Genomic DNA, 71,232 nt, shown 5'->3' on the forward strand with positions numbered 1-71,232 from the left:
CCATAGCTTTCCTTTCTCAGTGTTTTTCTTGTTGTTCTTGCATGTTTGTTTTTCCATGGGAACTTTAATCTCAAGTAGACTAGCTCTACTAAAAAGCTTGTTGCTATTTTTATTGGGCGTATATTAAATCTGTAAGTTATCTTGTGAAGAGCTGACATCTTGATGATATTGGATCATCTTATCCAGGAAGGAGGGATAGCTTTCCATTTGTTCAAGTCTCTTTTGTGTCTTTCAAGAGGACTTTAAATTTTCCACTATCCAGGTTTTGCAAATTTCGTGTCATGTTTATTCCAAAGTATTCTTATCATGGTTGCTCTTCAAAATGGCATTTTCTCTACTGGTGTATTCTCTAACTACTTGTATATTTTGATTAGGATATTGAAGGATATTGATTTATGTATTATGTAATGTGAAATTTATATCCGACCCCCTTACTCAGTACTTTCTTGTATGTGTGTGTGAGGAAGATTGGCCCTGAGCTAACATCTGTTGCCAATCTCTCTCTTTTTGTTTGAGGAAGATTGTCACTGACCTAACACCTCTGCCACTCTTCCTCTATTTTATATGTGGGACACCGCGTCAGCATGGCTTGATGAGTGGTGCGTAGGTCTGCACCCAGAATCTGAACCTGCGAACCCCGGGCTACTGAAGCGGAGGCTGGGAACTTAATCACTACACCACCGGGTTGGCCCCTCAATACTTTTATTTTAGGAGTTAGTTTCATTATTGATTCTCTAAGATTTTCTAGGCATCTTTGTGTAATCAAGATAATAGTGGTTGCCCAAATCTGCATTGCCCCATATAGCCTCTCAAAACAATTCAGAAGGGGCCGGCCCAGTGGCCGAGTGGTTAAGTTCGGTCGCTCCACTGTGGCGGCCCAGGGTTTCACCAGTTCGGATCCTGAATGCAGACACGGCACTGCTCATCAGGCCACGCTGAGGTGGCATCCCACATGCCACAACTAGAAGGACCCACAACTAAGAATATACATATAGGTCCCAGGGGGCTTTGGGGAGAAAAAGGAAAAAAATAAAGTCTTTAAAAAAAATTCAGAAAAATATATAAACAAGTCAAATACCATGTCCTTAATGTAAGGGATCTTATTGGGGTGATGAAAATCTTCTAAAACTGATTTTATGGTGATGGTTGCACGAATTAAAGTTACTAAAAATCATTGAATTGTCCACTTGAAATGGATGAATTTTGTGATATGTAAACTATACCTCAATAAAATTGTTTTTAAAAAGCTAATCTACTTATCTGATCCAAATGCATATATATCTATGCCACGCATGTTAGCTTACTGTAAGTGAGTAAGCTACCGGTATTGATAATACCTGAACAACATTTCAATATTTGTATGTTTCCAATATAACTTCTTGGTATTGGCGATAGATGGAAAAGGGATAAAAAAGTCATGCTCTGGGGCCGGCCCGGTGGTGCAGCGGTTAGGTGCACACGTTCTGCTGTGGCGGCCCCGGGTTCACCAGTTCAGATCCCGGGTGTGGACATGGCACCACTTGGTAAAAGCCATGCTATGGTAGGCGTCCCACATATAAAGTAGAGGAAGATGGGCACGGATGTTAGCTCAGGGCCAGTCTTCCTCAGCAAAAAGAGGAGGATTGACAGTAGTTAGCTCAGGGCTAATCTTCAAAAAAAAAAAAAAAAAAAAAGTCATGCTCTCAGGTCAACTAGAAGGCAAAGAATGCCCAAACTTCAAATTTCATGTAAGAAAAAAATCCACACCAAAATCCCAAGACATTCGTTCTGAGTCTTTGCAGTGAGCAAGTGCATTTCAGAAAAAACTGCGTGGAAGGGATGACAGAAAAAGAAAGTGCAACCTAATTGTGAAAATGCAGAAGTGTCCTAGCAGGTGAGAGCACTGAGTAGAGGAAGGGACTTACACGTGACAGCCATCTAAGGGGTGTCTTCAGGACTCTGGAGGTGGCATCTGTGAAGAAGTAAGAGAAAAGCAAGGAAGATGAACCCTTTGGAGATTAATCCTGGGGGGTGTGGGAAGCAAAGAAAAGAATTAGGGCCTTACAAAACAAATAGAATGAATTGAAATCGGAGGATACAGAAACTCTCCTCCCACATCAAAATCTACTGAAGAAACAGTACTTTGCTAGACTGACAGGAAGGGGCGGCATTGAGCTGGCAATCTTGAAAACTACCCAGGTCAACAAAATGAGAAGAAAACTGAGTCTTTATAAAATGCATACTCATTTACTGATAAAAATTTGACTTTAGGGGCCAACTCCGTGGCCTAGTGGCTAAATTTGGCAAACTCCGCTTTGGTGCCCCGGGTTTGTGAGTTTGGTTCCTGGGCGCGGACCTACACCACTGGTTGGTGGCCATGCTATGGCAGCCACCCACATACAAAATAAAGGAAGACTGGTGCAGATGTGAGCTCAGCGACAATTTTCCTCACAAAAAAAAAAAAAACAAAAATGTTGGACTTTATACCATTGTAATGATAAACATTAAAACATACTCTTATGAATGGAACCACGCTTATGAGAGAGTGGCACAGAATCAAAGAGATTCATTTTAATAGATTAACCAGAAAAAATAATAATCAAATCACACCTCAGTAGATGCAGAAAAAGCAGTTGTTAATAGTTAGTACCCAGTCATAGTTTAAAATGTTAGTAACATCCTGGAAAGCAAGGAATAAAATTATTAAAATCTGATTTAAAAACCTCTGCTAGAAAGAGACAGCAGGCTGGCCCCGTGGCTGAGTGGTTAAGTTCGTGCGCTCCGCTGCAGGCGGCCCAGTGTTTCGTTGGTTCGAATCCTGGGCGCAGACATGGCACTGCTCATCAGACCACGCTGAGGCAGTGTCCCACATGCCACAACTAGAAGGACCCACAACAAAGAATATACAATTATGTAGCCGGGGGGCTTTGGGGAGAAAAAGGAAAAATAAAATCTTTAAAAAAAAAAAAAGAAAAGAAAGATACAGCAAACAATCCACAAACTAGGTAAAGTACAGAGCATTCCTGGAATGACAGGCAAGATGCAGATTTCCACCATTCTTGCACATATTCAGCTTTATATCTAAGGTCATAACCAGCCCAGTGGGTCAAGAAAAAGCGGGATAAAGGAAACTTGGTGAAAAAGATACAAATTATAATTATTTGCCCAGGATATCTGCCTACATTAAAAAACCAGGAAAATCTGCAAACAATCAGAAATGTTACAGATTTCACCAAGGCTGCTGCTGGACAAGAGATCACCTCCCACAACTCAAAAGAGACCTATTCACCAGCAACAACTTCTTACAGAAAAAAAATGATTTCTTTTCAAAAGAGCCCTCTCAGAATAAAAACAAAGACTGGGTAATTGAAGGACAAATCTACAAATAATCGTCAAGGTCATTCTGCATAAAATGGTAAACTTTTATTGGGGGGCATTAAATATCTGAACATATGGGGAGATATAACTTGCCTACGAATGGGAAAGTTTAACAAGAAGCTGATTCGTCCAAATTCACTTGTCAACCCTAAACAATGCTGATCTGAATGCTACCTGCCCTTTGTGTCTGTGTGTGGACTTGATAAAGTTTTGCCCCCAAATCATATAAGCAAATAATATAAATGCAATGTAATACGTCAATTATATCCCAAAAGAATAATATGGAATAAATTCTCAACTATTCTAAAATTTATGTGGAAGAACAGGATATTTTGAAAAACATGAAGGAAAGGCTTTCTCTGTATGCCCTTCAGAAAGGTGAAATGATAAAAAGCTGGTAAATGGTGTGGGTTGACAGGGGTCAGGGCTAAAGGTCAGAGTGTAGACTGGGGTATCCATGATGGAGATTAAATGTTTTATACGTTTAAAACATGACCAAGTAGCCAGGATCCTGGGAATGAATCGAGGAAGAAACTCTCATCCTGGTCAACGAGATGACAGTTGAGGGGGTTGTCACAGAATCCTTCACAGTCATGGGAGTGGGAGGCAGCCTAAGGGCATTACTGAAGGAAGATGCCAGCAACGTGTGGAGATGCACACCAAGGAATACGATGCAGCAATGAGAAGCAATGGGATAAATACACTCAGTGTCACACAGTTTTATAAATAGTGGTGTGCAAAAAATAAACAGAATGAAATTTAAAATACAATCTTATTTATGTACATTAAAAACATATGCTCCCGTGAAAATGTCCTAGGAAAGGAGGACTCAAATAAACAAAGTTGCTCATATAAATAAGGGAAATAAAGGTTTTTGGACATTGGAAGAGTGGTCTGTGGTGGGCAAGAAAATGAGAGAGAGGCAGGAGATGAGAGAGAAAAAGAAAAAGTAATGTAGATGGAATAAGCTCCAGTGAGATGGCAGCTAAACAGGTGGGCATTTGTCTGGGGAGCAAACAATGAGGGGAGATGCCCTAAGTGGGTGGCGGAGACCCCACTTCAGCTCCTGGGCAGCTGGGTGTCTTACTGATGCCCTAACATGCACTGTGCAGAACTGCATTCTGGGATTCCATAGAGGGTCTGGTGGACAGGGTGACATACCTCCAACTGAATGCATTGCAGCGCTAAACCTAGGCACGCGCATCCTGTTACCAGCTCACAGTTATAGACAACATATGAAATATTCCACCACGTTCACCAAGTTCAGTCATGAGACCTTCTCTGCGAGAGAGGTCCTGCAGGCAAGGCTCTGTGAATAAGCACAAACTGTGGACAAACAGGTTCGAGACCTTCTTGCTTGCCCTGTTTGAAGACAGTGGAAGCAGTGACGTAGCATATACACTCACGGGGGCGCAGCAGACAAAAAGAGGGGAGTGACCAGAAGGGGGCAAACTTTTCTCTCTGGACTATTCATAGCTGGAGCTCTGATCCCACGGGTCCATGAGGTCTAGTGCACTTGATGGGTGATGGGATTCCTGGGCTTGTAGATGGCAGAGGTTTGCGCGCGCGCGCGTGTGTGCCTGCGTGTGCGCGTGCATCTGTGTGTGGAGGGGGGGGGGTGGGTGCATCAAGACAGCGGGTGAATAGGGATCCATTCAATTGCTGGCGTTTGGAGAGGGCCTGAGGGCAGAGAGCAAACCTTCCATCTGCGCTATCGAGGGGGAAAGATTACTGATCCATAGTGAGAAGCTGGAAGATCATTGCTGAGACGGAGAAGAACCAAATTCCCAGGTCGGAACAGACAAGGCAGAACTCAAATGGTGCCAAATTCCAATTAAACAAGTTTCCACCTCTGAACAAGATCTAGGTTCCTGAGGTCAAATAAAGATTTCCCTGGAATTGGTGTGTCTGCGCGAGGAGACCAGCCTTGTGGGCCAAGAGGGAGTTGGGACCAGTGAACAGATGGGAAGTGACCTCGGGGGGGGGGGGGGGGGCTGGGAGATAAGACTCATGAGTTGCACGCGTTTCAGGAGAGGAGACTTGCAAGGGCAGGAGCGCGGATGCCAGGGCACCGACACTGGCGAGGACACCCGCAGCTGGAGCGCAACGGGCGTGGAGACCAGTACGGAGTCCAGCGTCGCCACCGTTGCAGGAGAGGGCACTTGGCAGCTGAGAAGACTTGCACTGTGGGTGTCACGGGCGTTGTAGGCGACGAGACAGGTCTTGTGCACGTGGAGACGGGCGATGAGACTGGCGACAGGGGCTTACGCACGGAGACTGGAGAGGAAGTCTCTGTCCGGGGCATCACCAACATCCGGGGCGTGGAGACTGGCGTCACAGACGTCGGGGGCGTGGAGAGGGGCGAGGAGATTGGCAGTGGGGTTTGACCAGCGAGGTGAGGAGACAGGAGCGGAGAGCAGCCTTGGGGTGTTGGTGGCGTGGAGTCGAGGGAGGAGACTGGTATCGGAGGCATAGAGATGAGCGAAAAGATGCCAGACGAGGGTGTCGAGGGCATGGGGGGCGTGGAGACCGGTGGGGAGACCCGCGTCCCGGACGTTGCAGCGGTCTGGGGTGGGGAGATGGCCGAGGAGAGCTGCGTTCCAGGCGTGGAGACCGGAGATGCGGGCATCTGAAGCGTGGAGATCCAAAAGGAGACCGTGTCTCGGGTGTTGCAGGTGCGGAGACTGGCGTGCGGGGAGTGGAGATTGGCTTAGAGACATGCGTCCCAGGAGTCGTGGGCATTGAAGGTGAGGAGACCCGTGACACTTGCGTGGAGACCCGGGAGGGGACTTGCGTCGTGGGCGTTGTAGGGGAGATCGCCAGCGTTGCAGGCGTTGTGGGCATGGAGAGGGGCCGGAAGACTGACAGTGAGGGCTTGGCGGGTGAGGAGATGCGAGAGGAGACACGCATCTTAGGCGTGGAGTCCAGGGAAGAGACTGGTCGGCAAGGAGACCTGCATGACAGGTGTGGAGACGAGATGCGAGCATGGGGAGCGTGAGGATCCGAGGGGAGACCTGTGCCTCAGATCTTGGGGGTGTCGAGGGAGAGAAGACTGGCAGTGGGAGCTTAGCGGGAGAGGAGATGGGAGAGGGGACCCGCGTCTCAGGCGTGGAAACAAAGAGGAGACTGGCATTACAGACTTTCGAGATGTGGAGACGCAGAGACCCATAAAGGGCCCAGCTTTGCGGGCGAGGAGACCTGCATAGCAGACGAGGGGGCCTCGGAGGTGTTGGGAGAGACAACAGCAGAGACTGTGGTCAACATGTCCGCCTTCTCCACTCTGGCCCATTCCTCCTGACTTTGATGGGGTTGACGTATCCTGCTCTGGTTCTTCTGTTCTGGGACCAAATCTAGAGAGGAGAGAAAATGTGAATCGGGATGAGTGAGTGTGAAAAGGGCCCTGAGAAAACACAGCTCCCATTTTTCCCAGGACAGAAGCTGCCTTCCCAGAGAATAGCAGCGTTCCCATCAGATTCTCTGGATCCGGTTAGGAGACTGGTTCCTAACTCCTGCTGTTACTCAGGTTCCAGGAGGGAGGCATGGAAAAGGGATGGAGCAATTGGGAGGTATTCAGGCCACCAGGGGTCAGGGACGTCACAGCATCCTACACTTGGGAAAGCGTGGGAAGTCTAGAATGCCGGAGCTCTCTTTCCCGTAAGAGGCTCTTTGGCTAGGGAAATTGCTTGGTCTGGGCTCAAAGAGGCTGACTCAGAGATTAGTGGGATGTGATTGACCTTGGAACCCTTCAGGTTCATCTAGTGCTGTTTCTGGGACTGTGAACAGGAATAAAAATCTGATAATGAAACAGCCTCCGCAGACCTCAACTACATGATCATGTAGAATGGGTTTTAAAGACAGTTCTTTAAATATTATTCAGCCTTGAGAAGGTAGGAAATCCTGCCATTTGCAACAGCGGGAATGATCCTGGAGGGCATTATGCTAAGTGAGATAAACCAGTCACAGAAAGGCAAATACTGTCTGATCTCATTTACATGTGGAATCTCAAATAGTCAATCTCATAGAAGCAGAGAGTAGAATGGTGGTTGCCAGGGGCTGGGTGGGGGAAATGAGGAGACGTTGGCCAAAGGATAGAAACTTCCAGTTATAAGATGAATAAGTTCTGGGGATCTGAGGTACAGCGTGGTGACCATAGTTAACAATACTGTATTGTATACTTGAAATTTGCTCAGGGTAGATCATAAGTGTTCTTATAACATGCAAAATATAATTATATGAAGTGATGGATGGATACCACAGTTAGCTTGATTGTGGTAACCATTTTGCAATGTATGCATATATCAAACCATCGTCTTGCACATTTTGAGTATATACAATTTTAACTTGTCAATTAGCCTTCCATAAAGCTGGGAAAAATAGAGAAAGTTCCTTAAGTTGGGAATTTGTTAGGTATTGAGCCTTACTGAACATTAACTCCTTTAGCTGGTCTTAGGTAAAAAATGGTTTTTGGCTGGTGCTGCCCCCTTTGCTGTCCTAGGAAAGGATGAGGAAAAATGCGTGACGGTGCCAAATTCATGAGCTGCCTTTCCTTTCCCCTGGAACCTGAGACAGGAAGACCCTAGAAGCAGACACTAACAATGTGTGTTGCACAGCTAAATCTCAGCGCCTTTTCCTTCCTCTGGGAGCCCTGGAATAAGGCGGTATATAACCTTTCCCAATCAGCCCAGCCTCAGTCTGCCCTCAGTTCCAGTGGAAAAATGAGAGTACTAGCTAGCACTTTTGGGTCCCACCATATCTAGGCACCATCCTACACCCTTCCCAGACGTCATCTCATTTAAACTCTTGAAACCAATTTAATAGACTATACACTATTACTATTCCCAGTTTCAGATTAGAAATTGAAGCAGAGAAGTTACATAATCAGGATTGTCTTTCCCAATCTCATTTACACTTTCTTAGATGCCCTTCTGGAAGATAAGCTTCCTCATCTCTTTTGGGTGAGATAACCAACTCATCCTGATTTGTTCAGGACTTTCTTGGTTTTAGCACAGGGAGTACTGCATCTGCAAAACCTCTCAGGCAGGGACAAACTGGGATGGTGGGTCACCCAGGTTCTAGACCAAAGGTTGGCAAACTATAGCCTATAAACCAAAGTGTGTTCTTGGCTTGTTGTGGTATAGTCAGTGCTCTAAGAATGGTTTTTACAATTTGTAAAGAAAGAAAAAAGAAAGAAGGAGGGGCAGTGGGGAGATCAGGGCGGGGTGGGTAGGGAAAGATGAGGGTGGGGTGGGTGGAGAAAGAGCTGAGGGTGCGGTAGGATGGAGAAAGATGAGGGTGGGGTGGGTGGGGGTAGAGATGAGGGTGGGGGGGTGGGGAAAGATGAGGGTGGGGTGGGTGGGGGTAGAGATGAGGTTAGAGTGGGTGGAGGGTAGATAGAGGGTTGGAGGGAAGAAGAGGGAATGGTGGGTGGGTGTGGGGACAAGGAGGAAGATGAGGAGGAAGGGGACGAGAACATAAGCATAGATTGTGCATGGCAGAGAAAGCTTAAAATATTTACCATCTGAGTCTACATGACCGTTTTTGCCAACTCCTGCTCTAGATGCCCTCAAGGTGAAAGTTTGAGCCGCACCCATGAAGAGGCTTTGAAGCGGCAATGGTGGAAGCATCCACTCTTGCTGGGAGGCCTCAGAGGAAGCTCTGGATCAGGGCTCCTAACAGAGGACGGGGGGGACAGAGAGAAGGGCAGCTCATGCTCACTGGAGGGGTGCGGGGATTCGGTGTTGGGTTCCCTCTGGGATCCACGGAACCGAAGGTGCTGGGAGAGTCACCATGATGGACGTCCATGCACAGGGAAGGTGTCCTCAAGGACTGTGGATGGCTTGAAGGTGGCCTGTGGGACAGAAGGGCCAGTGGCTTTGTGGCGCCTTCATTAAGGGCAGCATGGAGAAAGCCTAAGGGATCCAGCACCTGGGGACCGAATTCCAGACCAGCTACCCACCAGCTCTGTCTGCTTGGATAATTGTCACTTTCCTGAGCCTCAGTTCCCCTCTTACTTAATGTAGGTATAATAACCACTTCTTGTCAATCTGCATTTTACTTCGCTGTTAGCCCAGAGTAAGCTGTTCTAAGTCAATCCCGTCTAAATGGGGATCATTATTCTCACTTATCAGGTGAGAAAAGTCAAGTAAAGAGGGCTTAAACCACGAGTGTGGGAGGCGGGATGTGAACACAGGCATTGCTCACCACGTAACCGCATGTTTGCGTGTGCGAACCTCAGATGCCCAGGACTGAGGCCCCCAGCCCGAGGGTCACAGTCCACGCCTACCCTGGTTGGTCCAGCCCAACCAGGACTTCTCTCCATCCTTCATCCTCCCCAGTCCTGCTCACCCTGAGGGCCTCCTCTGGGAATTCCTCCTTTCCACCTGCCCCATCCTTGCTACTCAGTGTTCCTCCAGGGCCCTGAGTCTTTCCTCAACTGTGTGCTTTACTTGGAGCTTCCACCGAAACAAGATGGACTCACTCTCGGAGCTCACGGGCTCACAGGCGGGTGTGAGAACAGACAAATGGCCCAGGAAACACCCTCTGAAAATAATTACTCGTGGCAAGTGCTATGAGAGAAATGAGGATTGGGTCTGGAAATGGGGAGACAGAATCTATAGGGAATGGTTAAGGAAAGTCCTCGTTTTTTTTTTTTTTTTTTTTTGAGGAAGATTAGCCCTGAGCTAACTGCTGCCAATCCTCCTCTTTTTGCTGAGGAAGACTGGCCCTGAGCTAACATCCATGCCCATCTTCCTCTCCTTTATATGTGGGGTGCCTACCACAGCATGGCTTTTGCCAAGCAGTGCCATGTCCTCACCCGGGATCCGAACCGGCGAACCCAGGGCCACCAAAGTGGGACGTGCTCACTTAACTGCTGTGCCACTGGGCCGGCCCCAGGAAAGTCCTCTTGTGGGAGCCACTATTTCCATTGAAATGGTAGAAAGGAGGGGGAGATTAGTGAGGAGAGAATTTGGGGCAACAGGAAGAGAATGGATAGAGGTGTTCACTTGGTATGGTTATAAAACTCAATGAAAATGTGTGCCTGTATTTTTCCAAATGCTTCTGTTAGTTCCTATCGCCTGTTTAACATGTGAGTCTGTATATGTATATGTTTATATTTACACGCATGTACATTTCTGTATATAGATAACACATGTACTCTGAGTCCCTCTGCAGGTGAGATGTCCTAGAATCTGGATTCAGAAGCTCTCTAGGTGATTCTCATCAGGCAATTTGGGGAAACACTAGATTAGAAGGAGGTGGGAGGGGACGAGGCAGGATTTGATGCAAGAAAGGGCTGCTAGTCTTTTTTTTTTGAGGAAGATCAGCCCTGAGCTAACATCTGCTGCCAATCCTCCTCTTTTTGCTGAGGAAGACTGGCTCTGAGCTAACATCCGTGCCCATCTTCCTCTACTTTATATGTGGGACGCCTGCCACAGCGTGGCTTGCCAAGTGATGCCGTGTCTGCACCCGGGATCCAAACCAGCGAACCCCGGGCTGGCCCCAGGGCTGCTATTCTGAAGACATGGGAAAAACATTCCTTCCTTTCTTTCTGTGGACAGTGATAACAAAATGGAGTAACACATGTCAAGGCTTCTAAAATGGGGCTGGGAGGCCATTAAAGAAATGGGGCTTATGCATGTACGCCACCTCTCTGCCCAGATGGAATGTAGCTTTTGAACAGTGCCTGGCTGACATTATTTTGACCTTCCTTTAAGAAAAATGCTTCCTCTAGTAGATGAGAACTTTTTGCCTTAGAGATACCCTTAGCAACCAATCATTGGGGGGGCCAAGAAGTAACCGTTGTTGTCAGCGCCAGTCACAAGTCTTGCAAAACAACCTGTGTGATTTATCCCTTTTCGTCTTTATAAACCTTGCCTTCTTTGTCTTCTCTGGAGTGTATTTTGGGTTTCTGCCTAAATCTGTGTCTCCCGAGTTGCGATTCTAATTGCCCAAATAAATATCTGCTGTTTCAATTACAGTGATTCTTTCCTAGGTCGACATTTCTTTCTAGAATATTTTTTTGAAAACCTCCTTTGTGACATTCTGGGAACTGAGGACAGATGGAGGAGATGAAATCCTTGCTCAGAGGAAATGTACCCTCCATCGTGAGCTCCCAGGTGGTCAATAGTCTATACTCTTTGAAAAATAGAAGTCCACGTACTTGAAATAATACTTAAAAAAAGATAAATGAACTCATCGGTCACCAGTGGAACAAACAAGGACACGAAAAGAAGAATTAAGCTTTTATCTTATATTTCCTGTATGAATTCTATTGCCTGATCAATTATTACTATTGTTAGTGATAATTGATGAGGAAAAGTTCTTCCAAGCAGAGGATGTGTAATAATTGTGGAAGGAACGATTGAATTCATTAACATGCATTTGTAAGCCTTAATATGCTGATATTACTTGAAAGCTGGTTGATTTAAACCAGAAGGTGTTTTGGGGGCGATCAGAGAAATTTGAATATTATCCGGTATTAAGTTACACCAAGGGCTCTTTTTAAAAAATTTTAAATTCCATGCTCGCTTTAACATGAGTGAGTTTCACCAGTGAAATGGTGAGTGAATGAGGTCACATAACTCAAGAGTTCCTGTGTTGTGATTCAATTTCTCTGAAGTTCAACAACAGGCAAGATGAACCAATGGTGCTGAGATGAAATAGCGGTTCTTCTGGGGAGACAAAGATGGCACCTGAGAGGACACATTTTATAGGAACACATAATAACAGAGGAAGAAAGTCCCCACAATGCGGACAATGTCCTCCACTCATCAGGTGAAGAAGTCAGGACCAAGGGGCTTCAGCACAGTTTGCCAGGGGAGGAGGCAGGATGCAAGCCCAGCTTTGGGGACTCAGGTGTTCCCATCCCTCTGTGCTGTGCATGGTGCCCAGCCCTGAGCCCCCCAGCCTGAGGTTCAGAGCCCCCACCCACCCCGCCTGCTCCAGCCCTTGGCCCCCTCCACATCCTTAACTCTGCCCTCCTGCTCACCGTGGGGACATCCTCTGGGAGTGTCTCCTTTTCATCTTCTCCAAGAAATGTATCTCTCTGCCTGTCTCAGGCTTTGGCTGTGCCTCCTGCACTTTGACCGTTGTTTAAATACGATCCTGGGTAAAATCTGGTAAAATTGTGCCTGCTTCCAGAGACCGCAAACTCCCTCCGCTCCTGGAATCTGGGATTTGAAAGCTCCCCCGGTGTTTCTCATCATCTTACCAGCAGGTTTGAGCAATACTGGGCTAGAAGGTGGTGAGGGAGGAGAGCCGGGTTTGTTGTGAGTCGGGGCTCTTATCCTGAGGATGCCATTCATTCACTGAATCAACCAATCCTTCTTTCTTTGCTTTTTTTCTTTCTTTTGAAAACATCTTCAAAGCCTGCTTTGTTGCTGGCGCTGTTCTGGGAACCGGGATTTTGTTTGCGATAATTGATGAGGAAACGTTCTCCCAAGCAGGAGCATCTATCTGATAATTGGGGAAGGAACGGCTGAATTAGGTAACGTCCGTTTGTAGCCGCTGATGTGTGGATGTTGCTGGGACGCTGACTCAAACAATGGATATTGAGAAAGTATTTTGAGAATGAGCAGAGAAATCTAAATATGGGCTAGGTAGAAGGTTTGTGGAAATCAGTGAAAATGAAATGAAATGAAAACAAGAAAATATTTATTCAGCGCTTGCTACAGTAAGGGAGTCAGCCACTATCAAGGGGTTTGGCAGAGACCAAAAGGCAAGCAAAGGAGTGTGAACGCTTTATAGTGGAAAAAAGAAATCTTCAGGTGTGCCCTGACTGGAGACTGGTCGGCATGGGGAAGCTGGAAGCGGGCTAATTAGAAGTGGGGTGTCCTACGTGATTGGCCAGAGGAACATGTGTGGCTTTGTCTGGTTGGTCCTAAGTTGAAAGTGAGGGTGGAAGGGCTGCACGCATTAGGGAAGCTGTCAATGATTGATCAAGTCCTGGCCACTTTGGGCCACTTGCTACAGAGGTTGTGGTTTGGTTTCCTGGACTTGTTGGTACAGAGGTGGTGGGTCGGAGTTCTCTTTTTAGATGGGGTCTGGACACTGTCCATTTGTATATTCAGTCTCTCAGGGTATTCCAGGGTTTCTCTGCCTGGCACCAGCAGCATTTTGGGCTGGATCATTCTTTGTCGTGGGGGCTGACTTGCGCATTGTGGGACGTTCAGTAGCATCCTTGACCTCCACCCACTACGTGCCAGCGGCACCCTCCTCACCCCCCAGCTATGCCAACCAAAAATATCTCCAGACATTGCCAAATGTCACCTGGTATGCAAATCACCCCTGCTGGAGAACCACTGGGTTCTACCAAGGATTTTTCATTGTTAACCGTGTACTCTCAACAATATGCATGAATTTCATCTAGAACATGGCGAGTGAAAGAAGGCACACAGAGGAGTCCATATGGAATGATTCAACTTATGTGAAATTTATGAATAGGCAAAAGTCAAAATAGCGGTTCCTTCTGGGGGGTTACAGATGGCTTAGGAGAGCATGTTTGTATAAGAACATACACCACAGAATGAGGCACATGAAACATGTTGGAATGGTTGTCTCCAGTGGGGAAGAGAAGGAGGGGGAAAGAAACTAACATTATCTTAGGTCAGCTCAGTAGCATGACAGCTACCTAAGAAGGGACTTAGTAGGGGGTAGATAGACATTGAGAAGAGGGTTGGACAGGGCGCAGGGGTTGGCTCTGGTCCTCCACAAGGCCCACCCTCTGTTCTGAAGCTCCTGGGTGGAGTAGAGATGCCCAAACCTCACACTGCAGCCACATCAGTCTAAGATGCCTTTGTGAGACCAGGGGGCAGGGGTATGGGCATCTACCTGCGCGAGGCCACACCCGGGTCTGACATGCTGTAATGCGTACATAATTCTACAGGCTCAAAATTGCATCCACATTACAAAGCACATGGCTAATTGATCACATGTCCCTTTATTCATCGATGCACACATGCAGGGAGAGGGGAGTCAGAAGGAGGAAATCAGGAGGCTTGAACTCCCTTGGAAGGGCTTGTGGTGTTTTCATTGTCTTAAGGAGAGACCAGCTCCGTGGCCAAGTGGTTGAGTTCGTGCCCTCTGCTTCGGTGGCCTGGGGTTTGCCGGTTCAGATCCTGGGTGCAGACGTGGCACCACTCATTGGGCCAGGCTGGGGTGGTGTCCCATATAGCACGACCAGAAGGACCTGCACCTGGAGTGTACAGCTGTGTCCTGGGGAGCGCTTTGGGGAGAAGAAGAAGAAAAGAAAAAAAGGAAAAGGAAGATTGGCAACAGATGTTAGCTCAGGTACCAATCTTAAAAAAAAAAAAAAAGATTAAAAAAAAAATTTGGGAGCTGGAAATATTTGAGTGGTCAAAGTTATAAAGAGATGGCTGGGAAGGTGACTGAAAAATAGAAAGTAGAAAAAAATAAGCCAAAGCTCCACTTACTGACAGTGACTAAACCTGAATGATACTGGAGAAAAAAAATAAAATCATAACAAAGAAGCAGGAAAAAGAAAAAAGATACTGCCCATACTGGTCTCTTAGATCTACCACATGGGCAGCCGCTAATCTTTTTTTTGGCGCTGTGGTATTTCCCGCTCCAGGAATGCATATAAATGGAATTATATAGTATTTTGTCTTTCGTGTCTTTTTTTCTTTCATTCAACACAATGTTGAAACGCATCCATGTTGTGTATATCTTGTGTTCCTTCCTTTCTATGGCTGAAAAGCATTCTCGTGTGTGGGAATCATTACAAATCATTCCACCACGTGACTTTTTGTGTCTGGGTCCTCTCACTGACAAGATCTTGGTGGTGATGAAGAGCAGAAGGAATTAGCGCTGATGCTCGTGGAAACAACTTGGGATTCCAGAGTGGGAGAGAGGCAGTATATGTTAGGGTCTCGGCAGCAGCCGAAATGAACTATTTTGTGGCCAACAAAGTGGTCTGTGTGAGCATTAAAATTGGGGCACAGGCGGAGCTGGAAGGCAGGCACTGGATGCTCTGTATAAACCAGGGATGGGGGGAGGGCCCCGCGAGGGGATCTGGGAGGTGTATCTGCTCCTGTCTTGGAAGAGCTGGCCTTGCCTCCTGCCTCAGCTAATTGCTGCTGTTGAGCCTCTTGTTGTTTTTGCTGAATAGGCTTGTATTTGGCTCTCTTGAGTTTTGCTCTGTGGTTCTTGAACCAAACCTGAGGAGAAGAGAGAGAGGAGCAATGGGTTGATGAATCGGGTGAGATTCTGGAAGAGTTTTCATTTTACCCAATAATGTGGGTTCTTCTAGGTGGGAACAGCTGGTCCACACCTCTGCCGCTTATATCCTATTTGTGGAACCCCTCCCAACCTACGCCCGGGGAGGGGCAGAAATGATAGGATGTTGGGGCAGAAAGTGAGGCGGGGATCAGAACACCCCAGCAAACGGGAGAGAGGAGAGCAGAGGGGTCACCCTCGGGGGTGCTCTAAGGCTGACGTCAGCACACTAGCGCTCCTGGGCCAAATCTGACCCACCACCTCTTTTTGTACGGCCCATGAGCTAAGAATAGGTTTTACATTTTAAAATGGTTGGGAAAAGACCCCCAACACACGTGACACGTGTGTTTGTGACACGTGAAAATTACATGAACTTCAAATGTGTGTCCATAAAGTTTGATGGGAATGCAGGCACAGCTGTTGGTCGACATTCTGTCTGCGGCTGCTTCCACACCATCACGGCAGACATGAATAGCTGCGGCAGAGACAGTGTGGATCCACAAAGCCTAGAATATTTACTGTTTAGTCCTTTGCAGAAAAATCTTGCGGATCCTTGGGCTAGGGTTGGGAGGGAGGGTTACAGGGTATGGAGAGGAGTCTGGGTCTTGGAGCCTTGGGGATCGGGGTGGGAGCAAGCTTCAGGAAGTTTCTGAGTTCAGGGCGTTCCACGGAGGTGGCTTGGCGAGACGGGGCATTACTGCTGACCTTCACGACTGTTGGATGTATCTCCATTTTTGAGGCCATTTCTCTCTGAAGGCTGGAGGTCGGGTATGGGTTCTCATTGAACAGGAGCCGCAAATCCGCCAGTTGTTTCTGAGTGAATATGGTTCTTTTCCTTTGTGGATACTTCTGGTGCTTTCCTGGGAAGAACGAGAGAAATCACACATGAGATGCTTAGACAATTCCATTCTCAAAACCCTGCACGTCCCCTCCCTCTCCACGGAGATCAGGCGTGGCCGTCAAGTGACTGAGATTCCCAGAGAGCTGTGTGTGACTTTTCTGCTAGCTTTCCTAAGCCTCCTTTTGCCATGGTCGCTATTCCATATCCCCACCATAGGAAAGGGTTGTTGATGTCCCCTTGGTTTTTTGGTCCTTTGTTATTTAAACATGGATTCCTTGTGTGTCAACAATTGGGTTCTATTTTCTTTGTGTGGAAAATAGGCAACTCCATTCAGTGTGAGATGGACATGATTTTATCCTCATCATTCATTCAACTTTTATTGAGCACTGGTATTCTTTGAAGGATACAGCAATGAAATAAACATTAAAATAGAGTCACCGCTCTCCCAAGCCCATACGAGGGTACAACACCAGAGTGAACCCTGATGTCAACTACGGGCTGTGGGTGGGAGTGATGTGTCGATGTCGGCTCATCAGTGGCAACAGATGTACCACACTGGTGGGGGATGTGGATAATGGGGGGGGCTGTGCATGTGTGGTGGGCAGGGGGATAAAAGGGAAATCTCTGTACCTTCTTCTCAATTTGCTATGAAACTCAAACTGCTCTAAAAATAGTCTAATAAAAACACTGCTCTCATGGATATCACATTTTAGTGGAGACACACATATACACAAAGTAAAAGTACTAAAATATATACTACCTTATAGTGCTAGGTCCTCTGTAGAGAAAAGAATTAGGGAAGGGGGGTAGGGAATTTGAGCAGAGGGTTTTCGTTTTAATGACCCATGAGTAAAGGTCTGTCCGGAGGGGCTGAGGGAGTGAGCCATGTACGTATTTGCAGGAAGGGAATTTCAGACAGAAGGAATGAGTACACAATCCCTGAAGAACAATAAAGAGGTGACTGTGGTTGGAGTAGAGACAGTGAGTGGGACAGGTATTAAGAAATTAGTCACTGTTGTGGGGGGTGGGCAGGTCATGCACTTCTGGGTTCCCCCAGCTCAAAAGGTTATTAGAATAGATGACTGCAGAGGTCACTGGGTCTCCAGAGTCTGGAGTAATATTTCTGTGAGACAATAGATTTGAGGTGAGTAATAGAAGACAGAGAGGCTCCAAGTATGGACTTTGAGTCCCAGCTTGGCAAATGACCTTTTATTTTGGTGAGGAAGATTGGCCCTGAGCTAACATCTGTGCCAGTCTTCCTCTACTTTGTATATGGGATGCTGCCACAGCATGGTTTCATGAGCAGTGTGTCCATCCGTGCCTGGGATCCAAACGCATGAACCCCCGGCCACTGAAGCAGAGTGCACGAACTTAACCACTATGCCACTGCGCCGGCCCCAGCAAGTGAGCTTTAGTACATGCATTTGCTTCTTTAGAGTTCAGAAGTCTCATGTGTAGTTGGTGATGATTTAAGACTCTGTCGCTGGGTTACTGAGGGTTCAGTTAGGTCCTGTCTGTGGAAGACAGGACTTGACATATTGTGAGTCTTCAGGGAATAGCACTGAATCTCAATCTCTCTCTCTCTCATACCCACACACAGAGTACATCTGACTGTGTCGTTCTCTAAGGCATATGGTGCTTTCAAGATGGCATCCCATGAGCCTTACCTCCTGGTATTAACACCTTTGTTCCATCCAACATAGTACCCAGGTTGGTGTGTGTGACCAAGAGAGTACAGCAAAAATGATGGGATGTCACTTCTGAGGTTAGATCACTTCTGTCTTGGATCGCTTACTCTTGGGGAAGCCATGTTGAACATCCCTCTGGCAAGACCCTTTGGGCAAGCATCTGAGGTCTCCAGACAAAAGTCAGGGAGGGGCTGAGGCCTCTGGCCAACCACCTTGTGACGAGCCATCTTGGAACTGGATCCTCCAGCCTCAGTCAAGCCTTAGATGACTGTATTCCTTGCTGACAAGTGAACTGCCACCTCATGAGAGACCCTGAACTCAATCCCACTGTGTGTTTTTAAACAGTTTTATTGAGATAGACTTGACATATAATAAACTGTGCATATTTAAAGTGTGAGATCTGATAAATTTTGATATATGTATATCAATACTCATGATTTGGTAGAACAAAGGGATATGAAGAAACTTCAGGGACATGTCAACCTTATCTCAAAAAAGCTGTTAAATGCATAGTGGAGTCAGCCATGCTGGATATATCTCACTATGGTACACACTTAGAAGATTGGACAAAATATATAAAGCTGTTTTCAAATATTGGACATCAGATACAAGGCTGTGATTCCTGAGATAAGGGAAATCTTATGAAATCTTTATGAAAATCAAATGAGCCAACTTGACTATATATATAGGACACTACGCCCTACAATGGCAGAAATGACACCTTTTCCAGGGCATATGGAACATTCATCAGGATAGAGCACATGCTGGGCTGTAAACCAAGTCTCAAAAGATTTAAAATGATTTAAATTATACAAAATATGTTCTCTGAACACAATGGAGTTAAAATGGACACAGAGAACAAAAATCTGAAACATCGCTCCCCCAATATCTGGAAATTAAACAACACATTTCTAAAAAAACCATGAGACAGACAAGAAATCAAAGGGTGTGTGATCAGCTGGATCTCCACATGGAAAAAAAAATAGACCTCAACTCTTATGCCACATGCAAAAATGAACTAGAAATAGATTAAAGACATAAATATAACGCCTAACTCTATGAAACTTCTAGAAGCAAACACAAAAGAACATCTTTGAGACCTTGGATTAGGCAAAGATTAAAAAATCACCAACTATAAAGGTAAAAACTGATGAATTAGGGTTTATCAAAATTAAAACTATTGGAGGCTGGCCCCATGGCCGAGTGTTTAAGTTCATGCGCTCCGCTTCATTGGCCCAGGGTTTCGCTGGGTTGGATCCTGGGCGTGGACATGGCACAGCTCATCAGGTCATGCTGAGGCAGAGTCCTACACAGCACAACCAGAGGCACTCACAGCTAGAATATACAACTACGTACTGGGGGGCTTTGGGAGAAGAAGAAGAAGGGGAAAAAAAAAAGAAGATTGGCAACAGTTGTTAGCTCAGGTGCCAATCTTTAAAAAAAAGAAAACTATTGCTCTTTGAAAGACAGCATTAAGAAAACAAGGAAGCAGCCACATCCTGGGAGAAAATATTCATGACACATATCAGATAAATCTGTATCCAGAATATACAAATAACCCTTACAACTCAAAAAGACAAGCTGATAAATAAAATGGTCAAGAAATGTAAACAGATAATTCACAGAGAGATAAAGGAAAGGCCAATACACTCACAAAAAGATTCTCAACATCATTGGTCTTTGGAGAAATTAAAATTACAACAACAATAACTCACTCATTAGAGTGGTTAAAATTAAAAAGACTGACAATACTAAGTGCTGGTGAGGATGTGGTGCAACTGGAACTCTCAGATTGCTGGTGAAACGGCAAAATGTTTCAGATACTTTGGAAAACCATTTGGTAGTTTCTTATGATGTGGAACATATATTTATCATATGACCTAACAATTCTACTCCTAGATATGTACCTAAGAGATATGAAAACATGTCCACACGAAGGCTTGTTTGTGAATGTTCATAACAGTTTTATTCATAATAGGCAAAAATTGGGGGGAAACCCTCAATATTCATCAGCAAGTAATGGATAGCCAAATTGTGTTGTAATCATACAATGGAATAACACTTATCTATTAAAAGAATAAAATTCTGATCCATACAACACAAGTGCATCCCAAAAACCTTATGCTGAGCAAGAGAAGCTGGACACTAAAGAGCATATACTGCATGTACTGATTGATATGCAGTACTGTATGCAGGCAAACATAATCTGTGGGCTGAGAAAGCGCAGCAGATGGAGCCTGGGGCTAGTGGTGGTGGTGGTGGTGTGTTGTGGGTTGGGGTGGGGGTGGAGATGATGATGACCCCAATGGGACATGAAAGAACTTTTTAGGGTGATGGAAATGTTCTGTTTTCTTGGGGTGGTGGTTCATGGGCATGTACATTTGTGGAAAGATACAGAACTGTACACTTAAAATGAGTAGACTTTGTTGTAAATAAGTTACACATCAACAAAGTTGCTGTTTTAAAAAACTGAAAAAGAAAATCTTAGCAAATTAGGGAGTAAAGCATCTTGCCTTACTTTGTGAAAGTTATATATCAAATCCATCCAGGGCTTATCCTTAATGGAAAAAGATTACGTGTACTTCCTTCAGAATCAGGAACCTGGAAAGGACATTTGCAAGCATTGTGACAATGTACCGAGTACTGCCATAAGGAAAGGAAAACACATGTAAGATCAGAAAGGAAGAGATAAAACTAATTCTTTGCGGCTAACAGGATTATTTAACGGAAAAGCCAAGAGAATCATCAGCAATCAATAGGTGGGTTATTAGAACCATTAAAAGGGCTAAGCAACTTTGTTAGTTAAAGATCTGTCACATTTCTCTCTACCAGCCACATTCAACTAGAAATAAAATTGGAAAAAAAAAAGACATTCACAAAAGCAACCAGAAACTCCAAGATATCTACAAATTGTCAACCAAGAGTACAAGACCTCAGAGACTGAAATGAGAAGGGCACAGCTTAAAACTGTTAGAGAATAGTTTTTGGAGAATATTTTTATGACCTCTGAGTAGGGAAGGATTTTGAAATTAGACACTAAATGAGCAAACCATTGAAGACAAAAGATGGATACATTTGACTATATTATAATTAAGACATGCTATTCAAAGATTCCTTAAGGGAGTGGAAGAAAAATGGGAGAAGATATTTGTAATGCATTTAAGTAACAAGGCTATCTTAGCCATGGTGTTGTGAACGAAACTATGGAACTTGTGAATCACTAAGGAAGAAGGGGGGAGGTTCCTCAAAAAATTCAAAAAAGAACTACCATATGATCCGGAAATTCCACTTCTGGGAATATATCCGAAGGAAACAAAAACACTATGTTAAAGAGATGTCTGCATCCGCGTGTTCATAGCAGCATTATTCACAATAGCCAAGTCATGGGAACAGCCTGAGTGTCCATCGATAAAGAAGATGTGGCATGGATAATACACAGTGGAATATTACTCAGCCAGGACAAAGAAGGAAATCAGGGGCTGGGGTGTGGGGGAATTGGGGAGATGATGTTTAAGGTACAAACTTGCAACTAGCAGATAACTAAGTCCTGAAGATGTAATTTCCACCATGGTAATTATAGTCAACAATACTGTAGTATAAACTTCAAAACTGCTAAATGACTAGATCTTAAATGTCCTCACTACAAAAAAAGAAATGGTAATTATGTGGTGTGATAGAGCTGTTAGGTAACAGGTAATGCAATATGAGCTGACTCAGTTCTTATTATTCCCCATGTGGTCGGTACATATGGGGAAACTGAGGCATAGGGTGATTAAGGGATGCGTTTGAGGCTGTGCTATGCTCTGTCTCTGGAGAACCAGTGACCAACACATCCTTAACAGTGTACGAGTTTACTGACCTTGGTTCCAATGTTAACGACAGAGTCCTAGTGTGCCTGCTTACCTACTAAGTGAACCCGGACCGAGCATTTCATCTCTCTAAGCCTCGATCGACAACAACGTTATCTGTGAACTGGAGACTTCTCTAACCATAACCTCCTTAAAAGATTTTAATGGTTGAATCAGATCATGCCTGAAAGTGATTTAGCACAAGCCCTGGAATCCAATAAATGATCAATAAAATGACGAGCTTTCCAGATTTCTTGGTTAAGCCTAAATTCGACAACTTAATCAACCTAATGGAGATCAGAGTTCCCATTTCCCAATGATTAGAGGAATTATAACACAGTTAACAAGGGGGAGAGTTGGAATTCAAAGACAGACTTTGGTTTCCCTCTGATTGGGTTTGCCCTCAGATGACAGCTTCCAAGCAGTCTCCACCACCCTGTCAGCTGCTCTCAACTTCTGCACATATCTCTCCTTCAGTTCTCACGCCAGCTTACCTTTAGGAAGATCCCCTGGGTCAGACATCGTGTAACCTGGATGTGTTCCTATGCTCTGGTCCAGTGACAAGAACTCACAAAAGTGGAATTGGGACTTAAATACGTCCCTAGACGGCCACACCCCTGTCCCGCCCCCTCCACCTCCTTCTTCCCCAACCACTAATCTGATCCCTGGATCATCCAGAGGCCCCGGATCGCTCCCATTTCTGCCGTTTATCTGATATTTGTTGAGTATAGACTCACTTTGCTATTCAAAGTGAAGTCCACAAGCCAGGTGCATCAGCATCACCTGGGAGCTTGTTAAAATGCAGAATCTCTGTATATTGGTCAAAGCTGATAAACTTGCAGTGAAAAGATTAACAAGTTCTCTGGGATTTACTGTAAAACATGGTGATTAGAGCTAATAATACTGTATTATATACTTGAATGTTGCTAAGAGAGTAGGTCTTAAATATTCTCATCACAAAAAAGAAATGATAGTTACATGACTGGATGGAAGTGTTAGCCAATGGGATGATGGCGAGGATTTTGCAATACATGTATTCGTCAAATCGACACGTATGCTATGGCGGCAATCATCTTGCAATATATAACTGTATCAGATTAACACGCTGTACACCTTAACCTTCACAGTGTTATATGTCAATCATATCTCAATACAGTTGGGGAAAAAATGCAAAGTCTTGGCTCACCCCAGAGGGGCTGAGTCCGAATCTGCATTTTAACGAGACCCCCGGGTGGTTCAAGGGCAGCATTAACGACTGAGGAGGACTGCTGTGCCTCAGGGCCCCTCAAAGGGTAGGGTGCGGCAGGGTCACCTGACCTTATTGGAACACGGATTGCTGGGAGCAGCCCCCAGAGTTTCTGATTCACTAGGTCTGGGGTGGGGCCCTCGGGTGATGCTAGGTGATGGGGACTGGGGATGCACCTGTCGAGAATGAAGTCCAGGCTCTTGCCGTCAGGAAGCTTGCAGACCGCCTACATGTCCTTAGTGGTTAGTACGTGCCTGACGATGTTCTAAGCGCCTGCATATCCTAGTTTATTTAATCCGCTCGATCTCATTTATAGATGAGGAAACTGATAAAAAAGGGAGTTTAATTGACTTGGCCAACATCCCACATCTAGTAGGCGGCAGAGCTAGCCTTCTTCCCAGGTGGTCTTGCTCTAGTAGCCCTGCCTGAACCACCAGGTGCTGTTGCCTCTAAACCCGGTTGCGGGGAGCCAGAGAGCTCACAAGTAAGCAAACAAAACAATGGCTTCAGGGAAGAATCGCAAAGAAAGAAACAAATGTGCTCAAATAGACAGACTGAAGATACTTTAGAATAGCACTTCCAGCAAGTCTTCTAACTGGATTTCTGCCTACTTTTTTGTCCTGGGTTTTGTGCTCTGGACTAGAAAGCATTCAGCCAATTTAAGTATCATCTCAGCTGTAAAAAAAAAAAAAAAAAAATCGCATAATGAGAAATGATAATCACATCATGGGAAAATAATCGCCATCATCATCGGATAATCAGCATCACCTCCCATAATTAGCATGACAAATAATCTAGCTGAGAGGCAAATGGTGAAGAACACATCTTTAGAGCTGAATCAGCCACACCAAGCAACAACGTAAAAGCCACATTTTCCTCTTCTGATGGTGTCAGAAACCAATTTTTAAAGAGCCACCAATCTGCTTTCTCTTTCTGTGGATTTACCTATTCTGGATATTTCATATACATGGAATCATACAATATGTGACCTTTTGTGTCTTAGCATACTGTTTTCTTTTTCTTTTCTTTTTTTTTTTGTGAGGAAGATTGTTGCTGAGCTAACATCTGTGCCACTCTCCATTTAATGTGGGATGCCACCACAGTGTGGCTTGACGAGTGAAGCTAGGTCCATGCCTGGGATCCAAACCTGGGAATCCCGGGCTGCCGAAGGAGAGCGAGTGAACTTAACCACTATGTCACCAGGCCAGCCCCAACTTAGCATACTGTTTTCAAGGTTCATCCTTATATCGTCTATCCATACTTCCTTTTTGTGGCTGAATTATATTCCATTGTATGGACAGACCATAATTTGTTTATCCATTCATCTGTTGATGGACAGCCGGGGGGCAGAGGGGAATAAGGAGTAATTGCTTAATGATTACGGGTTTTATTTTTGGGTGGTGAAAACGTTTTGAACCTAGAAGAGGTGTTGGTCACACAACGTTGTGAGTATACTGAATGCCGCTCAATTGTTGACTTTAAAATGGTTAATTTTATGTTAAGTGCATTTCACCTCAAAAAAAAAAAAAAAGACCCACTAAGAAAGTGCCAAATAAAGTCTCATTTTCAGGAGCCAGCCCCATGGCCGAGTGGTTAAGTTGGTGTGCTCTGCTTCGGTGACCCAGGGTTTTGCTGGTTCGGATCCTGGGCGTGGACATGGCACTGCTTGTCAGGCCATGCTGAGGCGGTGTTCCACAGGCCACAACTAGAAGGACCTGCAACTAAAATATACAACTATGTAGTGGGGGGATTTGGGGAGAAAAAGCAGAAAAGAGACAAAGATTGGCAACAGTTGTTAGCTCAGGTGCCAATATTTAAAAACAGATAAATAAAGTCTTGTTTTATGATTATTAACTTTTTGGCTGGGTGCAGTGTACTTTTCTGATGGTACATGACGCGGTGGGGCTCCCTAAGCCCTTCCCTTTCCTTAGGCGTCTGGGACAGAAACCATTTGGAGGAGGGAGCTTCTCAGTGTGCTGGGGGATTGAGTTGGGGCAAGAGTTCCCCAGCAGCCGAGGGCCTCTCTCTTCCTCTCATGCCCTTGCTGGGGCTGGTGGTCCAGGGGCTTTTACTTCTTGGAGGCCATGAAGTACTTGCTCTAGTCAAATTCATTGCCACACCCAGAAATGAGACTGACGCAGTGCTTATGGAGGGCAATGCCAGCCTCAGCACCAGAGGCGGAAGAGTGGGTGTCCCTGTTAACCTCTCAGGAGACAGCCGGGTCCTCAGTGCAGCCCAGGATGCCTTTTAGGGGGCCCTCTGATATCTACTCCACCACCTTCTTGATGTCATCATAATTGGCGGTTTTCTTCAGGCGGCAGGGCAGATCCATGACCCACATTGGGGGTGTGGACACTGAAGGCCATGGGTGATCTTCCCATTCAGCTCAGGGACAGCCTTGCCCACAGCCTTGGCAGCACCAGTAGAAGCAGGGATGATGGCCCCTTGGCCATCACTGGACAGCTTCCCACAGGGGCCATCCACAGTCTTCTGGGTGACAGCAGGGACTGTTGTCATGAATCCTTCTGTAAGTGAGCGAAAGTGAGGCCACCTTGTTTTTTTTAAAGATTTTATTTTTTCCTTTTTCTCCCCAAAGCCCCCCAGTACATAGTTGTATATTCTTCGTTGTGGGTCCTTCTAGTTGTGGCATGTGGGACGCTGCCTCAGCGTGGCTTGATGGCGTGTCCGCACCCAGGATTCGAACCAACGAAACACTGGGCCACCTGCAGCGGAGCGCGCGAACTTAACCACTAGGCCACGGGGCCAGCCCCAGAGGCCACCTTGTTTTGCTAAATGGTCCCAGCCCCTCCTCTGTGTGACTACTGGCTGCTCTGCACGTACTTTAAAAAATTCACATGCTCTCCTGATTTACGGCCTCTGCTTACTGTACTGCCTGATACCTTGATAAATTAAAACTTTGTTTTATGAGTTTCTTTCCAGGAACAGGCTGACCACAGGCGGGAAATACACCTGCAACGCATCCATCACAGCTGACAGAAGAATAGAACAATGTGATGCCCGGAGCCTGTCATGCCTGGAGACCAACATCCCTGGCCCCCCTCATTGCCCATTTTCCCTCTGTAACTGCCTCAAGATTCTCTAAACCTTGAAGATGGGTTTTGTGAGACATTAGTCACCTATCTTGTGATTAGCCGGCTAATCTAATTAAACTTCCTTTCTCGATCTCTGTTGTGATTAATTGGCTCAGATCACAGCGAGCAGAGCCATCCCATTGCTCGGTCGGTATCACCTCCACAATGCCAAAATTGTCATGGGCGACCTTGGCCAGGGATCCCAGTGGTTGGTGGTGCAGGAGGCATTGCTGACGATCTTGAGGGCGTTGTGATACTTCTCATGGTTCTTGCCCATTACAAACATGGGGCATCAGCAGATGGGGCAGAGACGGTGACCCTTTTGGCTCTACCTTTCAAGAGAGCCCCAGCCTTCTCCAAAGCAGGGAAGACACCAGTTAATTCCACAACATGTTCAGCACGGGTTTCACCCCATTTGACGTTGGTAGGCTCTCCATCCTGGAAGATGGAGATGGGCTTTCCATTGATGACAAACCTTGACTGTGCCACTGAGCCTGCCAAGGTTGGATCATTCTGGAACACATAGACTCTGTAGTTGAGGTCAGTGAAGGGATTATTAATGATGCCCAGGTGCCCAACGTGGCCTGATCCATTTCCTCTGACCTTCACCATTGTGTCTCAGGGACATGCCTAGCAGGCACAAGATTTGGCTGCCTGTTGAATGGGAGGAGCAGAGGGCCTAAACTTTTTAAATTAAATGGTCTCAGAAATGCCTACCTGAGTCTGAAAAAGCATACCTTAAGGATAAGCTTTTAGCTTGAGGGAGAGAGAAGAAGACAATGAATTTCTGAGTCTTAGTGGTGGTTTTCATCCATGGCCATATATCAGCATCCTCTGAGGAGTTTTACAAAATGCCTGGGGCTTCACCCCAGGGTCAGTCAACTCAAATCTCTGTAGGTGGGGCCCAAGAATAAGGATTTGTATACAATCCTCAAATGGCTTTAGTGCACAGGCAGAGTTGGAAACCACTGGCTCAGTTACCATCTTTAAAAGGATTAACTTGGTGTCCGCAGGAGTTCACCTTGGAGTCTGGGGAATAAAAGTGTGCAACAGAGTACTTGGGACAGCTAGTAAGAGCATCACCCCCTGGCTAACACTCCCTGCCTACCTGGAAGACAGTCCCAGGTAAGGAGGCCGGCTGCTACTCACCAAAGTCAGGGGAATTAATCTTCTCAGTGCCTGGATCACTCTCTCTAATCTTATCATAGCTCTCAAAGCTTTATAGTTTGAGTCAATCTCCTGCCTGTCTTTACCAGGAAACCCTTTCCCCATGCCCGCTGGAATTAAGGGTTCAACCTCAACTATCCTACTGGCATCTTCATTCCTCTTGTCTCACTAATCTTTCACACTTTCACTCTAAAATTCCTGAAGATTCGGTTTTCCCTCCAAAGCAAGTGGGGTGTGTTTCTCCATCCACATCCCATTGGTGGGTGGAATATTTATCCACTTTGCGCTTCAGGCTGAAATTTGACTGTTGTTTATCCTTTGCCTTAAACAGATCCAGATAATGTGAAATACATGCCATTAGGCTGGACATCTGCTGCCTTGGACCAGTAGCTTTCCACCAGGGGAATTTTGCCCCCAGTAGACATTGGCAATGTCTGGAGATATTTTTGGATGTGACAGCTGGGAAGTGGGGGCGGGGGGGGGGGGGGGGGGGGGGGGGGGGAGGGGGATGCTACTGCCATCTAGTGGGCAGAAACCAGGGGTGCTGCTAAACATCCTACAACATCCAGGACAGCCTCACACAACAAAGAGGTATCAGGCCTCAGATGTCAATAGTAATAAGACTGAGAAACCTGCCGTAGATTCTACCATCCACTACGCTTCCTTATTGAGGTTCTTTACCGTCATGTTGATTACCTCCTCTCATAGACCCAAGATTGGAATGTCTTCCACCAGATAGTCACATGGCTCCTTCTCATTTCATTCAAATCTCTGCTGAGATAGCACCTCCTCAAAACAAAAATAAACACAAAACCTCCCAAAGACCACCCCCAAAATCAAAACAAAGAAATACTGCCCCTAAGCATTTTATCTTAAAAAGCATCCATTGGTCTCCATCCCTTTGCACTGCCTTCTTTTACTTTTCTTTTTTTTTTTTTTCTTTTGAGGAACATTAGCCCTGAGCTAACATCTGCTGTCAATCCTCCTCTTTTTTGCCGAGGAAGATGGGCCCTGAGCTAACATCCGTGCCCATCTTCCTCTACTCTATAAGTGGGACACTTGCGACAGCATGGCTAGACAAGCAGTGTGTAGGTCTGCACCTGAGATCTGAACCAGCAAACCCCAGGCCACTGAAGTGGAACGTGCTAATTTAACTGCTGCGCCACTGGACTGGCCCCTGCCTTATTTGTCTTGAGCACATTTATCACTTCTTAGCATCAAATTACCTATCTCTTTGTTGTCTTTTTCTTTTACTGAATGTAAGATCTATAAAATCAGGGCCTCTTTTGTTTACTGCTGAATTCATTCATTTATTTAACAAATAGTAAGTGACCGACTATTCCAGTCACTATCATAGACCCCAGGGATGTAGAGGACACAAACAAACCCACACGGGTTTATGGTTTAGGGAAATTACATCATCCTTCAGGTGGAATGCAACTAAAGCATGGAGAAGTTTTAAGCCTGTGACCTGATTCAAGCAATCAATTAATCACTTCACTCAATTGATCTTCAGCAATTTATTGAGCTCTTTACGTCTAGTCTCTGTGGACACAGGGATGAAAAACAGTCATTGTCTCCATGGAGGTTATTTTTCCCCTGGTCGAGGACTCTCATGATAAATTAGTAAACATAAACAAATTCATATTTTTATTTTTTAATTTTTTTAATTTTTAATTTTTTTGCTTTTTCCCCCAAACTCCCCCAGTACATAGTTGTATATTTTAGTTGTGGGTCCCTCTAGTTGTGGCATGTAGGATGCCACCTCAGCATGGCCTGATGAGCGGTGCCATGTCCACACCCAGGATCCAAACCAGCGAAACCCTGGGCCGCTGAAGCGGAGTGCGCCAACTTAACCACTTGGCCACGCAGCCTGCCCCAAATTCGTATTTTTAGAGAGTGATGAGTGATGAAGAGAATAAAGCAAGATAGTAATGGGGAATACGTGGGAGGGAGTGTGGGGTCACGGCAATAATCTAGTTATGCTGATCAATGAGTCCCCTCACAGGAGCGAATTGAATGTTGAGAAGGATATATCCTGATGTATATACTAGGTCCTAATCTTCCCCAAATAACCAGTACCCAAAAGACCACTAAGATGACTCCATTTGGAAAGCCTCCAACTCATTTATTGGGTGACATGAAGGTGGCTAGTTTTGAGTGGACCCAGAGGAAGGTTAGGCCGTGCAGCATGTCCAGGCTGGTGGTACTAAGCTCCTTGACACTTGGGGTACATATTACAGCAGTTCCAACGGTGTCTAGCAGTATCCGTGGTGATGAGGATGCTCTGAAGTCGTTGGCAAGCACCTGTTCAAGAATCACAGTGCAAATTCCAGAGTCCTGGAGCAAGGCCGTGCCTTCTGCAGCAGAGAACGACTCACTATTTGAAATGCGGTTCCTGGCATGCCACTGAGCCATAATAGATACTGAACACCTGAAATGGGACATCAAGAAAAGCCCATCGTTATCTGGGTGCAGTTCGACCCTCCAAGCATAGCATTGGGTGGGTGCGGCAGCAATCTGTTGTACAATGGAAGACAGCCGAGCGGGTCCAGAGGGCACAAGTTAGTTACATGAACTATTGTCACAGACTCCCATGTCACCTAATACAGTTGTACTGATATCTCTTCTACTCACACTTGTGGTCTTATGGGGTTTCCTATGACCAGCTGATAGAGAAGGAGAAAACACCAGTCTGCTTCACAGGTGGGTCAAGTCAACATGTTGGCACTAGCTGAAAGTTAACTGCAGCTCCTTCACAGTTCTTCTCAGAGGTGGCCGTATAATCGTTAGCGAAAGGAACTTATCCCAGTGGGCAGAGCTGGGACCAGTATCCATGGTTTCCCACTTTGTATGAAGAGAGGTGTGGCCTGAAATAGGTTATATATGGGCTCCTGAGCAGTGGAAAATTGCCTGGCTTGTTGGTTAGGGAAAAGAATAAGATTGAAAGATGAAGCCAAAGAAGTCTGTGGGCAAAGTAGGTCAATGGACCTATGAGAAAGGGCATGAAGCATGTAGATCTTTGTGTCTCAGGTTGATGCCCTCCAGAGAGCATTCCCCACAGAGAAGGACCTCAACAACCAGGGAGAGGATGCTATATTTAGTGGATGTAATCTAGACTCTTTCCTCAGACCAGCCCTTGTGTAATGAGCCACGAACAGGGACATAGTAATAGGAGTGGAGGCTACAGATGGGCCCAATAGCATGAGCTTCCTCTCACCTAAGCAGATCTAATTATTGCTGCTTCAGAATTCCTGATCTCTTCACCGTGAAGACCTCGGTATGGCACTACACTTCAAGGAGAACAACTAACCACTTATGGGCAAATTGACGACATGAGGTCCCTCCCACTCTGGAAAGGGAAGTGATGGAAATGATTCATACTGGAATGAATGCATATCCTCCATATGGGTTTACTTTTTTTGCCCATGGTGCCTTCACCAGCACTACTCTCTTAGAGCCTATGGAATGCCTTCTTTCCTGATATGAGATCTTACATAATACCACCTCAGACCAAGTGATTCATTTCGTGCTGAAGATGTTACATTGATATGTGCATGACTATGAAATCCACTGTTCATATCATATATTTCATTACACAGAAATCGCTGCTCCAGTGGAATGATGGGATGGCTTGTTAAAGGCTCAGCTCAGGTACCAGCTCAGGAATAACATCCTGTGGAGTTGGGGTGCTGTCCTTCAAGATGCAATATATGCATTCAACCAACAGTCAGTATAAGGCGCTGTGTCCTAAGAGCTAAAATACACAAGTCTAGCTATCAAAGGTGAATGTAGCATTGGCTTTTACTGCTACCATTTCTAGGGACACACTTAAAGAATTTGTGCTTCCTGTCCCCCAGCCTTAGGATCTATGGGATGAGATGCCTTCATTTTCAGAAGGAGAACACTTCTAACAGGAAACATGGTAAGGATTCCTGCCTGGTTAGTTTGGGCTTTTCATGCTGATTAGTGGGCAGAGAAATGAGTTACTTCACTGGCATGGATAACCAATCTGGTCATTACGAGGAACTAGGGTTACTGCTACATAGTGGGGTTGGGAAGGCATATATCGAGAACTCAGAGGATTCCCTATGCTCAACAATCATGGTGAACAGGAAATTGCACAAGTACAGCCCAATAAAAGAAAGTGACTGAGATAACACCAAGGGAAGGTGACATAAGACTCAGGAGAATTAGAGAGTCTTGATACCTGGTATCAAACCTTATTAATAATTCCAAGGATACAGCTAATTGCAAGACACAGGCAAAGCAGAGAGAAATATGAGACAACCAACACAGCTGCTCAGGCCCTTCCTGCCACATTAGAATGATCCTCGGCCCTGATTTAAAATATGAGGTCTTCATTTAAGTGATAAATAAATGTGGGGGCCTCACTTAAGCATAGCTAGTTATTTTGATCCACATCTTGCTCTCTCCCTTTTATTCTTTGATAATTAAATAGCAGACACTGAAATTTTCCACTGGTCCATGCCTCATAAACCCTTAAATTCCAGGTTTGTTGACTATAAGCCATCTAGAAAGACCAGGTATATCCTGTTAATAGATAAGGACTCTGAGTCGTTCTCCTCCAATAAATGCCATGAGGACGTCTGAGTAGCATGTTTACAGAGAGGTTTGACCAAGTCATTTGTCCTTGGGTAACACCAAGATAGAAAGAATGGATTAAAGATCAGCTGCTAACTCTTTCCTTCCTAGCAACCTAGGATTTAGACCTCTCAGAAATGAAGGCCTGAATCGCCCCATCAGACAAATGGCTTAGACAAAATGCGGTGCTGATCCATCATGACAGAATCTAGAAGATGTGGTGGAAGAGAGAGATGAATGTCAGTAATGGTATTGGGACTAAGCTACCATGGGGACTGTGGCTTGTTCCACTAACCATACTGTATCGAGAATTTTATAGAGATTGTGGCTGAATCCTTCCTGAAGGACTCAATGACGAGGTGGAACTTAATATGGGAATGAGCATATTTAAGAAGCACAAGGATTGTGCAGTAGCAGATGTCAATATCACATCCCCTTGGTATGCCTCTAATTTCAGTCTGAGCTTCACTGTACAATCTCACGTAAACATAAACACACTTTATCCTGCCATAATCTCATCTCAAGCACGGGCCATGCATCCTTCTGCATTCAGTCCAAGTCTTTTCTGATCCTCTTTACCCCAAAGAAAATAACAGCCCATAATTGCAGAAAGTCATTGCCAGCCCTGGTGGTCTAGTGGTTAAGATTCGGTGCTCTCATTGATGTGGCTTATGTTCATTTTCTGGTCAGGAAACCACACCATCCATCTGTCGGTTGTCATACTGTGGCAGCTGTGTGTTGCTGTGATGCTGAAAGCTCTGCCACCAGTATTTCAAATACCAGCAGAGTTGCCCATGGTGGCCAGGTTTCAGCAGAGCTTCCAGACTAAGACAGACTAGGAAGAAGGACCTGGCCACCCACTTCCGAAATAGGTCATGAAGACCCTATGAATAGCACTGGAGCATTGTCTGATGTAGCACTGGAATGTGAGAGGATGGCACCAGAAGACCAGGCAGGGCTCTGCTCTTGTGTACACAGTGTCACTAGGAGTTGAAACCAACTCCATGGCACTAACAACAAATTGCTTCCAGGGGTAACCCTCAGCCAATGGGGGTGAAATTTGGTACATAAATGTCCCAACCTCCCATCTTTCTGGCAGGGGATTATATGAGTCATCATATATACTCTGTAGTAGGTTCAAAGGAATCAAGCCTCCATTGCTCACATCGTGGATTTCACCTTCCTTCTCTACCTTGCTCTCTCTGCTGCCTCCCTCTTGTCTTTTGGGATCAGTTTTCAAATAAAAGTCTTAAACTCAAGTCCTTGTGTCAGGCTCTGATTTGGGGAACCTAAATTAAGACAGTGTCATTCTGATAAACTGAATGGGGAAGAGGTGTGAGAAACAGACACAAAAGTGGAAGATCTTCATCCTGCCAAACAAATGAATCTGTTAGAGATAAAATAGCCAGAGCACAGAAGATCAGAGACAGAACAATGGGAAGAAATGAGAGTTCATGCCATTGCTTTTCCCACACATTGCTTTCTCTCCAATTGTTGGTACTGCCTTACCCTACATTTAACATAGTCTTTTTAGGGGAAAGATATGGTGGATCAGGAGTCTATCAAAATGCATGTGGTGAAGAGAAAAACTGTTCACTGGAAATAACAAAAGTTCTACCAGCGACCCCAAATCTGTCTCCACATCTTCTTCAAGTCAGTTCAAGAAGACACATCCATGATGATTCCTGCTCTAACTGAAAATAAGAGAGTTCATGAGTGAGGGATCAAATCAATGGCTAGAACTTAGGAGTTCCAAATGCTGAGACGAGGGTGTTCCACGCCATGGAATTGGGAACTGAAATTGAGGTCTGATGGAAGGTTACCAGACTGGCCTGCAGGGATCCTGTGACTGTGAAACACAGAGAGCAGAGTCCACAGAGGCGGAGGAACAAAAGCGAGATGAGCAGGTCGGAGCAGGAGTCTAGGAGCTGTGTGGTGGGGGGATCTTTCCGGGGCAGGGATTGGAGGATGTGTGGGTGAAATGTTGGCCTTGATCTTGGTCACACTGGCCTTGACTTATCATCCAAGCCTTCACTGTTGTTCTCTCTGCTGCTGCTTTTATGCCCCTCCTCTTTCCCGATTGAGTCTAGCCCCTGTTTAACCAGAACTGGGGAATGTGCAATGGGTAGGCTGCCTCAAGAGTTCTCCTCTTCCTTCCAAAGGTGGCTGCTTTGGGGTCAGAACATTTGCTTCACACCTCTTCATCCTAGAGAAAATGAAGAGGACCCCTCCCCACTTGCCTCTGGCTAGGTGTTTCCAGAAGGAATAAAGGAGATCTGGGATGGAAATGAAAGGATTACAAGAAAGGAGAAAGATCAAGAACCTTGAAGGAGGATGGAGACAGAGATAAATCTGTCTCAGAGGATCTTTTGTGGAGTTCAACAAGGTTACTCCGTGGCTTGGTCAGAAGATCCAGGCTTAGGGTATTCTGAATGGGGTCTGGAGCGTGGGGTCCTCAGGGATTATCCTGAAAGGTTTTGGGGCCTTGGAGACCCTTAGGAAATTCCTGGAATGAGGTTAAGAGTGCATCTGATAGGCCCAGAGTGGGGACGGGTTCTTTATTCAAGAAAGCATCTTGGTACTTGGAAATACCCTGGTTGAACAGATTCAAGGGAAGGATGGAATACATAATTGGTGGGTCCTGTACATCGGTGGCATTCAAATTCTTTTACCTGGGTCTCATAATAAGAAATAGATTTTCCAACATGACCCACTACACACACATACGTATAACTAAAAACTTGTACATGCACATTGATCTGTTCTAATCTGCCTTTGTCTACTCTCTTTTTAAGATCTAAATATAGTGAACACATTAATTTCATGATCCACTAATCTGTCATCATCTGGAGTTTGAAAAACTGCTGAAATGGGGAAAGGACAGTCTTTTCAGTAAATGGTGTTGGGACAACTGAATATTCATATGAGAAAAAAAGGTATTTGACCTCTACCTATACATAAATTAATTCTAGTGGGTTGTGGACATAAATGTGAAAGGCAGAACATTAAAGCTTACAGATGAGCTTCATGACTTTAGGCTAGGAAGACATCTCTTAAACAGAAGGAAAAAATACTAACTATATAATGAAAACAGGATTTCGAAGAGATATCTGCACTCCCATATTTATCACAGCATTATTCACAATAGCCAAGATATGGAGACAACCTAAGTGCCCATCAATGGTGAATGGATAAAGAAAATGTGGTCTACATACACAAAGGAATATTATTCAGCCATGAGCAAGGAGGACATCCTGCCATTTGTGACAACATGGGTAGACCTTGAGGGCGTTATGCTGAGTGAGGCAAGTCAGACAGAGAGAGACAAGTACTGTATGTCATTACTTATATGTGGAATCTAAAAAAGCCAAACTGGTGGAAACAGAGTAAAATGGTGGTTATCAGGGGATAGGGGTTGGGGGGGATAAGACAGATGTTGTTTCAAGGTACAAACTCACAATGAGTAGTAAATAAGCCATAGAAATCCAATCCACAGGGTAATGAATATAGACAACAATATTGTACTATAATCATCAAACACGCTAAGAGACCAGAACTTAATTATTCCAACTACTAAAAAGAAAGGATAATTATGTAATATGGTAGAGGTGCTAATTATTGCTACAATGGGAATCATATCATAATATATAAATGTATCAAATTAACATGTTGTATACCTTAAATCTATATACAGTGTCATATGTTAAATATATTTAATAAAACAAATACTAAGTATGAAAGACTGAAACATTTCGTTGTATTAAAATTAAGGATTTATGTTAATCAAAACACTGATTCCCCACAACATAATGGTAGGCACCTAAATCTGAATCTCCCTTCATCCTTTAAAAATCAGACCCATCAACAGAAGGACAAATAAGATCACCCATTGTCCACAGCGATGGCATAACAGATGGATCTTGATCCTACCTCATCCCACACATGAAAATCAAACACAAATAAATTACAAATCTACAATAAGAAGGTAAAACAATACTTTTCTTTTTGTTTTAAAACAATACTTTTTTAGACGGCAATATAGAAGAACACTTTTATGGTACAGGAGTAGGCTAAGATTTACTAAAAAGGATACAAAAATTTTTACAATGAAGAAAGAGATATAAATAAGACTCTGTTAAAATGAAGGACTTCTGTTCTTAAAAAGACATCATTAAGAAAGTGAAAAGGCAATCTGCAGAGTGAGAACAGATGTGTTTAACAAAGGACCCACATCCAGATGACAAAGAACCCTTACAAATCAGTAAGGAAAGACACCAATCCCACAGAGAAATGAGCGGAAGACTTGGACAGAAAAACAAGGCAGGAAGGAGTGACGTCAGCATCACAGCGGCGTGACAGTTCTCCTCTTTATCCCCCCTTTTATTTTTATTTATTTATTTTTTGTTTATTTTATTTTATTTTATTTTATTTTATTTTATTTTGAGGAAGATTAGCCCTGAGCTAACATCTGCTGCCAATCCTCCTCTTTTTGCTGAGGCAGACTGGCCCTGAGCTAACATCCATGCCCATCTTCCTCTACTTTACATGTGGGATGCCTGCCATAGCATGGCTTACCAAGTGGTGCACAGGTCCGCAACCGGGATCCAGGCCAGAAGCCCGGCCACCAAAGGAGAACGTGGGAACTTAACCACTGCACCACCAGGCCAGCCCTATCCCCTCTTTTAAACAAATGAGATATACATTCAGGAACAAAAGTGCCTTTGTGGGTGTTGTGGGATCTAGCACCAAACACCAAGGGACCCAAGAGGGGTCTCACCCACCTGTGCATCCGGCAACAGGCAGGCAGACCTCTGTATGGGATGTGGAACCTGCGGGGCCAGTGAACCTGCCTAGACCCCTCTTAGGGTGGTCAGCGGGGGACAAAATCTGGAGAATGCTGACCTGTGCAGATTCCCATTCAGGAGAGAGAATTTGCAGAGGTCCAGCCTTCTGGAGAAGAAATTCCAGCATGCCACTGGAGAAAAAAACAGAAACAAAAACACAACCAACAAATCCCCAAAACCCAAAAAACAAAACGAGTTTGGTGGCAGTGGATGCCTCAGGAAGAGAAACTTTCCCAGTGGGTCCCCCTCCCCCAAGGAAACACTGCGCGGGGCTGATCCATCTGGTGGGAGTGACCTGTCCCATGGAGGGGGGCAGGAGGTGGCGGCGGGGGGGCGGGGGGGTTGGGGGAGCGGGAGGTTGCGGGCGGTTGGGGGAGGAAGAGAGCGGTGAGATAGGGCCCCGCTACCCGGGGACACGGGTGGAGAAACTTGTTTCGCTACGGCAGCACCCAGAGTACTGCGGAGGGACCTACATGTCTAGGGAGAGGAAGGACATTGGCAAAGAGGCAGATAAAAATTTCAAAGGGCATTAAAGGGATTGCTCTCAGCAGGGAGTCCACCCGGGAACCTCTGGGTTTACCACACCTGAGGATCTCCCTACGGGGTCCCTGGGCATCCTCAACGCCTGGAGTGCTAAACGCACCCCTCCCCGCACTCTGCGGGGGCCGCTGGTGCGAGCGTCCCTGTGCAGCCAGAGAGAGCTCGGGTAGACAGGGATCTCGCTCAGCAAACAGGACACGGTCTACAGCTAGGGAGAAACCACAAACTTGAGCTATAGTGCCACCTTCTGGAAAACAAAAGAGGTATTTAATAGCCAGCCCGGTGAGTTGTAAGAACCAGAAGAGACATAAAAGCTTAAGAATTCTGCCACAAGAGGGAGCAAGAAGAGCGGAGCAGGTGTACCAACGCAAAGAGAGAAAACCAGATAATAATATCATCGAACAGAATACCCCATCTGAAGGTGACTAGTAAAGATTTAAGGAGGTGTCTGCTACTTCAAATGCAAAAGCACCAATGCCAAACTACAAGGAACGAAAAATCATGGAAACGTTTTTTAGTGGAAACATGCCACTATAAAGAGAAAATAATTCTTTAATAACCAACGTTAAAGGCACAGAATTTTGTGATCTAGCAGATAAAGAATTCAAAACTGCTGTTTCTTTATTACAGATTTTTTTTTCCCCTGAGGATCATTTGCCCTCAGCTAACATCTGTTGCCAATCTTCCTCCTTTTTTATGTGAGCCCTGCCACAGCGAGGCCACTGACAGGGCAGTGCTGTAGGTCTGTGCCAGGAAGCAGAGTGCATTGAACTTGATCACTAGACCACTAGGGCTGGCCCCAAATTGCTGTTTTGAAGAAACTCAATGAACTACAAGAATACTCAGAAAGATAATTCAGAGAAATCTCAAGAAAAAAAATCAAAATGGGATTTTTACAAGAGGTAGAAATCATAAAAAAGAATGTAACAGAAATTCTGGAACTGAAGAATTCAATGAATGAAATGAAAAATGCAGTAAGGAGCATCTTCAGTAGAGTACAGCAGATGGAAGACAGAATATGTGATTAGAGGACAGGAATTTTGAAATAATCCATTTAGAGGTGAACAAAGAAACAATGAAAAGGAGTGAAGAAAGCCTACCTGATCTATGGAATTCCATCAAAAGTACAAATATCACAATAATCAGGGATCCAGAAGGAGAAGAGAAGAAGAAGAGAGCAAAAATTTATTTAAAGAAATAACTACTCAGAAATTCCCAAACCTGGGGGGAGAATTGGACATCCAAATACATGAAGCTTATAGACCACCTGATGATCCCAATGCAAAAAAAAACCTTCTTCAAGAAATATTATAATGAAACTGTCCAAAATCAAGGACTTGGGGCCGGCCAGTGGCACAGCAGTTAAGTGCACACATTCCACTTTGGCGGCTGGGGTTCGCAGGTTTGGATCATGGGTGCGGACATGGCACTGCTTGGCATGCCATGCTGTGGTAGGCATCCCACATATAAAGTAGAGGAAGATGGACACGGATGTCAGCTCAGGGCCAGGCTTCCTCAGCACAAAAGAGGAGGACTGGCAGTAGTTCGCTCAGGGCTAATCTTCCTAAGAAAAAACAAAAACGAAAAACCTCCCCTCTCTCTTGGGAGTGGCCCCTCTCCGAAGTGCGAATTTCTGGCAGCCTTATTCCTCAGAATTTCCTGCTTTTAGTCAGATAAGGGAAGCTCCGAGAAGGCTTCTCTCTGCAGCTGGTGAATCTCAATTGTCTTCCGTTTAAAATAATCTTCATTCCTACTCTGGGGTGCACAGAACCAATGAAAACTCTCCGCAACAGCTTAAGCCACTTCATTCTATCTTATCCTTGTGCGCTTCGCTTTTAAGAAATTAATGTAAGACTCAAGTACTACGTTTAAATCCCATTTTGGTGGTTCGTGTCCAGTGGTTTAGCATGTGGGTTATTTGAAGCCTGTCATAATCTGGTCTGTCAGTCCTTCGCCAGCAGCCTCCGCGGCACGACTCTCGGCTCCCGTGTTTTCCTCCCGTGAACCAGTAGCACTCGCTACATCTCACATCGCCTTGCCCTTCTCTGCCTGCATCCTCAGCCCTCTCAGCAAACCGAGCTCCTTGCAGCACGGGACCAAATCACACTCGTCTTTATCTGCTTCGGTACCTGCGTGCGCAAGGCTGGGCGCATGCGCAATGCTTGTGACATGCTTTTGCGGCGTGAAATAACAATCACAGATTTTAAGCTCCCCTTCTTCCAGTTGCGGCCCAGCTCTGCTTGGGGGTCCCCGACACTTGAGTGCCTAGGTCACATGCAGACTGGACAGCTGAGGAGCATAAGACTGGGAGGGAGGAGGGCTGTGAGTGGGGTCCCCTGTTACAACAGCTCCCTACTTCCCAGGTTCTTTGATGATCAAATGGATTCAACCGTTTGAAAATCTTTTCTTTTTTTTTTCTTTTTTTAATCAGTTTCATTTCTGTACTTTTTTTTTTAAGATTTTATTTTTTTCCTTTTTCTCCCCAAGGCCCCCCAGTACATAGTTGTATATTCTTCGTTGTGGGTCCTAGTTGTGGCATGTGGGACGCTGCCTCAGTGTGGTTTGATGAGCAGTACCATGTCCGCGCCCAGGACTCGAACCAACGAAACACTGGGCCGCCTGCAGCGGAGCGCGCGAACTTAACCACTAGGCCACGGGGCCAGCCCCTGAAAATCTTAGAACCATGTGATCCAGCGATTCTACTTCTGGGTACACACCCGAAAGAATTGAAAGCAGAGTCTCAAAGACACATTGTAGACTCATGTTCATAGCAGCATTATTGGTAATAGCTAAAACATGGAAGCAACGCAAATGCCTGTGACCACTGAATGGATAAGCAAAATGTGGTACACCTATTTAACAGAATATTATTCAGCATTATAAAGGAAGGAAATTTTGACACACGCTACAACATGGATCGACCTTGTGGAAATTACACTGAGTGAAATAAGCCTGAAACGAAATGACAAATATTGGATGATTCCGCTTCTAGAGAGGTCAAATTCATAGACAGACAGTAGAATGGTGGTTGTCAGGGGCTGGGGGAGGGGGAAGGGCGAATCGTTTAATGGATTCACAGTTTGCAAGATGAAAAGAGTTCCCGGGTTTGGTTGCACAAAGTGTGAATTTAACGCTACTGAACTGCACACTTAAAAATGGTGAAGACGGTAAATTTTATGTTATGTATATTTTACCACAGTTAAAAAAAAAAAATGTCTTAGAACCATCCCTTGAGGGTAACCTCGTCAACGTCTGACGGTATCACTGCAGATGCGCTCCGCCCCGCCCCGCCCCTTCCCACCTTACCCGCCCAGGGATTAAGCGTTGTCTTTTGTGCGCCTTGGCTCCCAGCTGCGCTTTTTAGAGATATCTATCAGCTCCTTCCCACCGCGGCTTAAACTCAGCCTCACTGACCCCGACCCAGTGCTCCAGGCTCTCTGCTCCAACAACTCGGTAAGTCTTGGGTAACTTCCCCTCTGTAGGAGTCAGGGTGCCCGAGTTTGGATATTGCTAAAGAGACCTCAGCAACCCAAGCGTCCGGTTGCGTCAGCCTGGCTCCAGCCTGAGTGTGAAAGACTCATTTTCCAGATGAAAGCGGGAGCTGGGAGCTGTGTGTGAGAAAGGGTGGTGGGGGGGCGGGGGGGGGGGGGGGGGGGAGACTGAGTGTCTGGAGGCTCAGACAGTTTTTTTGGCTTGTGTTAAAACAATATTAAAGATGAACACTTATATAGGGTTTATAGTGTGTGGACCACTGATTTCGGTCTCCTATACATGGGTTTGCCACACCCAGCAGCTCCATGAAGCTGGCTCTATTATCACAGCATTTTAAAAAAAGTGTGGTAAGACACCTAACATAAAATTAACTATCTTAACCATTTAAAAAAAAATTTCTTTATTTATCAAGAGAAACTATTCCTTAGCCCATATATTCATGTTTCATAATTCAGGCACACAGGTTAATGAGTGACAAACTTCCATGGAACTCAAACCAAAGAAATTCTTTACATTCCAAAGTCACTTTGCACTCTGAAAGAGACCAGCTTTCCTCAAAATCTTTCCTGGAATCACAATTTCTGTAGGAATCTGCATCTGCCTTCTTTCTTGGTACAGCCACAGCAAACTTACAGAAAGCCGCAACCTCCAGGAATACACTGAATGCTCTAATAATATGAAATCGCAGATGCCTGGCCAGAAGGTCACCCATCTGAGCTTTCGTCAAAGCACTGGAGGTCGTGGTAGTTATTCTCAGGTCCTCGGTGCCTGCCCGCCACCTTCCTGAGGTCACGGCAGGGGCACACAGAGGTCGATGACAGTGAGAGGTCACGGCTGGGATGCAGTCACGACTCAGCTCCAAGGCAGACCTGGCGCAGGGAGGGGGAGGTGGCAGCTACGGAAACCTAAATGAGGGATGGGACAGAACTCACCTTAACCATTTTTAAGTGTACTGTTGAACATCTTAACCATTTTTAAGTGTACAGTTCAGTCCTGTTAAAGTATATTTACATTGTTGTGTGATGGATCTCCAGAACTTCTTCCATCTTGCAAAACTGTAACTCTGTCCTCATTTAACACTCAGTCCCTCTAGCTCCTGGCAGCCACCATTCTACTTTCTGTCTCTATGAATCTGACCGCTCTCTAGGTACTTCACAGAAGTGAAATCATGGAATATTTGTCTTTTTGTGATTGGCTTACTTCACTTAGCATAATGTCTTCAGGGTTCATGGAGTTGTAGCATGTGTCAGAATTTACTTACTTTGTAAGACTGGGTCACATTCCATTGAGTGTATATACCACATTGTGTTTATCCATTCCTCCGTGGATGGACGTATGGGTTGCCTCCATCTTTCTGCTGTTGTGAATAACGCTGCTGTGACCATGGGTGCACAAATATCTCTTGGAGACCCTACTTTCAATTCTTTTGGGTATACACCCAGAAATGGAACGGCTGGTTCATATGGTAATTCTATTTTTAATTTTTTGAGGAATTGCCATACTTTATCCATAGCAGCTGCACCATTTTACATTCCTACTAACAGTGCACAAGTGTTGGTCAGCAGCATTTGAAGAAGAAGGAAACGGATCCAGAGATGTAAGTGACTTGTTCAAAGGCACACAGCTAGCAGTGATGCCAAAATTCCAGTCAGTTTCCTGCCTCCTGAATCTTTCCTTTTAACCAAAATGCTAAATGAACTTTCTATTTTGAGGGGCAGAAGCCCCCTGACAATACTTGTGCTGACTGGCTCAGCCCTGCCCACCAGAGCGGTGTCCTCAGGAGACACTCCTTGATCGAAGGAGTAGGAAACAAACTGCTGACATTTCTGATTCAGACTGAAGATTAGTCCTCCCTCCCTCCAGGCAACTGGGAGGCCACTCTGCTTTGTTGTCTTGACTGATCTGGGCTAGACTCTCTCCCTCCCTATAAATCCCATCACATTTCACCCTGACTTTGACTTCCAATTCCTTTTCACTCTGCAAGCTAGGAAACAAAGCTATCAGGCTTCAGGATCTTTGGCAAAGACATGGGTGGAGCGTGAGCTGTCTGATGCCAAGTGCCATCTATAGTCTCTTCACAGGTATCAAGTAAGGGAGGGAGTAATGATGGTAATCATTTTCCTGCTTTATAGAGGAAGGGAGGAAAAGAGTGGGATGGAGCTGGTGCACAATCAGATAACACGGCAGAGCTGGACATGGAGCTGTGTGATTTGGCTTCAAAAGTCAGCACTCTTATCCACTCAACTCATGGCACTTAAGCAGCTACTATGTGCCAGGCACTGTACTGGGAGCTTTTGCTTGCTTCTCTTCATGCAACCCTTCCAGTAACTTTAAAACATATTAAAAGTCTTCCTTACATTTGAAGAAACTGAGGCTCAGACATGGATGGCTTACCCAGTATGTTCTTTCACCATTGCTCTGTGGAACTGGTCTTATGTCCCACTCCCAGAGCTAAGGGTGGATGCACATTCTTGATGGCTTTCTGTCTTGTTTTCTTAGCAGATCTTAGCCTCCTCTTCAACTCCATCTAGCATGCTGTGTCAGAATGTTCGCCATTTTGGCCAGAAGCTGGTTCGCAGGCGGCCCCTGGAGCCAACCGAGAGGTCTGAGAGTCAACTGGCCCGTTGTCTGAACACCCTAGATCTGGTGGCTTTGGGTGTGGGCAGCACCCTGGGAGCAGGAGTGTACATCCTGGCTGGTGAAGTGGCCAAGGACAAAGCTGGACCAGCGATCGTCCTCTCCTTCTTGGTAGCCGCCCTGTCTTCAGTGTTGTCTGGACTCTGCTACGCGGAGTTTGGGGGCCGGGTACCATGCTCTGGCTCTGCATATCTCTACAGCTATGTCACAGTGGGACAACTGTGTGCTTTCATCACTGGCTGGAACCTCATACTCTCCTATGTCATTGGTGAGATGAAAGGGTTGGGGGGCAGTTGTGGGGGAAACAAGGGACTTAAGATCAGGAACATAGGAGGGGGGGATTGGGGTCTTCCCACTCATCCGTGAGCACTTTGCTATAAACCTTGTGAGAGGAAGTGAGTAACAGTGCAGGAAAACCCTAAAACTTCATTCTACTCAACGCTCTCCTGCTTTCCTTAAATGACTGAACCAAGATAAATGGGAACTGTAGGAGGTGGGGAAGAGTTCTTTGGGATGAGAGGAAGGGAGAGACAAGCTTCATTCCCTCACCTGATTGGAAGTCTTTGCTCAGCTGTCGCCTTTGTGGGATTTTCCCCACGAGTCTATTTAAGACTTCAACCCTCATCTCCCAGCGTCTCCCCATCTCATGTTACTGTTTTCTTGCATAACACTGATCTCCTTCTAACATATTAAACACTTGACTTATTTCGTGAATCATCTGTGTCTATTCTCCCAACACCATGAAAAGAAACTCTTTGAGATTAGGTATTTTGTCTGTTTTTTTTTTCTCTCTCTCTGAAAATATATCCTACGGCACACAGTAGGGGTTCAATTTACATTTTTCGACCAGTGTTCCTCCTTCTGCCACTGCAGGAGCCGCCAGCGTGGCCAGGGCCTGGAGCAGCACCTTCGACAGCCTGACTGGGAACCACATTTCTCGGGTCCTGCAGGGAAGTTTCTCTCTGCATGTGCCCTACGTCTTGGCCGAGTACCCGGACTTTTTCGCGCTGGGCCTGGTGCTGCTGGTCACTGGTGAGGCAGGGGTCAGAGACAGGATGGAAAAAGCGGGCGGCGCTGGGGTGGGAGAGGCTTGGGGTGGTGGAATGGTGGGGGGAGACTGGAAAGAAGGATCTGCCATATGAGAGACAGCAAGGCAGGAAATATACCATTGTTTCCCACCCTCAGCATTATTGGCCTTTTGGGCTGGATCAGTCTTTGGTGTGCAGCGCTGTCCTGTGCATTGTAGATCTTTTTTAAAAATCATTATCAGATGTTGAGTAGCATCCTTAGTCTCTACTCACTAGATGCCAGTGGCACCCAACCCCCCAAATTATGATAGTCGGAATGTCTCCAGACATTGCCAGATGTCCTTTGGGGTACAAAATCACTCCCAGCTGAAAACTACTTAGAATGACAAGTTTTCTTCCTCTGTACTGAGACCAAAGATTTTTTTTTTCAGTTGAGGTGAAATTCACATAACATAAAATGAACTATTTTATTTTGTCATATTTTCCCCAGCTTTATTGAGATATAATTGACATACACCACTGTGTGTAAGTTTCAGGTGTATAACGCAATGACTTGATACACATCTATATTGCAAAATGATTACCACAATAAGAAATTAACCATTTTATTTTATGTTTTTATTTTTTTAAAGATTTTATTTTTATTTTTTATTTTTCCTTCTCCCCAAAACCCCCCAGTACATAGTTGTATATTCTAGTTGTGGGTCCTTCTAGTTGTGGCACATGGGATGCCGCTTCAGCATGGCCTGATGAACGTTGCTAGGTCTGCGCCCAGGATTCGAACTGGTGAAACCCTGGGCTGCCAAAGTGGAGTGCATGAACTTATCCACTCGGCCACGGGGCCAGCCCTGAAACAACCATTTTAACGTGTGTAATTCAGTAGCATGATGTTCTGCAACTGCCACCTGCAGCTAGTTCCAAAGCATTCCATCGTCCCAAAAGGAAACCCTGTACCCAGTGAGCAGTCACTTCCTACCTCCCCCTCCCCCCAGCCCCTGGGCCCCACTAGTCTGCTTTCTGTCTCTATGGATTTAGGAATTTTGGACATTTCATATTCCATCTTTCCCACAGGAATACTGGTTCTGGGAGCTAGTGAGTCAGCCCTGGTTACCAAAATGTTCACGGGCTTGAACCTTTTGGTTCTCAGTTTCATCATCCTCTCTGGCTTCATTAAGGGAGATCTGCACCACTGGCAGCTCACAGAACACGACTACAAATTGGCCACATCTGGATCCAATGACACATCTAGGTTAGGAGGGCAGTCTGCCAAGGTTGTGTGTGTGTGTGTGTGTGTGTGTGTGGAGGGTGCAGAGCTGGAAATAAAGTGATCTGAGCTGACAATCCAGATGATGGGGGCAGGGGTGGGAGTGGGGGCTGGGGGAGGGTAGAGCCCAGGATATGGGGTGCTGACTGAGCAGCCCAGGAGAGATGACTGAACACACCTCATCCATGTCTGTCCTCATTCCTTCTCTCTCTATAGCTTGGGCCCTCTGGGTTCTGGAGGGTTTGTCCCTTTTGGCTTTGATGGGATTCTCCGTGGAGCAGCTACATGTTTCTATGCGTTTGTGGGCTTTGATTGCATCGCCACTGCAGGTAACACGGTCAATTTGTTGCATTAGGGTTTTGGGCAGAGTTTGGGCTGCCCTTGGGCATGGGGTTGGTGGAGGGTTGGCCTGCTTTTGGAGGCGGAAGAGGGAAGAGATTCTGTGCCTTTCCCAGTGTGTTTTCCTGACCCAACACTTCTGCCCTTCCTGCAGGGGAGGAAGCCCGTAATCCCCAGCACTCCATCCCAGTGGGCATCGTGATCTCACTCTTCATCTGCTTTCTGGTGTATTTTGGTGTCTCATCAGCACTAACCCTCATGCTGCCCTACTACCAGATTGATCCTGACAGCCCCTTGCCACAGGCTTTTCTCCATGTCGGATGGGCCCCCGCCACATATGCAGTGGCTGTTGGCACTCTCAGTGCTCTTTCATCCAGGTCAGTGTCAAAGCTTTCTTCCCATCTACTGTCAGATTCCCAGGTGGCCCAGCCCTTGGGACTTAAGAGATGAGAGGGAGAGACACCTTACCCCTTGTAGACTAGGGAGCAGAAGCCCTGGTCTGTTCTGCTTCTCTGTGTCCTCACACGTTTCCATTTTCTCCTCCAGCCTTCTGGGTGCCATGTTCCCTATGCCACGGGTGATCTATGCAATGGCAGACGATGGACTCCTTTTCCGGGGACTTGCCCGGATTCATGCCCACACACACACCCCCATCGCGGCCACCATAGTTTCTGGAATTCTTGCAGGTGAATAAACAAAACCCACTCCTTTGATCAGTTTCTTTAACTTGGATATTTCCAGTAGTTTCTCATCTCCCTTTCTCCACCTTGTTGTTTGCACCCTCATTCCAGCATTGATGGCATTCCTCTTCGAGCTCAGTGACCTTGTGGACCTTATGTCAATTGGAACCCTGCTTGCTTACTCCCTGGTGGCCTTTTCTGTTCTTGTTGTCAGGTGAGACTCCACTCTACCTTGATTGGGGGTCTTGGACTCATGGGGACTGATGAGGAGCTAATCCTCTTCTGCCTTCATGCTGTCTCCTAAGTGTATTGCTATGCTTAGGGTGGGAAAGAGGTGGATTAGGTTCTCTGGTGTTGGAAGAGTAGGGGCTGGTGTTAATACTGTCTTTGTACCTCTAATTCAGGTACCAGCCAGAACAGGATTTAGGCAAGAATGAGAAAACAGAGGTGGAAATAATTGAGATAAAGCCTAAACTTGAAGCAAGTTTGTTGGAATCTGTACCTGAAGTAGGAACCTCCAAGACTCTAAAGAGTCTGTGTAACCCTATCAACACCATCCCCACTCCAAAATCTGGCCGGATTGTCTACGGATGTGCCTTACTGCTTGGTGAGCAGCGCGATTTCTCTTTGGTGGTACTCTGACATTGACAGGATGGGGTGGGAGTGTGTCTCTGGCGGCTGAGGAGTCTTGGAGCAGGCAGTTATGGGGTGGGATATGACCCAAGGTCTTTCTCCAGCCCCCCCCCCCCCCCAAACCTCTCAATATCCCTAATAGGTTGGCATCATCTCCATTTGACAGATGAGCAACTGGGGCTCTGAGGGTTAAATGGCTGGCTAAGGTCACAAGCCTGTATGTGGGTGGGTTCTTGGGTTCCTTCCTATCATGTGCTGTCACTTACAGGCTGTGACTTTTAGCCCAGGCCCTCTCAAGGAGCTGCCTTCTCCTTTCCTTTGTGTGATAAACGTTGACTCTCAGTGTGGGGCAATCTACATAGTGTGCAGAGACTGAGAAAAGATAGGCAAAACCTAGTCTGCGGTGAGGGATCCTGAAAGCTATTCCTGAGCAGTGGAATCCTATTCCTTCACAGCTCAGTGGTCTGAGTGTGTGTGAGGGAAAAGTCTAGAAAGCCTTAAGCACTTCTTCTAGCTGTGACCTCTCCTCACTCTCCTTCCTGTGCTTGCAGGGTTTCACCTACAGCTCTTTCCTCACTTAACCTCTATTCACCCCCAAAATTTCAACGATCATATCTATCCTTTGATCGTATCTATCCTATCCACTGCCTATCATGACCTCCAATTCCTGGCTAAAACTACACTTATCATCGACCACCCACCTCCTATGATCCCCATCTCAAAAAATGACACCGCCAACCGCCATCCACCCAGACCAGAAACTCTGACCTCATCCTAGCACAATTCTCCCCCAACATTCAATCAGCGTTGAGTCCCCTCAATTCCACCACTCAAGATAGCTGTTAGACCCATCGCTCCTCTCCATCCACCATGGCCCTAGGATAGGCTATGGCTCTGAGGCCAACTCTGCCTCATTTCCTTTCTAACCCTGACCTCACCCCTGTGCTTTGTGGCCCGGCCAGATCAGATCAGAAGTAGTTCCCTGAATGCTCCATGTGGTTCCTCTGGCTCCCAGGACTCATCCCTAATAAGTCCTGCTCAGGCTACAAACCCTTAGGTGCCTCCCAGCTCTCCCACTTGCTTGGGAAGTCATCTGACCCAAGGTCTTGACATTTGGCTTCTGGAGTTGGACCTTTTCTCCACCTTGACTCTTGCAGCTCTCCTGCTGACGATCCTGTGCCTGATACTGGCCCAATGGCCCAGCCAACTGTTCTCTGGAGACCCCGTGTGTTCCACAGCAACGGTGCTGCTCCTGCTGCTCATTCTTAGGATCACTTTCATCATCTGGAGACAGCCCCAGAACCCCACTCCTCTTCATTTCAAGGTAGGTGACTTTAAGCCCTCAAACTATCCATCTTGAGTGAATGAACTCTGCATGTTTTGAGGTCTAAAAATTCTTTGCTGGACCAGGGAAGAAAAAGTCGCTAAAACCAATGGATGATTCCCTGATCCACACTCAGTACTTCACTAGTTCCATTTCCTACTACCTGTCTCTCTGGGAACATCCAGTAGGATACCCAATTTGAGGAGGCACTGAATACGCAGCACAAATAGGACTGGAGTCTTCCCTCCCACCTGGGTGGGGTAGGGGATCTCCCTTTCACACTTCTGTGGTGTGTTCAACGATTAACTGACTTTGCTCACAGGTCCCTGGTGTGCCTGTCGTCCCACTGATGAGCATCTTTGTGAATGTTTACTTGATGATGCAGATGACCTTCAGGACCTGGGCCCAATTTGGTGTCTGGATGGTGATAGGTAAGCGGCTTTCTCAGGACAAGAGGCCTCTTGGGTGACTGAGCCAACCATCTTCCTACTATGTTTCCTCAAAACTGTCTCAGATGCCATAACAGGAGGCCTACTGAGAGGGTGCCTACTTTTGCATCTCACTGTCTCACTTCTCTACTAGGATTTGCCGTATACTTTGGATATGGGATCAGACACAGCTTGGAGAAGAACAGTGATGAACAGCCACCAGCTTTAAATTCCCAAGCTCTTGACAGAAACATCCCTAGTGCTTGAACGAGTTTAACCACAGGAAGTGGATGCTGGTGGAATCCTTCCATACCCGGGAGGGATCTTCTGGTTCAAGGAAAGGTTGGAGCCTGTGTGGGGCAGGAAGATGGGATGCCTTTAGAGCCCTGTGTTTATTGCCAGTGGACAGAATGCCTTTAATGTTGTATAATTTTAAGTAAGTTTTAAAAGCATAATAAACATAGAGAAAAGCACATGCTTTGTAAGAATGTGGCAAGATGAATTTTCACAAAGAAAGGACAACAATGTAACCAGCATCCAGAGGAAGAAATAAAGTATGACTTGCACATAAGAAGCGCCTTCTTGTGCCTACTTCCAGTGAAAAGATCGTCAGATAGGAAGAAAGTGCAGGTTTCAACTATATCAAGACTTGTATCAAGAATTGCAATTTAAATATTAAGACACAAATAGGTTGGAAGGAAAGGAAAGGAAGAGAGACATCATGCAAACCATAACAAGAAAGCTGCCACAGCTCTATTAATGTCAGACAAAGACTTTAGGACAGGGTCTAAGAACAGATAAGAATCATTTCAAAATGGTAAAGTGAAATGATCATTTCTATTTCTCCTCAGCTTTACTGAAATATAAATGACATAGAACATTGTGTAAATGATCATTTCTCTTCACTTTTCTGTGGTAGACTCTTTTTGAGTTACGCAACAGAATTAATGAAGAAAAGTTCTAATTGGAAAAAAAATTAATAGATGGAAGAGGATTAACAGAATTAGAAAAATCACCATCTTGCAAGCCCTAATGAAATTACAGGGTTAGGAAACATTAATTAGTGGAGACTGAAACTATTAGGTGAAAGTTTGATGGAAAAAGTTGGTGTCACCTGATTAACATTCTTAACGTGCTAACGTGGGACAGGCAGATATGATGCCTGTGCTGATGCACTGTAATAGGCCATACAGAGCACTTGCCATGATACTTTCTTGATGAAAAATGGAATCAGAATGTAATCAAGCCTCTAGGTCAGCTATCAGTTCACAGAAGATAGGGGACAGTCACATATAAGCCGAAAACAACAGTCAGCCAAAACCAGAACGTGGGCAATTCTCCAGGAAACAGAAGTGGTGCACTTTCTCTAACAATGAAATGACATGACCAGAACTGAAGAGACCATGGTTGTAGAGTAAATGCTATTTACCAGACACAGGAGCCAGATGCTGACATTTGGAGGAACAATCTACCGTCTCTTTTGCCAGACAGAATTTGCCTTCTTTCCCCCGATTTCGTTAGGTGTGGTAACGGCACTGTGGTTATGTTTTAAATATTAAAGATGCATATATTAGTATTTAATGGTAAAACTATGTAAGACTTTGGATGTGCTTTAAAATACCTCAGCCAAGGGGGAAAAAAAAACAACCCTGTTTGGATTTGATTCAGAACAAACCATCCGTATAAAAACAAGACTGTTGTGAAAATCTGAATTAGAAGATATTAAGGAGTTAGTATAAACGTATAAGAAATATATACATTTTTAGGGGCTGGCCCCGTGGCCGAGTGGTTAAGTTTGCACACTCCGCTGCAGGCGGCCCAGTGTTTCGTCGGTTTGAATCTTGGGCGCGGACATGGCACTGCTCATCAAACCACGCTGAGGCAGCGTCCCACATGCCACAACTAGAAGGACCCCGCAACTAAGAATATACAACTATGTACTGGGGGGCTTTGGGGAGAAAAAGGAAAAAATTAAAATCTTAAAAAAATATATATATATTTTTAAAGATTGGCACCTAACATCTGTTGCCAATATTCTTTTCTTCTTCTTCTCCCCAAAGCCCCCCAGTACATAGCTGTATATTCTAGTTGTTGGTCCTTCTGGCTCTGTTATGTGGGATGCTGCTTCAGCATGGCCTGATGAGTGGTGCCAGGTCCACACCCAGGATCGGAACCGGCGAAACCTGGGGCTGCTGAATCGGAGTGTGCGAACTTAACCACTTGGCCACAGGGTGGCCCCCTATAAGAAATATTCTTGTACAACAGTGGTTCCTGGAGGTCAGTAGTGTCTTGAGTAATGGTAATATGCTCCTCAAACATGAATATTAGATTTACTCACATGGATCTGGTGGGTGGCACTGCCTACAGTGGTCTCAGTGCTAAGTTCTGCAGGTACCAGCTGGTTTGCAATGGGTGGAGGAGTTCATAGGTGCTGAGAAAATAGGATGGAGAGTAGATGACTGATGCAAATTTAGCCAGAAGGAAAAGGTGGTCCCAGCAGCAGTTTTCCTTCTAATTAATACCAGGTATGAATTAGCTGCTCCCATGTTCCAGCCACATATTAGGTGCTGGGAACACAGTGGTGATCTTGAGAGGCATAGTCACCCACCACAAGACAGGGTTACTCAGAGGTGATTCGATAGAATGGTCAAATGCTCAGATATATGTTCAGAATTTGTGGCTCCAAATTGAGGCCTACCTTTTAATGACTTATTGTTGGACCTGTCTGTGCCTTGGCATTTTCATCAGAACGTGGGGACAGTGATATCTGCAACCCAGGGCTGTCTCAGGATTTGCTCAACACGTACAAAGCCCCCGTGTGGTGTCTTGCACATGGTGCACTCATTGTGGTCCCTTAGTGTAGGAGCTGACTTGATCTCTGAGGCGGGCTGGCTGTCTGGAGCTCAGTTTCACCATGTAGTATTGGTGTGACGGTGGGCAAGTTACTTAACCTCACTGTATCTACATATCCTCATATGGAAAATTTTGGAAGAATGGGGCTACTTCCATCATAGCATTACTGAGTGTGAGTTTTTAAAAAATGACAGCAGGGGCAAGTAATGTGGATTTGGGTATCAGTGTGGTGCAAAGCAACTGAAAGGTCTTAAGAGATATAGGTAACGCCTTGACTTGTAGGTTAAAAATATGTTCAAGATTACTGTCCTAGGAGAACCAAAATGATGAGGGGTTGTGCTGAGGATGTGGATGTGATTAATTTGTTTAGTTTATGGAACACTTGAACATTGTAATGCTACAACTTAAATTGTTATTTTCCTTTTTACTTTCTGAAGATTTTCTCTGAAACCTTTCTCTGAGACATCTGTATCTAGTATTTATTCAAAAGTCACATTCTCAGGGAGACCTTCCCTGTATATCCTGAGAAAGAAAATCTCGAACCCTGCAGACACGCTCTAACTCCCTTCCCCTCTCCAGCTGCACCTCTCTTCTGTTTGCCTGTAAGGCTTGAGGCACAGTTGCACCCTAATTCTTCCTCTTTGTGTGTCTTCCATTAGAATCCCTGCTTGTGGGCGAGTGGGCTTAATTTCACAGCTGAGACTTTTGTCAAAGTATGTATATACTCTGATATTGTTTCCTTATTTGAAATTTCACAGTTGGCTAGTTCACTCATTACACAGCAGTTGAAAGAATATGAATTCTGTCTAGCAGAAGACAGATGGCAGATTGTTCCTTTAATGTAACCAAGTGCAACCAGATGTGAAAGTTTTCGATGGACTTGTCCCTCAGTTTCGCCTCATGGTACTAGCACAGCCTTCCCTCCCCCACCCTGCCAAAAAATCTCACAGAAAGTCAACGATCAATGTCATTTCCACTAAGGACCTCCTGAGAACAAGAGGAGGTTTTTTGGGAAAGGTGATATGTGTCCATGTATGTGTTATAGGAAAAATTTCACTTAATGGTATAAAAATTACCTTACAAGTGGAAATGTTAAAAGGCATATACATTTAAAAGTTTTGGTGAATATTGCCAAAGTGCAGTCCAGAATAGTGCTGTGCCAACATATATGGTGAGGGCTGACACTGACCCTGATATCAGTTTCCCTCCATTAAACCTAGCATATATGGGGTTAAAACCAAAACACTCATCCCCTGCTTACTCCCTGGCTTCCTGGCTCTAGAATCCACTATCATCCATGAGACAGACAGCACCAAGGACAAGCACCTGGATTCATTATCTCCTTCCTGCAAAGAGACACAGGCTGGTGGGAAAGCTGCTGACCAGCAAGGTCACGAGTCCCCTCCTCTCTGCAAGTAGTCTCAAGGCCAAAGACAGGCCAGTGGGAAAGCTCTGACCAGCAAGGCCATATGCTCCCCCTCCCCTGCCTAAAACCCCAAATAAAAACCCTTCCTTTTAGCTTTTCAGGTAGTTTTGCATTTCAGTGTTAGATGCCCTCTCTCCTTGCTCAGTGCTGTGCAATAATAAAATTCCTACTTTCTCCCACTATATATGGTTGCTGTGCAACGGGTGAGCAAACTCACTTTAGGTTCGATATCAGGGCCAAACAAATAAGTTAAAATTTTCTAGTATCACATTAAAACAAAAAGAAACAGGCAAAATTAACTTTCATTATTTAGCCCAATATGTACCAAGTGCTATTTCAACATGTAATATTTTACTTTTATTTCTGGATGAAGTCTGTAAAACCCACCATGTATTTTACACTTATGTTACCAAATGTCCTGTGCTCATAGCTATATGTGGCCAATGGCTGCTATACTGGATAATGCTGTTCTAGAATTTTCTCCATGCTTACCAGTTGGTTAAATGCAGTGGTCAGGTAAGCTATGGTCTACGGCCCAGATCTTGCCTGCGGCTCTGTTTTGGTACAGCCTAGAAGTTAAGAGTGGTTTTTATTTTTAAAAAGTTCTAGAAAAAAAAAATGACACAGAGCATACGTGGCCTGCAAAGCCTCAAGTATTTACGACTTGACCCTTAAAACAAAAAGCTTGGCAACCTCCAGTTTGGTGTAACTGAATGTGCTCAGGCTTATTCTGTTTATCTGCTGCTATGTGGAGGTGTTCAAATTTGCCTTGGTTTTTGATGAGTTTCACTTAAGGCACATATGCCTAGAAGAGACTGGAAGTATCTTTAGTGATCTCTGGCTTCTCTTTGTCTAATTACTTTTTTTCTTAGTCTAGCTCAAGGTTTGTCAATTTTGTCTATCCTTTAAAGGAACCAATTTTTGGTTTCATTGATTCTTTGTATCATTTTTCTATTCTCTATTTCATTTTTCTCCATTCCAATCCTTTTTATTTTATTCCTTCTGTGAGCTTTGGGTTTTTTTTTTTTTTTTTTTAAGATTGCCACCTGATCTAACATCTGTTGCCAATCTTTCTTCTTCTTCTTCTCCCCAAAGCCCCCAGTACATAGTTGTATATTCTGGTTATGGGTCCCTCTAGTTGTGGCATGTGGGATGCCACCGCAGCATGGCCTGACGAAGGGTACCACGTCTGCACCCAGGATCTGAACCAGTGAAGCCCTGGGCCGCCGAAGCAGGGTATGCGAACTTAACCACTCCCCCACAGGGCCAGCCCTTGCTTTTCTTTTTCTAGTTTTTTTTCTTTTTGAGGAAGATTAGCCCTGAGCTAACATCTGCCACCAATCCTTCTCTTTTTGCCGAGGAAGCCTGGCCCTTAGCTAACAATCCGTGCCCATCTTCCTCTACTTTATATGTGGGACGCCTGCCACAGCATGTACATAGGTCCACACCCGGGATCCAAACCAGCGAACCCCAGGCTGCCAAAGCAGAACATGCGAACTTAACCACTGCACCACTGGGCCGGCCCCTTTTTCTAGTTTCTTACAGTGTACAGTTAGTTTATTGATTTGAGATCTTTCTTCTTTAATGTAGGCATTTACTACTAAAAATTTCCTTCTGAGCACAGCTTTCACTGAATCCCATAAGTCTTGATTTTCATTCTTAATGTAGTCTCCAATTTCCCTTTTCAATTTGTTGAGACTTGTTTTGTGGCCTAACATACGGTCCATCCTGGAGGATGTTCTGTGCGCACTAGAGAAGAATGTGTCTTCTGTCGCTGGTGGAGTGTTCTGTGCATGTCTGTCAGGTCTAATGGTTTACAGCATCAAGTCCTTTATTTTTATCAATCTCCCATCTAGATGTTCTATCCACTGTAGAAAGTGGGGTACTGAAATCTTTATTACTGTAGCTCTTGGCTCTTCAATTCCGTCAATGTTTACTTCATATATTTTGATGTTTTGTTTAGTGTATATAATTGCTAGATGAATTTTATTAATGTATGATGTTCTTCGTCTCTTGTAAAAGTTTTAGACTTAGACCCTATTTTGTCTGATACTAGCATAGTCACCCCAGCTCTTTAAAGTAATGATTCATGAGGAAGGACTTATTTCAGATATTTTGCTATTGGCCTTTTGTATGTCTTGTGCCTTTCTTGTTTCTCGTCTCCTCCATTACTGCCTCCTTTTGTGTTTATTTTTGTAGTGAAGTGTTTTGATTACCTTCTCATTTCCTTCTGTGTCTACATTTTTAAAGATATTTTCTTAATGGTTACCATGGGGATAATTGACACCCTAAATTTATAACTATGTAGTTTGAATTGACACCAACGTAGATTCAATGACACACAGAAACTGCTGCTACCTAGCTCCAACTCCTGCATGTTAGTGCCACAAATTACCTCTTCATACATTTTGTGCCCATTAACATAGAATAATTTTTTTTTCCTGAGGAAGATTAGCCCTGAGGTAACTACTGCCAATCCTCCTCTTTTTGCTGAGGAAGACTGGCCCTGATATAACATTCATGCCCATCTTCTTCTACTTTATACATGGGACGCCTACCACAGCATGGCTTTTGCCAAGCAGTACCATGTCCGCACCCAGGATCTGAACTGGCAAACCCCAGGCTGCTGAGAAGCAAAATGTGCACACTTAACCACTGCGCCACCGGGCCCACCACTGACTGATAATTTTTTTATGTATTTATTTTTTTAAATCATGTGGGAAGAGATGTTACAAACAAGTGTAATGTTACTGGCTTTTATATTTGCCTATGTAGTTACTGTTTCTTTGTCTGTCTTCAAATTACTGTAGAGTGCCCTTTCATTTGAGCCTGAAGGACTCCCTTTGGCATTTCTTGTAGGGCAGGTCTGCTAGCAAGCAACTCCCTCACCTTTTATTTATCTAGGAATGTCTTAATTTCTGTTTCATTTTTTTTTTAAAGATTTTATTTTTTCCTTTTTCTCCCGAAAGCCCCCCTGTACATAGTTGTGTACTTTTAGTTGTGGGTCCTTCTAGTTGTGGCGTGTGGATGCCACCTCAGCATGGCTTGATGAGCAGTGCCATGTCCTCGCCCAGGATCCGAACTGGCGAAACCCTTGGCTGCCGAAGAAGAGCATACGAACTTAACCACTCGGCCACGGGGCCGGCCCATTTCATTCTTGAAGGATAGCCTTGACAAAGAATTCTTGGTTGGCAGCTTTTTCTTTCAGTACTTTACATATATCATCCCTCCCTCTTTTGGTCTCCATGGTTTCTGATAAGATCCCATAAGTCCTTGCAACAGCTCCTCAGACATATCTTAAAGTATTACTATATCTATGGTGATATATTCAAGAAAGGGATCATTAATTAATGATTATTGAGGCTCAATAAAATTCATTCACTTAACAGACATTTCTTGACTGCCTACCATGTACATGGTACTGTTCAAAGGGTCAGGATTCAGAGGTGAGCAAGCCCAAAAAGATGACAGGATTCAAGAACTCACATTCTACTGGAGAGCACAGACAATAAAGCAGTAAACCAGTAAAAATTTCAGTTTGGGATACGCACCAGAAGCAAGTAACAGTATGTGATAGGGAGAACTGCATGGAGATGCCTTAAGCCTTATTTTCTCAAAAAAAATGAGCCTGAAGCAAGGATTATGTGCTGACACTTTGTTGGGCAGTGAGAAAGAACTTGTTAGAACTACTGTGATGCCAGAGTGGCAGTTAATGGGGGACTACACTACTCAAAATGAGAAGGTTAACTGTCCAAAGAAAGCAGAGTTTGAAGGTTTTTAAATTTGAAATTGTGCAAGAAAGAGAACATTTCTTGCAAAAGGAGTGGAAGTTTGAGATAGAAATATGGAAGAGGCTGAAATGCTGACCTGGGACAGGCTACCAAGCAGGAAACGGAAACAATGGTTGAATAGCACATTAGTGGAAACCATGGCAATTTTCAGGCAAGCAACACCAAGCACTGGAAAAAAGAATCTGAATTGGGTGCAGAACACTAATGAAATAGTACAGTGTGCTGAAGCCCAAGAAGTGAGGACTAGACAGATACTTAAAAGTGTATATAAAGTATGGTATTAGAAATTATATATGGCATTAAAGTCACATATACTTATTTTTTGATGGACTATTGGAGAACATATCAACTGTTTTGTGTAAAATGGAAGTTGCAGGCAATTTCAGGACAAACTTTTGAGCACTAGTAAACAGAAAAGCAAGCCAGGCTGAGGTTGCAACATGTCATTAGCAACTTACCTTAATAAATCTCTGTTTCTATGGACCCCTTATCCCCGCCAAAATCCAGAATTTTATTGCTCTTTGTGATGGTAATTTTAAAACTGAAAAAGGACAGCAAGGCTTAAGAGGCCGCCCCCTGTCCCCTGCCCCTACACACACTCAGGTGGGGCGCCTCTGAAACCACGCCCTCACCTGAATGGTGTGTCCTGACTCCTGCCCTGGTGCGGACAGCTGCTGACTCTGCCCGTGCAGCAGCTGGTCAACTTCCACGACAGCTCCTGATGTTCCTGTCGACGTCCTGAGCCCCACACTCTGCCTGCGAGCCTCAGGGGAGCTCCAGGGTGGGTATGAGGCGCAGCTGGCACCTGAGATGTTTGGAACCCACCTTGCTGTGGGGACAGTTTCCAGGACGGACTCATGAACCAGTCAGTCAGTGAGACCCCATTCTGCGAAACCTGTGCAAGTGTCTGGGAGATGTTTTCTTCCTGGTACCGCCAACTTTAAGAATGACGGATCCTGGCATGGTCAGGACCACTGTGTGCAGCCTCAGCATAAAAGCTACTCTAAGAAAGCAGAGACAAAACTCAGGGCAGACATCTAGGTTTTGTGCGAGCCCTGGGTCCACCTGAGGCTAAAGTCCCTGACACTCTGCATGAGTCAATCACTTCTTATTGTCTCTACTCTAAACCCTCTCAGGCTACTCTGAATTAGCTTTTTCTTTTTAAAGATTTTTTGTATTTTCCCTTTTTCTCCCAAAGCCCCCCAGTACATAGTTGTCTATTTTCAGTTGTGGGTTCTTCTAATTGTGGCATGTGGGATACCGCCTCAGCATGGCCTGATGCCATGTCCGCGCCCAGGATTCGAACTGGCGAAACCCTGGGCTGCCGAGGCAGAGTGCATGAACTTAACCACTTGGCCATGGGGCTGGCCCCCTGAATTAGGTTTTTGCTCCTTGAACTAAGAGTCCTGACTCACACACTCTCTTCCCCTATTTCCTTCTGTCTATCATCCCCGTCCATCCAGGTGGTGTCCCCACATCTCAGCTTTGTTCCCCAGACGACTGCCCAGCACGGCCTCTCTCCACGTGGCTTCCACCTTCTCACTTTTATCTCCACTGTGATCCTCACTGTCCTCTCCCTCCTCACACCTTTCAACTTCCTTTGGGTCCTCCTCTCCCTAACACTAATATTCCAAACTTCTCCTCACACGTCCTTCCCACCTCATACTCCTTCCCCTGCCCCCCCATCTCCCTGTTTATGCAGAAATGTTTGGAAGGACAGCACCCACCCATGTGTGCAGTCTGAAGCAGGAGGGGGTCCTGGGCTTGCTCTGGTTTTGGCATAGGATCCACAGGAGAGGGGGTGCTAAGGAAGGTAACTCCTAATGAGGACGATTATCAGGGGTACTGAAGCCTAGTCCAGAAAGACACCCAGCTCTGAAACCTGGGTCTGGCACCACACCCCCCAAACATGTTCATGTTCCCTCATTCTCTGCCTCCAGAGGACTAAGATCCTCAACCCAGCCCTACCACTATGGTATACATAACACAAGAACTAAGGAGGTTTAATGAAATATAAGCCTAACTCTGAGATTCTAGGTCCTTTGTCAGCCATAATAGGACACTGCTCTGGACTCGAGCACCATCGACCTCTCAGGCTACACTCATGAGCAGCGAAGCCCTCCTCCAGCTCTCAGAGGCTCCCTTCCTGCACGCTCCCCTTTTCTTTAGTCTCCCAGGACCTGTCCCCAAGCTGTTCCTTCCTCATGCACCAGGCTCTCTCCCACCCATCCCCAGCTTTTCAAACTCACTCCCATGGGCCCCAGTCCCCCACTCCCCCACCACCATCCCTCCCCATATTCTCAGATCCCCACCCAGGGCTCCAGTCCTTTCCCCAACACAACCCATCCCCTTCACTCTAGGACTGACCCATCTTAAGACAGCTCAGGTCCCTCCTGAGTCTAACTGCTCCCTCCACTCTCCCAGGACTCAATCTCGGGCCTGTCTCCTTCCTAAGGACAAGTCCACTTGCCTCCCTGGAGCACCACATCCCAGTCCCTGCTGTGGGACTGCCAGGATCTGGAAGAGGTCAGTTTGCTGGCCCAGTTCCTTCCGGAACAGGTCATGTTTGAATGTCCAACAAACAGACCGGCTCTTCGCGATTTTAGTTTTAGCCATTCTGGTGAGCATCCAGTGACATCACATGGTGATTTTATTTTGCATTGCCTGGATGAGTAATCACGCTGAACACATTTTCACTGACTTACTGGCCATTTGGTGATCTTAAGTGCTTATGCAAGTCTGTCCCCTGCCCCTCCTTTAATTGATTTGTTTTTTCATTATTGACTTGAAGGGTTCTCTCTATTTCCTGTGTGAGTCCACTGTCAGTTGTATGTAGAGTGAGCATCTTCTGGTCTGCTTCCTGCTTTTCCACTACTTTCTTTTGTGTACCAAGAAACACTGTGCACCCCGAGACTGTGACAGTAATCTGTATTTTCTTCTAGAAGTTTGGTAGTCTTTTCTAAACTCATTGCGCCCACAGGGGTCTTCTTGTAATAATTCCCTACGAGCAACACTAATGGGAATAATGATTAAGAACAGCAGCAGCTACTGTTTATTGAGCTTACACAATATTCCAGAGACACTTTCAAGGAGGTTACATGTACCAAACTCAACCACAACAGCAGGAGCAGGTAGGTGTGCTTCTCCCCACTTCACAAATGACGCACAGGGGTAAGAGGTAATTTGCCCAGTGTCTCACAGGGAGGAGAGGTGGGATGGTGATAATGGTGGCGTATGGACCACGACAAAAGGCTTCCCCACAATACATCAGCACAGTTATTCCCTAGAATGAATCTGAAATGCGACAGAGATTGAATGGGACTGGAAAGCTTCTATGCATTTACTAAACTCATCTACCCAGTAAAAGAAATCTGCACTGAGTATGCTGTGATCATTAAGAGAGATTTTCCCATTCTTGAAATTTGCCTTTAGCATGACTATTCTGATATTCGATAAGCAGAAGAGTGACCAGTGAAGGCTTTCTGATGTTAATTTATATCAAGAATTTTCCTCATGTTGTGGAAGGAAGGAATGTTGTGTAGGCCTCCGTACGCTCTTTGTATTCACAAGGCTTTTCAACAGTAGGAACCGTCTGATGTTCCCTAAGATGGTTTACATGGTTACACGCCTTTCCACACTCCTTACACTCATAGGGTTTCTCACCGGTATGAATTTTCTGATGCTGTGTAAGTTGATGGCCGTGACTAAAGGCCTTCCCACATTCTTTACATTCATACGGTTTCTCCCCTGTATGAATTCTCTCATGTTTAACAAGGCTTGACCCATAAATAAAGGCCTTTCCACATTCCTTACATTTATAAGGCGTTTCACCAGTGTGAATTCTCTCATGTTGAGTAAGGTGATAGCCACAATTAAAGGCCTTCCCACATTCTGTACATTTATATGGCTTCTCACCTGTATGAATTCTCTCATGTTTAACGAGACTCGAACCCCAACGAAAAGCCTTCCCACACTCCTTACATTCATGAGGTTTCTCACCGGTATGAATCTTCTGATGTTGAGTAAGATAATTGACACGAGTAAAGGCCTTCCCACATTCTTGGCATTCATAGGGCTTCTCACCGGTATGAATTCTCTTATGCTGAATGAGGCTCGAGCCACAAATAAAGGCCTTCCCACAGTCTTTGCATTCATAGGGTTTCTCACCACTATGAATTCTCTTATGTTGAATTAGTTTATACACGCGGCTAAAGGTCTTCCCACAGTCCTTGCATTCATAGTCTTTCTCGCCAGTGTGAAATCTCTGATGCTGAGTGAGTTCATCACCACGTCTAAAGGCCTTCCCACAGTCTTTACATTCATAGGGTTTCTCGCCCGTATGAATTCTCTTATGAATAACGAGACTTGAGCCCCATCGAAAGGCCTTCCCACAGTCCTTACATTCATAAGGCTTCTCACCAGTATGAATTTTCTGATGTTGAGTAAGTTGGTTACCCCAACGAAAGGCCTTTTTACATTCTTTACATTCATAGGGTTTCTCACCAGTGTGAATTTTCTGATGTTGGGTAAGTTGATAGCCACGACTAAAGGCCTTCCCACATTCCTTACATTCAAAGGAATTCTCCCTATTATGAAGTCTCTGATGCGGTCTAACAGAGGTATTTTCTCTGTAAGTGGGTGTTTTCCCATAGTTGACTATCATTTGATTGAAATATCCCTCTGGAGGGCCATGTGGTCCTTCAAACTCACCTTCACACATCCAGTCAACGCCAAGGGATTTACGTTTTCCATTTGAGTTCCATTTGGAAAAATTTATTTCATAAATGCCCTTTTCTATAGGTAAACTCTTGGTCTCATAGGGTGACTCCAAATCTGGAAAAAAATAACATATTTTGTTTCCTTTTAAGGAAAACAAAAACAACCCAACCTAACAACAAACCAAAAACTTCTCTAATAGACATAAAACCTATCTAGTGGAATAAATATGAGGCCCCCAGGGCTCCTGTTAAAATGTACAGTCCACATCCGGCACCACAATACTTAATGAGGAAACACTGCAGCCAAGTCCTGCTAAAGTCAAATGAGGAAAAGGTACTGACTATTAGTCCTACTATTTTCTATCAGCTGACACTAGTAAGCAAAAGAAATCAGAGGGACAAATATCAAAAATAAAGATGAAAAAGAGCACAATTTGTAGGTGATGTGATGACATACGTGGAAAACTCAGGAAAATCAGATATAAAACTACTCGAAAAAATAAAAATACACAGATAGCTGTATATAAAATTAATATTCTGACATGGATATATGTACATGTAAGTAATATAATTAAAAGTAATTCTGGATAAAAAGACCCAACACTCAAAAGCAATAAAAACGACAGTGTGCAGGATTAAATTTAATAAAAATGTAAAACACCTAAGAGGAAAAGTTTAGAAAATCTGAGCATTGATAAGTATGGTAACTGCAAGGGACTGCAAAACATCAAATATATTTAGATCTCTGAGTTAGTAACGACACTAAAACGTGTTAAATGACCAACCTTGGAGCATGTGAGGAAACCTGCCCTTTATAATAAAAACTCATAATTTCTTCTTTAAAGAACAACCCTTCTTATCCAATATGGAGAGTGCCACTACATACCCAACTAGCAGATGGAGCAGGGTTCCTCTTTACAGAGTTACTGCAGTGGGTAAATGAAGAAGTGACAGGCTCTCACCGTTCTGAATCTCCAATGAAATATGAATCTAGGCAGAGTGACAGAGACTGCTAAGAGCACAGACGGCCATCACCAGATATTGTCTCGTGACGAATGGAAGAACAGAGCAGCACCAGGAAGCAGTGGGCCCCAAATTAGATGAGAGGAAAAGAAAAAGAGCACTCGAAGCTAGGACACCCGCCAACTTTGAGGAACTACAAAGGGCACAGGATCACGTCATTGACACCCTTTCTACTCAAGGCGTGGTCCAGAGACCAGCAGCATCAGCAACACATGAAACGGATGAGACATGAGAAGAAAAACAAGCTGAAGAGGGGTTGGGGTGAAGATCAAGCTCATGGTGGTGACCTCTCCCCCAGAGCCCTTGGGCAGACCTTTGTGGGAGCTTTCCAAATGTGTCAGGGGTGCGCCTGCTCCCTGCCTGGCTGGCCGCTCTAACACTGGCCCACCGTAGCCAGACTGGCTCTCACTCTCCCCTGCACTGTCTTCCTGCCTTTTCCCTCACGACCATCAAGGTGCTTTCCCCTTGCTTCCAAAAGACAACTGCATCTGGCCTAGAAATGAAAGGTCCTGCTTTTAAAAAAAAAGCCACATGACATAAAACTTAGGAAAAAACGCTAAGTACAAAAGTTTTTTGATTGAGCCTTAGTCAAAGAATTTACGACAACCTAAAGTCAAAATGATAAAGACTTCAGAAAAGAGAAAGGATTAAAGACCAAACAGGACCCCAGATAGGGAGTGGAAAGGTCTTATTCTTGAGGCCTTATCCCTGTAGGAGAGTGGAGCATGGTAGCTGACAGAATGGATTATGGGCCAGAATTCTCAGGTTCAGTTCTTGCTTCTGCCTCCTCTGTCTGACCATGTCACTTCGTGCCCCAGCATACTCATCTACAAATCGGACATAACAATAGTGCCTATCTCATGAACTTGTGAGAATGAAACGACATGTATTTATACATGCACAGACACACGGTGCTTAGAACGATTCCCAGTTTAGAGTAAACACAATATAAGCCATTAACATCATGGCTGTTTTTTCGCTAACAGAAAAATAAGAGATTTCCTGAGATGTTTACAAAAGATTATCATCCAATGTTTAACTCAAAGTTCACGGGTTCTAACTTTCCACCTCACTTCAGGTACACTGTGCAGGACATGGAATGTGCTCAGTTTGGTTTTACGTGGATTCTGTTCCTTCAATCCACCTCTACATCACACACACAGGCTGCTTTACTAGAGAAAATCAAGTCACCGTATTGAGCTGCTATCCCTACAGATGGGTCCCCAAAGTACCAGAGGCCCGACAGCAATTTGGCTGTAAACATGTCAAAGTAGGAAGCTTGGTTTCCTTGAAGGTGGCCATGAAATAAGTATTCCAGAACTCCAATTTGTCCTTTGGTCATTATGGAAGAGAGGTAATTACAAGAAGGGCCAGACAAAGGTGGGAAGATCCCTGATGGATGAGGAGATGAAGGTGCGTAATGCCCATTTCCAACTCAACTAGGCTCAAAACACTCCTTGGGAACAGGAAGAAGAAATTAAACCAGGTTCTTGAAACACAGCCCTGATATTCACAGCGGAGGGAGCTGACATGGCAGGGGGCAGAGTCTGAGTTAGCGGAGGCAGGCGACTCACCCAGAGAGACCAAGTTACTGTAGTTCTCCAACATCACATCCCAGTACAGGTCCCTCTGCGTCGAGTCTAGACACGCCCACTCCTCCTGAGAGAAGTCTATGGCCACATCGGAGAACGTCACCAAAGCCTGGAAACAGAAACCCACACGGCCCTGAGGAAATGCAAGGACGCAGTTCTAGGATGAAGGGAAGGAGAGGACGGGATACCCGCTGGGTAGGGTGGAGACAGAAAGTAGACTGACAGGCTGTGACTTGGGTGGGGGCAGAGAGGACATGACCGGGACTGAGGCAGAATCCCCACGTTACTGAAGGGCCCTATGGCTGCAGAGAAAACCCTCTCCATGGGGACTTGTGAACCACCTCCGCCTGTCAGGAAACAGACAAAACAACCCGTTTTCCTCCTGTTGACAAGCACAGAGTCCGCTACATGCCTGCCTCATAAATCCTCAGCAAGCATGGATTCCTACAGCATCCTTTTCCCTTTATGGGGAAAGAAACAAATTCCGAGGGCTGTGTTTCCCAAACGTAATATGAGATCTCAAGTTCAAAAATGGGGTTTACATGTTCGAATGCTTTTGAGCCAGGTTCTCTCTTAAGCAGTCTCCCTTTCTCATGACGAAAGCATATTTTTATTCCATCGTACGGATGGGTTAGACTTAATTATTATGGTTTACACGTAGGTTGAAGACAACGTCCAAGTTGTCCCCTAGTTCTGGGAGCATATGCTCATCTGTCACTTGTACTGGCTGACCTGTTAATTGTTACCCTCCACCACCCTGCCTTTTCTTTGTTCCTGATTTAGAGGATGCTGACGTCAAATAATGCAGAAGCTTACAGAGGTCTGGCAGGTCTGTTCAACAATGAAATTTATGTCTTGGGTTCCCTGGTAAGAACATGATCTCTAAGTCCACAGGACCTCATCACGGCCCTATCTAACTCTAAAAGCTTCATAAAGTTGGAGCTCTCACCACACACTAAGACTCAGACCAAGAGACATGAACACCTTTCTTATCTGCTTAGAAAAAAAATTAGCGGAGAATTTTAGTTTTCTCTTGTGGTCAAATAGGACCAATGTCTCTAATGCATGAAACTGCAAACTCGACTCAAATATTTCTCCCAAGGCACTTTCTTCCTCCATTGTCCCAACAGTACTTGTGACAAAAAAGTGAGCACAAAGGAGATACTGCATAATCAGCTCAATGGTTAAGTGAGCACTGGCCACACAGCTGGGCATGGGGCTCCGTGGCATCATCGTTCACTGGAACAGGACGAACAGGGAGGCAGGTAATTAGACGGGATGTGCGTGGGCAGGAGGCTTTGGGATAATTCATAAACCATCAACAGGCCCTAATGACCACATTTCAAGAAGGAAAGAGAAATACATACTTACGTGAGCCATAGTTTTAGAATTCAGGAACTGATCAGTCCTTTTGGGATTTCCTTCACCAAAGACACAAAATCCAGAGAAGCCAGAACTAGACGAGGAAAAAGAATTATTAAAATAAGCACACCTTGGTCCCAAATGACTTTATACAACATTTTTCTCCTCCACCTATGCTTTTAAAGAAGTGCCCAGCTTCTTTCACCACAACACGCACACATAAACACAACACATCTGGAGAAGATGAAAAGGATTCTGGAACAAAACAGGCTCTCCCTGAAACCCCAGGAAACCTAGCTGCACAGACAGAGCAGAGGAGCTGGTATTATCTATGTTTTGCCTTGAAGTCAGATCGAGACACTTTAGGAGGAGGATTTCTGGCCAGCTCCCTGTTGGGGGCATGTATTACGAATCCGGCCTTGACTGTCTGGCCGTTGCTCTCAGCTCCTGAGAGGTAACCTACATCACACCTGATACGAATGTCTTTGTTCTGGGAAGGGGCTGGCCACATCCAACAGTCTCAGGGTGGCAGCTGACCACACCAGAAAGACCAACCAGGTAATTCGGGTGGGGGCTTTTGATGACCCGGAGACCGAGATTAACAACTGGGCAATGAACCAATCAACTGTGCCTACATGATCAGTCAATCTATCATGCCTTTGGGATGAAGCCCCAGTGAGTTTCCCTGGGTGGCAATACTCTGAGCATCTTGTTGTACATCGATGTCAGCAGAAGCACAAGCCCTGACTTGATATGGAGAGGACGCTGGAAGCTCCCTGGTGGGAACCCTTCCTGGACTTCGCCTTATGTGCTGTTTCCTTGGTTGACGGTAATCTGTATCCTTTCCCTGTAATTATCTGTAACCACGAGCAGCACAGCTCTCAGTGAGTGCTATGAGTCCTTCGAGTCCTGAATTACTGAACCTCAGGGTGGTTTCAGGAAACTTAACTTGCAGTTGGTCTCAGAACTGAGGGTGGTCTTGTGTGGAGACTGTGCCACTAAACCTCACAGTGTGGCCAACTCTGGGCAGAGGGACTGCGATCTGGACCTGAGACTAGGTGTGTTTAGGGTGCTCAGTCTCACTCTGAGCACATCCTGCTTATCGAAGGTGAAGAGGGGCTGCATCATTTAAACTCACACTTATTCTGTCCTCTAGATAGGGAGATGTCAGCTAAGACACGGCAGCTGGAAGGGGTGGAGAAGCAACTGCCCAGGCATCGTTCGGCACTCTGAGTCCAAAAAAGCTAACTACACAAATACATGCAGAATATCAGAGTAAAACATTGGTATCAGCAGTTATTAAATGCCAAGTTGGAAGAAATACGTAAAGAGATGAGAAACGTTTCAGATATATTGTGTAGGAAAAGCAAGCTACCAAAATGATACATTTGTAAAATGCTATATATAAATATATGTACACACATATATACATATATACATACATAAGATATATGAATATATCCATCTACACACACACACACACACAGACAAACCGAAAGGCATCAATAGAAAGAGAGAGAGAAAAATAAAAATAGAGAGAGAGAAAAATTCTGGAAAGATCCTTTGTGCAGAAAAGACTTAAGAGAGTGGGTCTGAAATTACTATCCTTAGGCCTGCTTGCAAGACTGGCCCTTGGCTGGACTTCCAGATTGTTTCCACCACTTCCTAACTGATGACAGTGGCTCATTGTTCAGTGTTTTTTTTAAAGGAAGACTGGCCCTGAGCTAACACTTGTTGCCAATCTCTCTTTCTTTTTGTTTTCTTTTTCTCCTAAAAGACCCCGTACACAGTTGTACATCCTAGTTATAAACCCTTCTAGTTCTTCTATGTGGGATGCTGCCACAGCATGGCCTGATGAGCGGTGCTAGGTCCACACCTAGGACCTGAACTGGTGAACCTGGGGCTGCCAAAGTGGAGCATGCTAACTTAACCACTATGCCACGGGCCGGCCCCCTCACTGTTCTTAAATTGTTTGTACAATGCGGTTTATGCCGAACACCTGCTTTCCTCTGCGAGTCTGGAATTTTGTCATGTGTTAGGCACAGGGTGGCTATGTGACTGACCCCTGATAAAAACGCTGGACTTAGGCTCACAGGAGTTCCCTGGTAGACTGCACTGTCCATGTGCTGTCGTAACTTGCTGCTGGAGGAATTAAGCACACCCTGTGCAGCTGCACTGGGAGAGCACTCTTGGAAGCCTGTGGCTGGTTTCCTCTGGACGTTGTCCCATGCGCCTTTCCATTCACTGACTGTGCCACGTATCCTTTCGCTGTAATAAATCTTAGCCAGGAGCAGGACCACGTGTTGAATCCTGTGAGCCCATTTAGAGATCACTGAACCTGGTGGTGGTCTCGGTGACCCTGACACATCCTTTGACCTTGCTTTTCTTGTTTTAAGTATACGTCACTGGGCGTTTCAACAACAGCCATGCATTGACTGGACATATACAAATGTGTGTGCATTCTTTGAAATTTATTAAGAGGCAGCCACACTCTCAAAAGACAGAGAAACTTTCTCTCTCTTTTTTAAACAGTCTCCTCTTGATCTTACAGAAAAAGCTGAAACTATATTATCTTTGGACTATTTTACCGAATAACTTGTTTCCTTTCATTTCTCAACACCTAAACCAACTCTTTGATGTCTACATATTCCCACATATGCTGGAGCACTGACCAGAAAAAATGGCTAAAATTCCAAACGATGCCCTCGACGCTGGCAGTTGTCTTGAAGTTGCTTAGTTTTATGTCTTGATGGGAGGGTGGATTTGACTTTTGAGCTTGCCCTTCCAGCCACGATGTCCTGGAGACAACTGCTAAATCATCTTACCCTATTAGTCTTCACTTTGCATCCAACACTACTGGAAAAAACATGTCAGGTATAAAACTCAGGCAGTAAATTCCATTTATCTCCACACAGAGCCCGTGCCTTCAGAATTATCTGGTCATGACCTGACGTCAGTGGCTACCGGGGACATGATATCCCCTTCCTAGCACCTCTCAGGGCACGTCACCTGGAATCCTCCACAGGCTGTCTCGTGCTTCTTCCCTTCCTTGCTGGACTGTAAGTGATGCACAGGTAACAATGTCCTTCTAGTCCTCCTGTCATTCCAAGTACTAAGATCACAGGGTCAGGCATACTGCAGGTACTTAACAGAAGTAGGATTTTGACTCAAAATTCCACTTTTCCGAATTTATCCCAAAGAAACAGCTATAGCAGTATACAAATATATGTACAAGGAGGTTCAGAGAAATTTTTTTCTGGAACATGTTTTTTTTAATTGAGATAACTATAGATTCACATGCAGTTATAAGAAATAATACAGAGGGATCCTGTGTACCCTTTACCTGGTTTACCCCAAGGCTAACACACTGCAAAACTATAGCACAGTATCACCACCAGGGCATTGACATTGACACAGTTCATCAATTTTATTCAGATTTTCCAGAGAATCATTCTAAAAAATGAAAAAATAGAAATATAAATATGTCACAGTAGAGGGTAGATTAAATCAATTATGGTCTGCTATAATGGCATATAATACATTTACTTATAATAATATTGATTCATATTAATTGAGAAAGAAGCTTAAGATGAATATCAAGTGAAGAAGGCGATTTAAAAGGTCTGCACAATTTGGGAGGAGAGGTCTTGGGAAGGTAAGAACAAGGCCCCGTGGTCTGACTTCTAGGATGTGATCTCAGCTCTGACAGTTACTAACCCCACAGGGTCTGGTCCCCCCAGGACAGACTGGGGTAAAACTGGTACCTACCAGGTAGGACTGTCTCAACTATTAAGAAGATACGCTACATAAAACACAATAATACGGAACAATTATTTAATACAAGTTAGCTATTGTGATCGAAGATCAGTAACATTACACATTCCTTAATCTGTTTTCATAAAAGAAACTCAAGCCTGCTGTTTTCTTTTTAATGCTAAAATATGTGCTTCTCAAACCTGCTGAAAACTAAAAACTTTCAGAGCCTCTTAAGAATGAAGTTCTGTTTAATTAACAATATAAGCAAAAAAGAATTCTAAGGTGTATAAGGAGGAAATGTTCCCTCCTCACCAGCAGCAAGAAGGACAGACATGATTCTGCATCAAAAATCCAGCTCAAAGAACCTCAACTGAGAAGATGCCAACTTGAGAACATTAGTGAGAGGCTGAGTCTTGTCTTCTTTGTGATAGGGGATATTTATGTGAACATTTTAAACTACTGCCATCCTATACTTTTCTCACGTATCTGCCCTCGGAAATGTTACTTGTACAGTCCACATTGGTACTGTCTCAGTGATTACTGTCACGTTCTGCGAGAGAAATATTAAAATCCTAGAGAATCCAATTCTGAAGGGCTGCCTTTCTTGATAATTTGTTGCCCTGGGATCAGTTCCAAATGATGCGTTTCTAATCCTTTCAGGTGTAAATATGGGAGAGATTTTTTTCCAAAGCAAGAAGGGGATCACTGTGTGCCTCTCCCCACCCCGCATGCACACAGGTATAAGGGGACCCGTGGCTGAGCTGGATTTCTTTTATAAATGAAGATTTGGAGAGTCTCTGGCTCATTTACAGGATCAATTAGCAGGATTCAATGCTCCAGAAACCAAAGCACATATGTATGCTTAGCAGGGGAGGGGAGGGCTGGAAACATACACACCTGGATGGTACAGTTATGGGGAATTTTGAGTTTCTTCTTTATGAGCTTCTTAGGGGACGGAATTTTTTTGCAGCAAGCCGACATTAATCCCATTATAAGAAATATAACTTAAGGTAGCCCAAATTAAAAAAAAAAAATTAACAAAGAAAAGGACCACAGTTAAGGGGAAGCTGGTATATTGGTGCCATTAAGGGAACTTTGAATGGATAGGTCTGTGGTCAGCAGAACAACAGTCTCCCACAGAAGTCCATGTCCTCATCCTGGCACCTGTGAATATGTTACATTCCATAGCAAAGGGGCGTTAGGTTGCAGACGCACTTGAAGTCACTAATCAGCTGAGATTTACACAGGGAAACGATCCTGAATTATCCAGGTGGGCCCAATGTAATCACAAGAGTCCTTAAAAGCAGATGAGGGGGGGTGAGAAGGAGAGCGAGTGAGATGTGATGACAGAAGCAGGGTTAGAGTAACCAGGCTCTGGTAATTGGAGTTCTGAAATATGCGGCTGTCACTCAGGGCGACACAGT

The 71,232-nt window shown here is 45.0% G+C and overlaps 3 protein-coding genes and 1 pseudogene across 4 annotated transcripts in view; 1 reads left to right on the top strand and 3 right to left on the bottom strand.

Moving 5' to 3' along the window:
* Window positions 1-15,137: 15,137 nt before the first annotated feature.
* DPRX (divergent-paired related homeobox) lies at window positions 15,138-22,621 on the bottom strand. The gene is made up of 3 exons (XM_046682107.1): window positions 22,463-22,621; window positions 16,297-16,451; window positions 15,138-15,533 (listed from the first exon to the last, which is right to left on the bottom strand). The coding sequence occupies exons 1-3, from the start codon at window positions 22,488-22,490 to the stop codon at window positions 15,138-15,140; spliced, it is 579 nt and encodes a 192-aa protein (XP_046538063.1). The 5' UTR covers window positions 22,491-22,621.
* Window positions 22,622-25,140: 2,519 nt separating this feature from the next.
* On the bottom strand, window positions 25,141-26,918 carry LOC124250294 (glyceraldehyde-3-phosphate dehydrogenase-like; annotated as a pseudogene).
* Window positions 26,919-40,838: 13,920 nt separating this feature from the next.
* On the top strand, window positions 40,839-49,816 carry LOC124251522 (cationic amino acid transporter 3-like). 2 transcript variants are annotated; one of them, XM_046684398.1, is made up of 12 exons: window positions 40,839-40,915; window positions 43,454-43,859; window positions 44,465-44,623; window positions 45,691-45,868; window positions 46,100-46,212; window positions 46,377-46,599; window positions 46,769-46,908; window positions 47,014-47,116; window positions 47,307-47,509; window positions 48,693-48,859; window positions 49,182-49,290; window positions 49,442-49,816. In XM_046684398.1, the coding sequence occupies exons 2-12, from the start codon at window positions 43,487-43,489 to the stop codon at window positions 49,552-49,554; spliced, it is 1,881 nt and encodes a 626-aa protein (XP_046540354.1). In that variant the 5' UTR covers window positions 40,839-40,915; window positions 43,454-43,486; the 3' UTR covers window positions 49,555-49,816. The 2 variants fall into 2 exon arrangements, with proteins under 2 accessions (XP_046540354.1, XP_046540355.1); XM_046684399.1 differs by having other exon boundaries at window positions 40,841-40,915; window positions 43,457-43,859.
* A 10,173-nt stretch (window positions 49,817-59,989) lies between these two features.
* LOC124251512 (zinc finger protein 665-like) overlaps window positions 59,990-71,232 on the bottom strand; it is a 120,302-nt gene continuing 109,059 nt past the window's right edge. Inside the window, exon 9 of the mRNA XM_046684381.1 lies at window positions 59,990-61,921. Within this exon, the coding sequence (XP_046540337.1) occupies window positions 60,869-61,921 (1,053 nt within the window). The 3' untranslated portion in view covers window positions 59,990-60,868. The remainder of the gene's footprint in view (window positions 61,922-71,232) is intronic.

This window comes from Equus quagga, chromosome 13 (assembly GCF_021613505.1).
Source record: "Equus quagga isolate Etosha38 chromosome 13, UCLA_HA_Equagga_1.0, whole genome shotgun sequence".
Classification (NCBI taxonomy): domain Eukaryota; kingdom Metazoa; phylum Chordata; class Mammalia; order Perissodactyla; family Equidae; genus Equus; species Equus quagga.

What these genes read in the sequence shown, in the direction of transcription:
- DPRX (XM_046682107.1), bottom strand. Translation starts at nt 22,490, where the DNA reads ATGTCTGACCCAGGGGATCTTCCTAAAG. An exon ending in CCCAGGGGATCTTCCTAAAG is followed by an intron (nt 16,452 to 22,462) that starts GTAAGCTGGCGT and finishes CGTTCTTCCCAG; the next exon opens with GAAAGCACCAGAAGTATCCA. An exon ending in TACATCCAACAGTCGTGAAG is followed by an intron (nt 15,534 to 16,296) that starts GTCAGCAGTAAT and finishes TCTTCTCCTCAG; the next exon opens with GTTTGGTTCAAGAACCACAG.
- LOC124251522 (XM_046684398.1), top strand. Translation starts at nt 43,487, where the DNA reads ATGCTGTGTCAGAATGTTCGCCATTTTGGCCAGAAGCTGGTTCGCAGG. An exon ending in GGATCCAATGACACATCTAG is followed by an intron (nt 45,869 to 46,099) that starts GTTAGGAGGGCA and finishes CTCTCTCTATAG; the next exon opens with CTTGGGCCCTCTGGGTTCTG. An exon ending in CTCAGTGCTCTTTCATCCAG is followed by an intron (nt 46,600 to 46,768) that starts GTCAGTGTCAAA and finishes TTTCTCCTCCAG; the next exon opens with CCTTCTGGGTGCCATGTTCC.